This window comes from Arachis hypogaea, chromosome 9 (assembly GCF_003086295.3).
Source record: "Arachis hypogaea cultivar Tifrunner chromosome 9, arahy.Tifrunner.gnm2.J5K5, whole genome shotgun sequence".
NCBI classification, from domain to species: Eukaryota; Viridiplantae; Streptophyta; class Magnoliopsida; order Fabales; family Fabaceae; genus Arachis; species Arachis hypogaea.
This window is the reverse complement of record NC_092044.1, coordinates 11,963,771-12,035,859: the sequence shown is the minus strand read 5'-3', so window position 1 is coordinate 12,035,859 and position 72,089 is coordinate 11,963,771. Positions and strand designations below refer to the sequence as shown.

The following is a 72,089-nucleotide window of genomic DNA, read 5'->3' as shown; positions in this document are numbered from 1 at the left end:
AATGTTTAGTTATTATTAAATTATTATTTTTTTCTCAAATTCAACAATAACTAATTAAGATAATTAATTAAATAAATTGGTTTAGGATTTACCTTAGGATTTAAGTTAGATTAATTTAGACTTTAATTTAGGTAAATTAAGTTAACTTTAGTATTAATTATGATTTTGAGATTTGATTAATTAATTTTAAGAAATGCTATTAATTTTTTATTATTAATTTTTACATTTGACTAACCTTATTTCTATTTTAGATTTTTTTATTTGAACGCCGTGTAGCTTTAATCATGCGTTGTTTATGCTGATATATACGTGGGTTATTTGAGTAGTACTAAGGTTGGTTTTCTGTTTCTAAACATGTTAAATTCTTTAAGTTTTATGCTGGACTTACTTTTTCTAGAATAGGGTTTTAGGACGGAAGTGAAAAAAGATTGTGTAGTGGTGCCTTCTCGAAACCCTTCTTTGCTGGAAATCATGGAGTAATAAGAAGATGCGCACTGGAACTACTAGGATTTCATGTTTTATTGAATGTGTGTTTATTTTGATTTATGCTTGCAATTATTTTCTCTATGAAAATGATAAATTTTTTGGCAGAGGTCTTTAAATTAAGAAAAAATGCTGCCGAATTTTCATTAAAATTATTTAAAACATGTTTGCTTTGTGAAAATTAAAAATTACATTTGGTGAAGGATTATAATTATAGATGAAACTTTGTGAAAATTTTTAAAAATTTTAATAAGTTGTGTTTTTGCTTGAATTCTAGGTTGTTTGTTGTAAAATGATTCCAAGTCATCGAATTGTGTATGTATGATAGGGATAACGGTCAACGAAGGGGGGGAAGGGTTTCATAATTGTTTTTGGACGTATGATCATTTTGTTATATAACTACATTGCACGCTAGGCACATAATTGTTTTCATTCTTGTTTCAGGTAGACATGACGACACGCAAAGGTGTCGCAAGTCGTCTTTGTGTGGTCGAGGTAGAGTGAGGGTGGCTAGTGGCACTCATGGGACTTCTCAGCCATCACCCTTTACCTCAGCTACCCCTGCCTGGGATGTCACAGGCACTGGATGCATAGGATCAAACCTTCATCATGATCCCTAACTCCAATTATGTAGGTCTTTCTGTTGCGCCATCCTTGCCTCCAAGAAGTCGTTCAACTGCTTTACCAGAATGGACTCCTTTACCACCTCCACTCATTTAGCAAGCCACTACGTTGATGATGCCACCTCCAGTGACAGACACCACAGTATCAGAATTCTCTCATGGATCCCAATTAGATGCCTCGGCACTGTCGCCGATCATTTGGATGACGATTTGGCTTTATGGCTTGACCACGTAAGTACTATTTTAATTGGTTATAAATGCAATATATTTTCACAGTGTTAAATAATATTTGTGTTTACTAATCCTAAGTTTTCCATTGATAGGTTTGCACCAAATAATAACACCTGTACGTAGGAGTGTACTAATGTCATTAAACTAATGTATGACCACCCATGGCCAAGCTACAAGAAGATCCCTGCTAAGACCAGAGAGCGATGGTTTCGTAAGTGAGCGGTAAAATCTATACTTATTCAAACCTTGGTTAGTTTCTATCTTCTGTTTTATTTATGCATTTAATTTCTATTAACTAATGCTAATTTTTTTCTTGTGCACGAAAAAATTATATGGGAGAAGACTTATGATATCATGATCAAGAAGATTTTCGACCACCTTGTAACACCCTACTACACATAATTTTACGCTTAAGTTGTAGAACAGAGGTAGTGTGGTGTTACAGACCTCTAATAAATAAATATTTACATATAATAGTTAAAAAAGATAACATACTAGGAGCCTTGAAAAACGGGTAAACTCGCAAAATAAAAAGTGCAATGATCAGGGAGTAAAATTACTTGTGTGCTAAGAAACCTAAAGGTTAAGGATATGAATAAGCAAAAGAGTAAAAGAAAGCCAAGAATACAGCATAACTAGCTCCTGACTTAGCCTGCGAAGCCAAGGCTGGCCGGAGAATATATATATATATATATATATATATATATATATATATATATATATATATATATATATATATATATACAGGTATCCCAATATACTCCAAATACAAAATAAGACCTTAACTCTCCCACAACCTCTATGAGGAACAAAATAAATAGTTTCTTGGAGAGCAAGCTAAGTACATGAGTACATATATATGCAAACAGAAAACCTAAAATAACCCAAGGACTACTCCGCTTCAAGAATGCAGACGCCTAGCAAGGAGCCTCTCGACCTACATCTGAAAATAATAACAGTATGGGATGAGAACCGAAGGTTCTCAGCATGATAAAGGTGCCACGCATATAATATATAAGGTCCTGGGAATGTCAGAGGCAATCCAAGAACTCCAACATACAGTTATAAAACTTAAACTCTAAGAAGACGCCATAAAAAGGGGTAGGTGATCTATATACTCTAAATTTACTTTAAAACCTAACATCTAACACTTAACCAATCCAGCCATTCCTCTGCACCTCCTTTATTCAATGATGCAGCAGAGACAAATAAACAAACAAGTTCACACACAAGTAGAAAATAGATAGTACAGATAGCAAGTAGAACAATTAGCAGGATATATGCTCAATTAGGCAAACAAGATGCATATGATGCATGCTTGTCCTATGCCTGATGAGACTCATCTGTCAGTTATCTAGCCAACCCGACAAATCCGAAAACCTTAGACGGTCCCCCGTTGCGCATTTCCATGAGTTTATGCATAGATTTCACATTCATTCATCATTTAATCACTCAATGGGGGATATCCATACTGGGATTTATATGTGCCCGATCACCCTTACAACGTAGGGTCAACAGGGTATCAAGTTTCAACCTGGAATACGTGGTGGCAAGCAAGGTTTTGTTACCCAAGAAAACTCGTATTTCAAATATCATCATTCATAAGCCATTTAATATTCATAATCATTGTATAGTCATTTATCAAAGCCATGGCATCATAACTTCATTCAATAACCACTTCCCTCTCACATAACTCATCATATTTGCCTCTTTCTTCATTTCCAAGTTATCTCAAATTCCTAGCTTCTGCTATTTACCAAGCTTACTAGTAGAATCTAGGGTTAACATAGCAACAATAGGGGGTTTAGAGGTTCAAAATCATGTTTAGAACAGAAAAATACAGGTGTTGGTAAACAGAGTGTGTGCGTGCGTACAACTCAGAAAGAAAGCAGAACGTGTGTGCGCACACCATCTAGGGATTACTTGGTGTGCGTGCGCCTCACCCCTGCAAGTGCCACCAACAGAAAGCCTATCCTGGTGTGTGCGTGCGCACAAGTACGTGCGTACACACATTTTCTGAAAAATACCAGGTGTGCATGCTCACAAAGGTGTGCATACGCACAGGTAAAATTTTTGCTTTTGCTGGGTGTGTGCGCACAACAGTGTGCGTGGGTACACACCAGAAAATCTGGTTCTGCTGCAACCTTCAAAATTTTAGTTTTTCGCACTAAATTTCCGGCGTCCATAACTTCCTCTATAGAATTCGATTTTCCGCAAACATTATATCATTTCAAGCTTTTAAAACCTTTTTTAATTTGAAATAAACCTCATCTTCATCCAAAATTCGTGGAGCAAGTTATGGACTACCAAAGTTCATCAAAATTTACTTTTTACCAAAATATTCCAAACCCTACTTTTTACGAAATCCACATTCCTTACCCACAAAACCTGCACATTTATAACATATCAAGCCCCATTTCATCAATACTAACTACTAACACATTAATACTCACTCTAACTCATAAAACTCATACATTATTCTAAAATTCACCCTTCCAACCACAATCTACTATTTTAAAATTCATTAACTTATTTTCTCAATTCATTAATAACCTCCCACAAATCATCATCACCCAATCAACAAGCCATAACCATGAAATTTCATTAACATATATCAATAACATCATTAACTCATCATTAATAATTCCAAGAACACATATTCATTAACATCAATAACTCATGCCCATTAATTCCAACACAAGTCCAATCACCAATTTATCCATCAACATCACAAAACTAATCATTTAATGCATTTAACCATTTCAACTTATCCTATAGTTCCCTAACCTAAGTTTTCACGAAACCTTATATGTTAAACGCGCGAAACCTAAATCATACCTTAGCCGGTCGCTATATTTAGTCCAAGGCAGCCACACTAGTCACAACCACAGCTCCTCAAGCTTGAGAAACCACCCACAATCTTAGCTCCAATCACCACTAAGCTTCCAAATGCCCATAATTCAACTCCAATGCATATATATATCTACTTAATTCACACCTAATATACATGTACACTTCAATTTCAGATTTCACATCATAAATTCAAGATTTGGCTAGGGTTTAGGTTGTCCTTATCGTACCCACACACATAGCAACTCAAGCCCAATAAGTTTCGTAAGCTAAATTGAACCTAAAACACCAAATTGGCAAAATTTCACTATAAGGGTTCAATTTCAAGAGTAGAAAAGGGGGTAGAAAATCTGAGATGAAATTGGAGCTTACCGGTGAAATTTATCCGACAGAAATGTAGAGCTCGACGCGCTAGACGCGTGGCTGTGAACGGTGCGGCGATCGGAGCTCGAATGGGAAAGCTATTGTAGTTGGAAAGATTGATGAGGGTTTGAGAGCTCTCCTCTCCCCCAAATCTATTTAGCTTGTTTCGTTGCTGAATGGGGAGGAAGAAGCCTCTGTCCATTTTAAGTTATGGGTCCGGTTTGACCCACAGGCCCGGTTTTAGGCCCGATTCAACCGGTTCGGTCTATCCGGTCTAATTTTGGGCCAAATTTTTTGAAATTGGTATCAAAATTCTCGTTTTGAAGAGCTCTATTCTATTTTGATATTGGATTTACATTTTTAATTTTTCTAATTAAAATTTAATTTATTGGATAATTATTTACTAATTTTAGCGGGGTTTACACACCTCATTCCTAGGCGGCTTCAGTAGATGCTTGAGGACATATGTGAGAGGCGCGACCACCTTACCTAGTGGTTTTGGCCAAAAATTAAGAAACCCTCTATGCCTATTGGAAGAATGATGACGGATTCAAGCATTGCCAAGCCACAAACAGGACCAACAAGACATTGGTTAGGTCGTCCAAGTATACTGGCAAGTGAGCGACTTTCATGAAGATAAAGGCCAGGCTGGTATGTAACTTGTTTTAATATGTTAAGTTCATTTTATATTTAATTTTTAAACTAATTGCACTTGATTTAACCTATTGTTTCAATATGTGCGGTCTAAGTCGTTAGATCGTGAAGCAACGATGTCTGAGATCTTCAAGTATAGTTACACTTTGAAGGAGAACAAGGAGAGATTTGTAGATTAGTAGTCTGCGAATTATTATGTAAATAAACATTATGATTTATTTCATAACATATATTCGTTTTAAATTAGTTATCGTCCTAATCACTTTTGTATATATTGTGGTAGGAATCCTACATGCAAAATTTGAAGGCTGCGACCCAACAATCTCAGCAAAGTGAGGAGGACGGCAACAACTCCTGATGTGGTGTGGTGCCAAACTGCATCCAAGCCATACAAGAATCAATATCATGTCTACGAGTTGGGATCATTCTTCGCCAACAACATCCGCACCTCCACCTTGAGGGTTTCATCCACCTCATCCACTACCCATTCCAATCCTTAGGACGTCAATTTACGAGAGCAGTTTCACAACCACACCTAGAGCCTTCTGAACCAGTGCCACCAGCTACATCTAGCTGAGAAGAGGTATAACGAGCTCCTCGCACGTATGATAGTAAAGGATGCTCGCGATGTAGAGATAGAGTCCCTAAAGAAGGAGCTTAAGCAGAAGCTGGAGCAGATTCATCGAATGCAATACCAGATGGCAGTGTGCTATGACCAGATACGCGCTGGTGGCAGTGCCGCTTTTGGAAGGGGCTCCTCACCCTCTACAAAGGCACCAACATTACCGCATAGACCGCTGCCTCAATAGCACTAGGGGGATGACGACGACTAAGATTGTTGTAACACCCTACCACACAGAGCTTTACACTTAAGTCGTAAAACAGAGGTGGTGTGGTATTACGACCTCTAAAATAAAATGTATATATTTAATAGCAGGAGAATTATAATATGCTAGGAGCCTTGAAGAATAGAGGAAATAAAAAAAATCGCAAAATAAAAGCGCAACGCTCGAGAAATAAGTTAACTTGCGGGCTAAGAAAGCTACAGCTGTCAAGTGTAAAGTAACCCAAAACAGGAACAGAGAGTCAAAGATACAAAATAACGATCTCCTGACTCAGCCTGCGAAGTCAAGACTGGCCGGAGAATATACACACATATATACATATATATACATATCCAAAACCCAAATGTACATAAACAAAATCCTGCCTCTCCATACACCTCTAGGAGGATAAAAAAGAATAAGTTATGTGGAGAGAAAGCTAAGTACATATATATACATCATAGCATAACAAAATAACCCGGTAACCACTTCGCTTCAAGAGTCCAGACGCCTAACGAGATGCCTCTCGACCTGCATATGAAAAACAACAACATAGTATGGAATGAGAACCGGAGGTTCTCAGCATGGTAAAGGTGCCACACACATAATATATAAGGTCCTGGGAATGCTAGAGGCAATCCTAGAACACCGACACTAAGATTATAGAGCTTAAAGTATTAAACAGAAGCCATAAAAGGTGGTTTTCTAAGAATATGTAAACCTGATTTAACTTAACCTTAAACCTAAATCTCATATTGCCATTCCTCCACACCTCCATCTCCATCAGAATTTCACAGACAAATAAACAGATAAAGGCAAGCACAGGAAGGTTACAAATACTGCAGGTAATAAATATACATTTAGCATGGCAAATACATTTAGGCACACCCAGTTAATGCACAAGCAAGTAGTTCAAATAGTATGTATATGATGCATGCCTATCCTATGGCTAATGAGGCTCATTTGTCGGTTATCCAGCCAACCCGACAAGTCTGAATTATTCTTAGACTGTCCTCCGACGTGCATCCCCAAGAGTCTATGCATAGTTTTTCTCAAATAATCAATATTGCTCAATGGGGGTAACATTCCCAGGAATTTATATAGTGCCCGGTCACACTTACGTCGTAGGGTCAACAGAGTATCGAGTTTTCAACCTGGTACATGTGGTGGCAAGCCACGACACTTAATCCAGGGAATCTCGTATCTCGGATTATTCAAATTCATAAGCCATATAAATAATTCAATTATAATTCATCAACATCCACATCATTCTCAATCGCATCTCATTCATCATCATACATCAATTATATTCAATCCTTATCCTTCATTATCACACCTCTCATTCCGTGTATCAATAGTTCCATTTCAAAACATAATTCATCCTTTTCTAAATGAATCAAACTTAAAACATACTCATTTTCATAATAACTCGAAAATAAACCATATAACCTTTGAATCTAAATATTTTTAAATAATCATATAAACAAAGTCTCTAATTTTTATAAAATTTTGGTAGTATCTCCTCTAAAACTCAGACTTTGTCACCCTTTTCGGGTTCAAACCTGCATTCTTTTCAATTCAACATACCCTTCCTTATCATCATAACGATCACCACAATAAATCTACCTCAGATTAACAATTAAACTCGTACAATATTCAAATCCAACAATCAAAATTCAACTAAGAATCATAGTTCACAAATCCTAGGCTTTTAACACAAAATACCTCATTGTCACAACAACCTCCACAATAGTTATACCTCAAATCAATAATTCACCAAATCACCAGTTAATCCACAAGCACCAACCAAATATATTTGACAACAAATTACTAAACATTAACATACACCTGCATTCCAACTCATCCTATGGTCATCTAGCCTAAGTTTTCACAGAACATTATATATTAAATGCAAGAAACCTAAACCATACCTTGGCCGATTTCTACGTAACGACCAAAGAAATTTATTCAAAACCAAGGTAGCCCCTTCAAAATTCAACTAATCAGCTTCCTCCAAGTTCCAATATTCACAATTTCAAGCGCCAATTATTTATTCACAACCTAATACACATTTATAACACATATATACCCAATTTAATACTCAAAGCTCAAATTTAATGAAATTAAAATAAAATTATCGTATCTTCACCTTACCTAAGCTTCACTTAAGCAAGAGTGAACGTTTTTCTCAAGCTAATTGGATCCTAAAACATTAGAAATCAAAGAAATTCAACATTCCCATTGAAAATTCGAAAATTGGGGGTAGAGAGGGTGGCTGAGAGTGATAAACAAGTTATCAGTAAAATTGTTCCAGTATAAATGTAGAGCTCGACGTGGTGGACGTGTGGCCGCAAACGGTGCGGCGATCGCAGCTCGGACGGAAAAGTTACGGCGGGTTGAAATTTGCTGTAGGGTTCGGGAACGTTTCTCTTCTCCCTGGAGCTTCAGCTGCATTTCTGCTGAAATGAGGGAGAAGGAAGGCTTGGGTTCATTTAATAAGGCTGGTCCGGTTGGACTGACAGCCCGATTCAGGTCCGGTTCAACCGGTTCGGCCCGTTCGGTCTAATTTTAGACTGTTTTCTTCGAAATTGGTGTCAAAATTCTCGTTTCGATGAGCTCTTTTCTAATTTGATATAATATTCGCATTTCTAATCCTCCTTATTAAAAACTAATTTATTGACTAATTATCTACTAATTAATCGGTGTTTACAATTATTAGGTCCCGTAGTAATTAGAATTTTGTTTTGCTTATTTTGACATTATTAATCTATGAATAATATTTTGAGTAAAATATATGTAACATTTAATTAAATTTTAATATACATAAAATTTTAGTTAATCCACATTATTCTTATATTGATAAATCTTCATGGATCTGTACTTTATGAGAATATGTATTATTGATAGATTAATAATATTATTGATGCTTTAAGTTTATTGAGTTTATAAATGATCTTCATAATATATATATATATATATATATATATATATATATATATATATATATATATATATATATATATATATATATATATTATGTTTTATTTTATTTAGTATTAGTAGCCTATTTATGGTGTATTTTAGTACAAAGATATCAAATAGAATTATTAATTTAGTTTAAAGAAAGAAAAATTCAAAAAAATATTATATATCAAATAATGTGTTTATTATTTTTTATTTTATTGTGAAAATTATCTAGATTATAATACTAATATTATATCATAGGATTATTATTATTAATGTATTAACCGTATTTTAATATTTATTATTTATATATTTAAAAATTATATTTGAAAATTATTTATTTAATTTTATAGTAAATAATATTTTTAAATTTAAATAATTTATTAAAAAAAGAATATTAATATAATGAATAATTTTTTTTTAAAAATACCATTTAAAGAATAGGGACAAATAAAATCCTAACCAATTTAAATTTAGAGACAATTAGACCCATGTCCAGTTTTGAACCTGACACGTCAGCATTTTCCGTTCAGAGTTGATGGAAAAACACCTATAAGGACCGCATTGGGTCACGAAAGTAAAGGACAGGGACGGAAGTGGGTCATTTTTATGGTGAGGGATCGCGTTGTCATTCTGAGAAATGGACATGAATCGGGTTGGTAGTTCATTCTTTAACATTATAATTGACTGTTTTTATTAAAAGAAATACTTAATTTTCATTAATTAGGATTTTCACTAATTATAGTTGACAGTTTGATGGTATAACGAGTTCTAACAAGTTCAAAAAAAAATAATAACAAAAAATAAAAAATTATGATTACCGTCGAATTTATCGCTGGTAAATTTTAATTTCTTAAATATAAAATAATAGATTACCGTTGGATTTAACGGGAATAAATTTAATGGTAATAAGGCACAAACCTAGAATTCATGGTGCCAAAGTTACTGTCGAAAGTTATCCGACAGTAATCACTATCATAATTTTGCCAAATATTTAATAGAATCCGTCGTTAATTCAGCCAAAAATTACTGACAAATTTTAACATTCGATAGTAATCAGATACCGACAAAAATTTTACCGTCTGATTGTGTCTGACGTTAAATTTGACGGTAATAATTTTACCAATGAATTTTTTATTACTCTGCCGATAAATCTAACAATACTCGACCAATTTTTTGTAGTGTTCTTTTTTCGCAGATATGTGTTGTGCCACCGAGATTTGCTCCTCTTCTGCCTTGTTCCCCTCTCGTCTTTTTTTTTCTTTTTTTGAAGAATAAATGGTGTTCTTGTTTATTCTTGTAAAATTATTGTTAATTGATTTTAATGAAGTGTGTGATCACGAATTTTTTACATTCACAAGAATATAGTATATATATAATAAATAATAAAGTTTCAAAAGAAAAATAATATAAATATAAGAATTAGGACAAAGAAAACTTTTTTTTTTTTGGTTAAACCAGAGGCACAATTTCTATCAAAAACAATCGTATTGAACATTTGAGATTTTATAAAAGAAAAAAAAATTAGTTTTTCTAGTATAATTTTTTCGTAGCTCTAGAAAAATACTCAAAATAATGAAAAATCCAGCAATCTTGGCAGGTATAAGCCAATGCCCCACCAAAGTATGTTTATTTTTATTTGAAAGGTTAAGCTGACCCATGCTTATCTGCTCGAAAGTCTCATGCAGAATCGTTTTAGTTAGATAAAATTAATTAATTAAGGATAGTCATTTGGCGCTTTCCTATCTAGCTAATCATGGGCGTGGCCAATAAGATCCAGGCGCAATTTCCCTTAAGAAGAGAGAATCCAAAGTTATATATGCATTGGATATTTAATTATTGAAAACTTTGAGTCACTGATTTTTAATATTTTTTAATTATTTAGTTAATATAAATAATTTTTTTAATAAATAATATTTATTAATTTATGTGTAAAAATTATAAAAAATATAAATACAAATTATATTAATTTATGTACATAAAATTTTAATAAATATAAATATATATTTTTTATATATAAAATTTTTATAAATATAAATATAAATTATTATTAAATAAATATTAAAAAAATAATAATATTTATTGAGCATGTAACTTTTAATTATTTATAGTTGGCGGTATTTTATGTTGAAAATACATAACATACATTATTGTAGTCCAAGTAACATACAAGTTCCCTTTCACAAGATAGGAATCTAAGATTTTAATTATGTTCGAATTAAAGTACAAACATGTGAATGGCATCCAGTAATAAATTAATTGAATTTGATACACTAAAAATATAAACTATTTTATATAGTTATTGAAGTCTATCAATTGTTTTGTATAACATTTAAATAATATATATATGTAATTTTTTTTGTAAGTATATAAATGGTTGTTATTTTTATTGACTTAATGATATGTGTAATTAAAAGTATAAGTTTTTCGGTGTCTCATTAAAAGTAGGGTAATCAATTTAATTAAGTTCCTTTTGATAAAATAACTTAAATAATAAATAATTCTATTAAAGTAACTTATAAATAAGTTAATTATTTTGTGTTTGAATTTTTAACTCTAAAAGTGCTTATTTTATAGAAATGTGATAAAAAGTAAAAGTATTATGAGAGAAGTCATTTTTTTAACTTTTCTATAAATTTCTAAATAGCTTTTTAAAAAATTGCAATTTCGTTTTAAAAATTGCACTAGACATTAATACTACTACTTTTCATAAATCAAAAATAAAAAAAAATTACTTCTAAAATTTCCCAAACAAGCCCTAATAATGGTGCGTGCATTGAAATTAAATTTAGAGAGACTATAGGAGGATAATACAAAAATCAAACAACATAAACAATAACATAAAAAATTAATTAATTTTGAATTAATTATTAAAATAAAATCAGATTCTCAATTAGCCAACAGTGTAATTAATTTTTGATTTTGAATAATTAAAATTAGGTAACGTAATCTTTTCACAACACACAGTAACACTACATTCCTATTCCATCTCAACCCTCCTAATTCTGCGCCACACACACCACCGTTAAGCCCAACGGTCTTCTCCTTCCACTGCTCAGCCCGACACACCTTCTCCTCCGCCATGCCTCCCCCACCACCCTTGCAATGTGCCGTCATCGATTTTTGAAGTTGTCTCGCGTTCTCTCCTCATAACGTCGACATTGCAGGAGACAAGCGACGTGATCGCGCTGCATCTTCATTATTCTGCTGTCGCTGTCTCTGTGCAACCTTGCGCCGATGTTGCTTCCTCACGCCGCAACCGTGGTTGTATTGTCACACCACACTTCCCTGGTGGCGTTGCTGCGGAGTCGCGCCACCTGTCGCCGCCGCCGCCATTGCTGTCTCGCGATCCAGGGGCGCCGCTACTGCTGTCTTGCACCCCTCTCCCGTGTTACTGCATCGTGCCGTGTGTCCTCCCTTGTGTCACCGTCTTTCTTCTGCCGCCTTTCTTTTTCTTCTTCTTTCACTGTGATTTGGATTTTCTTAAGGTGTTTTGGATGTTTCTTTTACTCTTAGTTGAATGTTTCTTTTTATTGTACATGGATATTTTTTAGTATAGGATTACGAATGTTTTTTACTCTTAATTGGATGTTTCTTTTTATTGATGAATGCAACGTAATAGGAGAGACGGCGATAAAATGGACGTGGTGAAAATAGGGTTTATAATATGTGAAGGTGAAAATAGATAATAGAAAAAGTTAAATGTTAAAGTCAAGTTGAAAATAAGAATAGATAATTACATTGAGATGTTTTTTTTATGTTTAATGAATCTAGGACAATACAATCTGTTGTTTACGTTGTTCATATCTTTCGTCATTTAATTAACAAAATTTTGTTAAATTTACAATAATGCATGGTTTATATGTGTGTGTTGGTGAATAGCAGTCTTAAATTCTTAATGGTTCTAATTCTTTTTGTTTATAATATCAAAGGCAATGCAACTAATGATTAATTGTCTCAAAGTAAAATATTAGTGTGATTCCGCACTTAGAAATGCATATATAATATAATATAATAAAAGAATAAGCATGCCCACGTAGGTCATATTTTAAGGTTCTAAAACTCAGGTTGTTATAAAACAACTTATAATGTATGCAATTTTAAATTAAAGTAGTTAATAATACAGAATTGATATTAATAAATGAGGAATCACAGCAATAAATTGGACATTCATGCATGTTAGCCAAACAATTTCACTTGAAAGCCTGTCAGCCAAGAATTAGAGTCTGAAGGATCGACCAATATTAGACCAAAGATGTTGAACTCTTATTTAAATAAAGGAAAAAGAAAATTAAAATGACACCTCAACAGTAAACGTGCCACGTCGAATTCCCACTTTACATTGCTAAGGAATATTTGACGTCTGGACAATTTTGACACACAAAATCAGTTTTTGTAGGTAAAAAATTTGTTTCGATCTTACTTGAGTAATTTTGTTAGTGTTTCTAACTATGGGTAAAATTGGTTTTTTGTTTCTTTTGTCAAATAATTCTCTTTGATTTAGAAGTATAAAAACCTGCATAACAGTGTCCATCTAAATTTTCCTTATTGATATGATAATTGTGGCTTGTTATAAATCATTATGGCTTTTGTGTTTATTATCATTTTATACTTTTGTACACCGCTTTAATAATAAGTTGATAACTATGCACTGCAATTTAAGAGATGTTTTACAAAGAAGATACTGACATGTTTTTATAAGGTAATTTGAACAAAACTTATGAATTCAACAAAACTAAAAGGCAATGAATATTAATAAGATCTCAATGCAACTTCAATATAAGTTAAAGCCAAGAGAATTCATTTCTACCATAAAAATTGAAAACGTTGACATATCTACTCATAAAAAATAGAAATTACTATTTGTACCCATGAAAAATAATTTTTACAAACAAAATTATTCAAATTCTAAAAAATTAAATAAAATTTATAAACTACTCTTCTTTCTATCACTACCACTATCATCTCCTCTCCTCCCCTCCCCCTCTTCTCTCTCTCTCAATGTTCTCTTCTTTTCTCCTCTATTGCCACCACCACCACTAACCCATCCTCTATCTCTCTCATTCTATTTTCTGAGCTCGTCGCCACCGTCATAATCCGTCAACTCTGTCAACTCCTTCTTCTTTCTCTTTCTCTCGCTTTCTTTCTGTGTTTTGTTTTTCTCTCTCTTCTTTTTCTTCGAATTCTCAACCCAAAAAAAAGGCTTTACTATCATCAACAACAATAGAACAATCTTCAGATTTCTTGCCCCCACATTCTCTCTTACCTGCAAAATCTCTTCGGGTTGACTCATAATCCGTTTGCCCCTCCTCCTGATGTACCCCAAACCCTAACCCCAATTTCCAACTCCAATATTGGAATCGACGATCTCAGAAGATTAGAGTTTTCAGTCGAAACTGCCACTACTACTACTATTACTAATATAAGCAATAACAGCAATACTATAGTTGATGCTTTTGTTATGCAGCATGAGTTGAAGCTAAAGTTCGGGTCTCTGTCTAAAGAGGTTGAAGATTGAGTTATGGAAAAGAGCGAGAAGAAAATAAAAAACAGGAAACTCAAAGTGAAGGACATGGATGAGTTGGGCCACGGCCCGCCACCTCCATTGTCGCCATCACCGTCGGCAACGAGTACCTCACCACCACCGTTGACACGGGTACGGTGGCGCTGGTGCTGACAGAGCGTTTGAGTGGCTGCGCGAAGTGAGGATTGTCGATGGGGTCCATGGAGGCGCACTTGCAGGGTGAAATTCCAGTGCTTCTTAATGGCATTGTCAGTTCTGCCGGAAAGGAGTCGGGTTATGGTGGCCCACTTGTTGCCGAACCGAACGTAAGCTCTGATTATAGTGTCGTCCTCTTCAGGGGTGAAGGCCCGATGTTCCACGAGTGAGGAGAGTTGGTTGCACCATCGAAACCTGCAAAACTTGCCCTAGCGGAACATTGAGAGAGAGAGATGAGAGGGGGGAGGGGAGGAGATGATAGTGGTAGTGGTGGAGAGAATGATAGTTTAGGAATTTTATTTAATTTTTTAGGGTTTGGATAATTTTGATTGTAAAAATTATTTTTTATGAGTACAAATGGTAATTTCTATTTTTTATGAATAGATATCTGAGCATTTTCAAATTTTATGAGTAGAAATAATAGTTTACTCTTAAAATAATAGTACTTTCATAATAATGTTTTTGACACTTGGCTTTTTATACAAGCCAAGTGGCTAACGATATCTTCGATTAACTATTGTTCGCAGCACATGTCTGTTACCATTATGCATTCCCAGTTTATATATAAATAATATTGCATCAATGAATTAACCATATTCATCGCTAGTTGTCTCCTTTTCCTCTGTTTGCTTTGCCAAGGAGTTGATTTTATCATTTTATGACAAATTCGATGTCAGTTTTTTCATTTTCTCTTCTTTTTTCTTTACTTATATATACTAATGTCTTGCCTCATAAAATACCCAAAGGTATTCCTCTTTTTTTTTTTACATACATAAATACATGTATATATTTTGGTAGAATATACACGCATACACACAATTATACCTACACATATACATTACATAAGTTTACTTTTATTGGCAACCCATATTTACTTAATGAGCAACGCTACGTGATTAATAAGTAGGATTTTTTTAATAAATAATTTAAATATTTTATTTATAAATATAGATAATTTGTAGTATATTTATTAGTTTTTATTTTTTTTAATATTTCGTTTACAATATAAATGAATTAATATTGTTTCTATCTCGTTTACACCACAAACAAAATAAGACAAGCTAGATTTTATTTGATTTTATCTCGTTTGCAAACGAGATATATATGTGATCCGTCACCTTATAACTCAGTCTTTATTGTGCATTATGAGTTATAACTCTGTCTTAACTATCATTCATTCTTTGCTTGCAACTGACACCTTCGTTACCGATTTAATGACCATCATTTTCATTTTAATGACCAAACGGTCATAACATGAATATCATTAATCAATTTTATGCCTATAAAAGCCACTCATTTCTATATCTCAAGACAAACAACATATGCTAAGTTCTACTTCATGTTTTACATTCTATATTTATAGAATTATTATAATACATAACACATGATAAGTTTTATTCCATGTCGTCTAACATTCTATATTCACAGAATTATTCTTATACATCTTAAACATTTACTGACTTGAGCGTCGGAGTGTCTTTTGCAGGTACCCACCCCCCTTATTCTCTCCTTGCCGACATATGACTCATCTTGACGAAGAGTTTACAAGTATTCACCGATAGACAAACTATACACCGGTCAACCTCTATAAGAACAATTGGCGCCCACCGTAGGGCCGACAAACTAATTTCCTACTCCACCGAATAGATTCAAAGAATTTGAATTATATTCAAATACTTGAATTAATTTTCAAATAACATTCACATATTTTAGCAATTTATGTATTCTAATTTTTTTATTTCTCAACCTCTATTCAAAACTCAGTTTCATAAGGCCAAATAATATTCATTGAGAATTTTACAAACAATTCATTTAGAATAATGAAATGACTATTGACACTAATCTTTAATTTGTTATACTTTCTATCAATAATTCGAAACCTAAAAATCTGCACTTCAAACTCCTAAAAATTTAAATAAATCAATGTATGTCACCTACAAATTTTTTTAATTTCATGCTCTTTAATTACTTGCCATGTTCTATCTTTTTTTTTCTTGACCAAAAGTGAGAAGAGTACAAAACCTGCTATATAGTTGCTTATAATTTTGTTTTCAACTTTTGGGATCATCTACTACGCAGTAACGTCATCTCTTACATTTTTCTTATCTATTGCATGAGAATGTTGATAAAACCTCTCTCTATATATCATTGTCATTTTAAATTCAAATGCATCATGATTCATTCTTTGTATTAGTTATTCTTATCCATGTGTCAAAGACTTCTTTATACTCAAAATATTATTATTCAAGTTTCATTAAATTTGTTCTCTATACTCCAAAATCAAGGTCTCAAATCTATAAAAAAAAATTTCAAAAGTCATTCTTAAAGTTTGATCAACTTAAACATCAAAACAAAAGCATGTTTAATTTTAATTTATATATGAATTCATTCATCACACATGAACAAATTCCAACCATATTATTTTTATATGGCATTATAATTTCTATACGATCGTGCTAATTTTTTTTCATGAATTATATTTATTTATTTATTTTTATTATCATCTATACAATTAGATGAGTCCAAGTCTCGAATGTAATTAAATTCTTTCAAAACTCATAATGAAATTTTTCAATAACACTATATTAATTCAATTTCTATTATTTATTTTATTATCAATACTTCATTCTTTCTTCCTACTACATTTATAAATTTAAATGTATTTTTGCATGAACTTAAATTTAAAATTGAATTATTCAAAAATAATCCTAATAACTCTATGTCATTTGATTGATTATATATTCTTTATTCTCTAGTAATATATAAATGTTGCACTATTTATTTTTATTAAATTTTATGTTACTATTGATTTAATACAAAAAGTTAAGCAAAAATATGTGCAAACATTCAAAATTTACTATTATTGCACGAGAAATATCCCTCATCATACTGTAACTGCTAAACACATTATACTAAATGTATCATTCAATGATTGTTATCCTATTGCTTTATTATCAAATTGAAGTATGTTGTAAGACCCAAAACCTTTGAAAAGTCTTATTATGATCAAGTCTCAAATCATAGTTATTTATAACCTTAATTTCAGAAATTATTTTATTAAAGATAATTAAGGCAAGTTTTGATTTATTGAATTTGAGACGAGTTATGATCTTTATCCAATTTTATAATTTTTGGGTTATTTTCTATATTTAAATTATAAATTTAGCAGTTGTGAAATAATAAGGATTTTATATGATTTGGACTAAGTAACTAATATTTTAAATATTAGTACTGCTATTTTAGAAAATAGAGAAATTAATTATATTATTTCTAATTTTTAGATTTGGACATTTTATTGAAAATAATTTGTGAAAATGATGAACAAATGGTATTTTCTATATATAATTAGTGTTGGATTTACATTGAGTTTCAATTACTATATTATTCCCAATTTTATGTGAAATTACCATAATACCCTTAACCCTAATTTTCAAAATGAAACCCTAAAACCCTAACCCGACCCGTTTCTCCCAAAGACCCAGCCAAGCACCCACAATTTACCCTCACCAGCAGCAGTAGCACGAGTTGCTTTCCTTTCCTCTTGAACAAAAGAGAAGAAACGGCAGAGGGAAGAGGAGACTGAGTGCGGCAGGGAGGAGAAGAGAAGGGGGAGGGGCGCTGGCACCGGTGGGCTTTTTCACTGCCGTCGCCTCCGAACCGATACACAGAGAGAGAGAGAGTTTGTGTCGGAGAGAGAGAGGGAGCTTCATCTGCGACGTCGTCCAGCCGTCCTCCGGCCTGTCATCACTGGTTCCTCACCGTTGTTGCCGTGGAGGCCGAACACGTCGAGTTCCCAGCCGCCGCCTTGGAGTTCGCCATCAGACCCGACTCAAAGGAAGAGAGTGTGCCGTCAGCGTCGTGCAGAGAGGGACTCGCAGCTGCGTCGGTCGCCACCACGTCGCGTCGGAGAAGAAGGCTGAGACTGAGCTCCGCTGGGAGAGGACGACGCGAGCTGGAGGTCCGATTGCAGCTGTCCTATGGAGTAGACTGAACCGCACCGCGCTGATGGGGTTCTCACCGTCGCCGGAAATGGATTCAGGCCGCCGCAAGTGTCGCGGTCGGAGGAGGAAGCTGCGCCCCTGTGTTCTGACCGCCGGGAGTGGTTCTGTGACTTCCGGGATCACCGCCGGAGCTCCAGGCTGAGCTTCTGCCACTTGAGACCCTACTGCTGTCGCCGGAAAAGTTGTCGGTAAGGGTTTTCTTTGAGGTTTCTGCCTTTTTGGTTTTCGAGAATGTTTTGATGTTGCGCGATTTTTACAGTTGATCCACCGGAGCTTCTGGCCGCCACGGGAGCTGTTACCGGGGCCGATTCGTAATCGCAACTGCCTCATTCTGTTATTTCGTGTTGCTATGGTTATTGCGAAAGTGGATGGGAGCTGAGGTTTTGGTTGCCGTCAGTTCGGGTTGAGGCGGAAAGGACTCTGTGAGACATTTGGGTTATGGAATTGCGATTTGAGGTAGGGGCGCTTTCCAAAAACTATGTTTATGTATTGGAATTATTACATATGGATACTGATGTGAGATATTGTGTATTTGGTGATTGTATCTGCCTTATGTATTATTTGATTGACTCGAATGATTATGGATGTTGGTTTGGCTGAGTTGTTGTGCGACTTTGTGAAATATAATGTTTTGAAGTTGATTCTTTAAAGATTTGAAATCTGAGTTTAAACCATTGAGGATTGGTTTGAATTGAGTCAATTATTTCAATGATGTGAAAAGTCGAATGCACTTTTGAATTCAGCCTGGTTTACTTTAATTGATTTGGTCTTGATAAATGATTTGTTGCTGAACCGATTTTTTAAAGCTTTGGAAATGAGTTAAATCGGTTGATATTGAGTTGATTTTGAAATAGTTTTCTTGAGATATGCCACTGAGGCAACTGTTGGCTTTAACTAGTTTTTGAATTGATTTCTGATTTTGAGTTGTTGAAAATGAATGAGGAACAGTTTAGTTGGGACCCGAACCGGGCGGCAAAGTCCAAGTTTTAGGGGGAGGTGCTGCCGAAATTTCTATAAAACCTAAGTCTTTATTGAAATGTTGTCTGGCAAAATGATGAGTTAAAGACTTCAACTATTTTATTTGAATTATCAAGAAAAGGATGATTCGTGCTTTTGAAATGAGTTATTAAAGCGGAAATTGTGATTTAGTCTTGCTTCTTAAGAAAGGCCTTGTGTCTCTTTCAGGAGAAGTGTCTCTTTCAGGAGAAGGTTATTTAGATGAAACTTATGTTTTAAAGCTGTTTGAAAGTGAAAAGGGTTTATGCCTTTGAATTTGACTTGGGGGTCTCAATTAAAGAAGTTTCAATGACTTTGAAAGAACCTGAATGCCTGTTGACAAGTCTCTTCTTGAAATGTTTTGAGAAATGTTTTAAGTACTGTTTGAATTTTGAATTCTTGCAAGACTAAAACAATTTTGATCAGTTGAAACGTTCTAGAATTTATCATGGGGGGTTGAAGTTGGTTTTGCCTAAGTAAAGGAAACGGCTTTGATAGAAGTAAATGATTACGTGACTCGGTTTGGCTTAGATCCTATTTTATTACTCAAAACGGAAAGCCAAGGTTTTAATGATTTTAAATGAATTTGGCAAACTGAGTTTTATTATTCTCCCCTAAAGACTTGGGACTCTGCCGAGAAGCTTTTGTTATAAAATCCCATTGTTGGATGGGTGGTTTTGAGTACTTTGAAATAAATCCTTAACTTGCCATGATTTTGGAAGTTTTGGAAAGAGAATGCTGAGAGTGGCTTTGTTTTAAAAAGGGAACTCACTCTGAGTAAATTTGGCTTATGAGCCTGAGATGATTTGAGAAATGAGATCTTTAAAGCCAATGCTGAAAAGAGTTGAAATTTGATTTCAAAGTGAAATGGCTTGAGAAAAGTGATTTATGGCTTAAATTCCGGTTTTATGAATTTGATGATGTTGAATGGTGGAAGTGTTGTTTTGTTATGGGCCAGAATGGCGATGTATGATTATGAATATTGGCTGGTTCTGGATTGAACCGTGAGCCGGAATGGCTATGTATGATATTGATTTATGGCTGATTGCTGAATGAGTTATGGGCCGTATGGCTGAGTATGAAATTTTGAATTTAAGCCGGATGGCTGAGATGGATGTTGATCCATGGTTGGGACTGAATGAATATATGCTTGAGATACCTGGGCCGTAGCAAGGGTTGTGGTTCGTCCCACTTGCTCCAAGTCAGAGACTGTGACGCTTGGGTAGTAGCGGTAGTAGTGGTGAATCCACTCACTCCAGGTTGAGCTTTTAAACACCCGCCTGGGTAGTAGCCGCAGTAGTGGTTATTCCACTGGCTTTGGGTTGAGCGGGTAGTAGCAAGGGGGTTGTAGCTCAAATTTACTTGCTCCGCGATGGGTGTTTCTGTCCATGGTTAGCTACCAGGACTTGTCGGGTTGGCTCTATAACCGACAGATGATATCATCAGCCACTAGGACAGGCATGCATCATATGCATCTATGTGACATTGTTTGGGTGTACATATTGTACTTAGTTTGTCTATGTGATTACTTGTGATTACCTGCTACTTATTCTACTTGCTGTAACTGTTTGTTTGTGCTTGAACTTCCTATCTGTGTTTGCAACTGGGACTCTGTTGGTTTGTGGTGATTGGTTGTTGGATTGGATTGTTTGGGCATAGGGCCATGGATGAAGTGAGATAGACCGATGGTTGATTCCGATTTTATGTTTCTGGTTTGGAAAATTATGAAGGGCTATTTTGGTTCACTATAGATAAACCTTTTTTGAAAGGCTTTTGATGTTTTGAGAATTGAACGGTTCCTCTTTCTGAAAAGATTTCTGACTTTACTTTTATTGTAAACTGTTGTTTTTTAAAAGAGGCATAGGACGGTTATTAATCACTGGTACGGTTTATCTTCATGTATCCTATTACAGTAATTCCCAAAAACCCTCTACTGAGAACCCTTTCGAGGATGATGTTCTCACCCCCCTACATTTTTCCCCTTTCAGGATATGGACGCTGAAGTCACGAAGAGTTTATTTAGTTATTGTTGTGATGCTCTGTATTGTTTTAGTTATGGTTTATTGTACCCTCGCCTTTATCTTGATATATTCTGTAAGAAGGATAGGAATTGTATTGGATAATGCTTGTAATATTATTTATATGTATATGTATATATATGGATGTACTCTTTATGAGTTTCTGGAAGTTGTATGGTATGTATGGATGTACGTTGTATAGCAAAAGTAATTTTGGGAGCGGTATTGCGGTTTAAAATTTTAAACATGCTCATATTTTAGTATTAAATAGTATAAGTGTCGTCGTAATGTCCGATCTATCAGAGTTGCGCAGCCGGAAGCGTGAGCTTTGGTAGTTAGGGTGTTACATTATGGTATCAGAGCAGTCCTTCGTGTAGAACCTGAGGAATGGACCGACTATGCTTTAGTTGCATACTCTGAGCGTTTGTCATGTATTAGGTCTTGTCGAATGACGAGAATTAAAGCTTTATGCACATGACGGTCTATTGATTAACGCGGTTAGTCTTGCATTGCATTATTCTTGGTATTAAGTTTGGCCGGCTTAATACTAGTGAATTATCTATATGAAAGCACTAATGGGTTATCATAGATGATATACGAGTTTTGAGTAAAGCGAATCGCGGGTTTTGGGAACGTTGGAAACTTTTTCTCGAGGCTACTCAGTTGTGCGTCTTGAATGTTGTTCGAGTTGACCTGTTCTTTCGTATCCTAATTTGAAGTTCTTGTTTGCTAATCCTTTAGAAATGTGGTTTGATTTTCAACTCTATCCCTCCATTCATATGCATTCTTGTTTGATCTTAAATGCGTATGCTTGTTTGAGATCCTTGTTGTATCTATCTTTCTCTGTTTGAGTTTTTCTTGATTCACATGTTCTTTGATACATCTTTGAACTTGTCTTAATGTGCTATGCTTTTTGACTCCGGTTTCCGAGTCCATTCTTAGAGAACTTGTTGTTTCAGTTTTCCTCCTATTTGACAATGATTACAACCAATTTTAAGATTTTTGTGAAAATTGCTGTTGAATAGATACATACTTATCTACATATGAAACCTTGAAGATTTCTTATACAGTTTAATAACTATTTATTTCTAATATCTCGCCTGTACTTTTATTGGTTTACGGAACTGCATTTACTTTAAATTACAATTTGACTTTCTAGTAATTTTACTATAGTTCCAATGCACATCTTCATTTGATTATGTATTTGGATATTTTTCAAAATTTTGAAAAGAAAGGATTTACCACTTTTGTCTTGGTTAAGTTTTGTTTGATGAACTACACTTGATTTATTTTCGGTTTGAGTTTGATTTAGCATACCACATTGTTTGTGCCATTGCTGCTTCTTTTGAAAATGTTGGACTCATAACTTTTTTCTTATGAACGGACTAAATTCTCTCTTAAGCCTTCCATCTCTACGGACGCCATACTTGACTGTGTCTTTAACTAATCTTTTGCACCTTGTGAACATTACCATTGGTTTTGGTTCTCCTTCTCTTGTAAATTTCATCCTCATGTGAGTCAGTTTGATTCGTTTCAAATTAGTGCATCATTTATTCACTCATTATCTCTACAAGAGTTTTTAGTCAAAGATTTACCTTTGAGAAATTACTAATGATTGAGTTGTCTTTTTCTATGACTTTTCTATTCTTTTGGATCAATTGAAAGCTTGTTTGATGTCTTATGCCTAGTGGATCTTGTTTGAGCTATCTTGGTTTAAGATCCTTTCTTGCATGGCTTGACTTCTTTTTAGTACATCTTAAACTTCTTGAATGTTCTTCTGAGATGGTGATTTCAAGAACACTTTGGAGTCTTGTTTTGAACTTTAAAAAAAGTTTTGAATTCTCTTTGAAGAAATTCTAAACGGAATTTATTTTCTATTGCTTGATTGAGATTGAAACCATTGCTCGATTTTGACAAAGTTGATTTAAATTTGGTATGCGCTATTTTAAGTGAAGTTTCGAATGGCTTCATTGTTTAATGGAAACCTGTCCATTTGTAACGCACTACTTATTGCCTTTACCAAATTGTAAGCAAATTTTATCTCGGAATTTCTTTTCTAGAAAGAGTTTAATTTTCTCTTTCGTCCTTGTTATAAATGTCATACACGCTTGTTTGAATATGGACTTTGGAAAATTTTGAACAAGCATTTGATTTTTCTTCTGAGTCTTCTGAACTACTTTTGGCTGAGATTTTGCACCTGACTATCTTTCTAAAATATTTGAGAAAATATTTTGGCTCTTAGCCAAACTTGTGTGCATTTTGTTTTAAAACTCTACATAATCTACTTCAACGTGAAATTGATTTAGAGAAAAGCCACATTTATGCTTTTGTTACTCTCTTGAAGAATGTTTATTACTTGATTTTCTTCTAAACTGCGAAGTGATTTTTCCGCAAGTTTTCGATTCTTTTATGAACAATGTATTTGGAAGTATTTTTAATCATGCTCTTAAGTTCTGTGAGCTTTGCCTTGGGTTTGAGATATTCTCTTCTGTAAACCTCATACTTCTTCGACTCAGCTTGAATTTGTTTCAAACCAATACGCTGATTTTCTTCCTATGGATCCTATTGAATTTCTTTAATCCAAGGGTCATCTTTGAGATTGTCAATTGATTTATTTCTAGCAAACTTCATTTGCTTGATCATCCTTGTTGTCTGGAATTGGATACACTGTCTTGAATCTATGAGTATTATCCTTGACAATTGCCTCTTCTTTCTAAATCTTGTATCCTTCTGAGTAGACTCGAGAATTATTTTGATATCACGTGCAACTTGTAGACGTAGTAACGCGATGCGTTAGTTCTTTAAGACGTGATATGTGTATACGGAAGTTGAAGCGGTAGGTGTGCAACGTTATGAGTTGTAGATATTTTGTCCCTTGCAAATGAGTTTGCGGTTGTTAGGCTTATGATTGGCTATGTGGTTGTAAAATGATTGGTGGGATTGGGAAATTGAAGTTCTGAAGTAGGAACAAGATTTGTCGGCGAACGTTATGCCGCTGATTAAATACCAACATGCTTTGCAGCCTTTTACCACACTAATTACCACTTTGCATTGTGAACGCCTATCTTGATTTGCACCCTATTTTGGCACCTCAAGTGTTTGTATAGCCTTGAGATCATATGACCTTGTGTATTAAGCCTATCTTGTAACGTTTGCTTTGCAATCACACTCCTACCTTTATATCTTTATGCATACGACCATCCAAGTATTTGAAAACCGTATATATGTTTATATATTGGGATATTTTTGCTTATTCCTTAAATGTGTTCAAGGGTGAACTATTATGGAATTTCTTTCGTTTTGTATCAATTTTCGAGGATGAAAATTTTTATAAGGTGGGTAGAATGTAAGTCCCAAAACCTTTGAAAAGTCTTATTATGATCAAGTCTCAAATCATAGTTATTTATAGCCTTAATTTCAAAAATTATTTTATTAAAGATAATTAAGGCAAGTTTTGATTTATTGGATTTGAGACGAGTTATGATCTTTATCCAATTTTATAATTGTTGGGTTATTTTCTATATTTAAATTATAAATTTAGCAGTTGTGAAATAATAAGGATTTTATATGTTTTGGGCTAAGTAACTAATATTTTAAATATTAGTACTACTATTTTGGAAAATAGAGAAATTAATTATATTATTTCTAATTTTTAGATTTGGACAATGAAAATGATGAACAAATGGTATTTTCTATATATAATTAGTGTTGGATTTACATTGAGTTTCAATTACTATATTATTCCCAATTTTATGTGAAATTACCATAATGCCCTTAACCCTAATTTTCAAAATGAAACCCTAAAACCCTAACCCGACCCGTTTCCCCCAAAGACCCAGCCTAGCACCCACAATTTACCCTCACCAGCAGCAGTAGCACGCGTTGCTTTCCTTTCTTCTTGAACAAAAGAGAAGAAACGGCAGAGGGAAGGGGAGACTGAGTGCGGCAGGGAGGAGAAGAGAAGGGGGAGGGGCGCTGGCACCGGTGGGCTTTTCCACTGCCGTCGCCGCCGAACCGATACACAAAGAGAGAGAGAGTTCACGTCGGAGAGAGAGAGGGAGCTTCATCTGCGTCGTCATCTAGCCGTCCTCCGGCCTGTCATCACTGGTTCCTCACCGTTGTCGCCGTGGAGGCCGAACACGTCGAGTTCCCTGCCGCCGCCTTGGAGTTCGCCGTCAGACCCAACTCGAAGGAAGAGAGGTGTGCCGTCAGCATCGTGCAGAGAGGGACTCACAGCTGCGTCGGTCGTCGCCACGTCGCGTCGGAGAAGAAGGCTGAGACTGAGCTCCGCTGGGAGAGGACGACGCAAGCTGGAGGTCCGGTTGCTGCTGTCCTATGAAGTAGACTGAACCGCGCCGCGCTGATGGGGTTCTCACTGTCGCCGGAAATGGATTCAGGCCGCCGCAAGTGTCGCGGTCAGAGGAGGAAGCTGCGCCCCTGTGTTCTGACCGCCGGGAGTGGTTCTGTGACTTCCGGCATCACCGCCGGAGCTCCAGGTTGAGCTTCTGCCACTTGAGACCTTGCTGCTGTCGCCAGAAAAGTTGTCGGTTAGGGTTTTATTTGAGGTTTCTGCCTTTTTGGTTTTCGAGAAGGTTTTGATGTTGCGCGGTTTTTACAGTTGATCCACCAGAGCTTCTGGCCGCCGCTGGAGCTGTTACCGGGGCCGGTTCGGAATCGCAGCTGCCTCATTGTGTTATTTCGTGTTGCTATGGTTGTTGTGAAAGTGGCTGGGAGCTGAGGTTTTGGTTGCCGTCAGTTCGGGTTGAGGCGGAAAGTACTCTGTGAGACATTTGGATTATGGAATTGCGTTTTGAGGTAGGGGCACTTTCCAAAAACTATGTTTATGTATTGGAATTATTACATATGGATACTGATGTGAGATGTTGTGTATTTGGTGATTGTATCTGCCTTATGTATTATTTGATTGACTCGAATGATTATGGATGTTGGTTTGGCTGAATTGTTGTGCGACTTTGTGAAATATATTGTTTTGAAGTTGATTCTTTAAAGATTTGAAATTTGAGTTTAAACCGTTGAGGATTGGTTTGAATTGAGTCAATTATTTCAATGATGTGAAAAGTCGAATGCACTTTTGAATTCAGCCTGGTTTACTTTAATTGATTTGGTTTTGATAAATGATTTGTTGCTGAACCGATTCTTTAAAGCTTTGGAAATGAGTTAAATCGGTTGATATTGAGTTGATTTTGAAATAGTTTTCTTGAAATATGCCACTGAGGCGACTGTTGGCTTTAACTAGTTTTTGAATTGATTTCTGATTTTGAGTTGTTGAAAAGGAATGAGGAACGGTTTAGTTGGGACCCGAACCGGGTGGCAAAGTCCAAGTTTTAGGGGAGGTGCTGCCGAAATTTCTATAAAACCTGAGTCTTTATTGAAATGTTGTCTGGCAAAATGATGAGTTAAAGACTTCAACTATTTTATTTGAATTATCAAGAAAAGGATGATTCGTGCTTTTGAAATGAGTTATTAAAGCGGAAATTGTGATTTAGTCTTGCTTCTTAAGAAAGGCCTTGTGTCTCTTTCAGGAGAAGGTTATTTAGATGAAACTTGTGTTTTAAAGCTGTTTGAAAGTGAAAAGGGTTTATGCCTTTGAATTTGACTTGGGGGTCTCAATTAAAGAAGTTTCAATGACTTTGAAAGAACCTGAATGCCTGTTGACAAGTCTCTTCTTGAAATGTTTTGAGAAATGTTTTAAGTACTGTTTGAATTTTGAATTCTTGCAAGACTAAAACAATTTTGATCAGTTGAAACGTTCTAGAATTTATCATGGGGGGTTGAAGTTGGTTTTGCCTAAGTAAAGGAAACGGCTTTGATAGAAGTAAATGATTACGTGACTCGGTTTGGCTTAGATCCTATTTTATTACTCAAAACGGAAAGCCAAGGTTTTAATGATTTTAAATGAATTTGGCAAACTGAGTTTTATTATTCTCCCCTAAAGACTTGGGACTCTGCCGAGAAGCTTTTGTTATAAAATTCCATTGTTGGATGGGTGGTTTTGAGTACTTTGAAATAAATCCTTAACTTGCCATGGTTTTGGAAGTTTTGGAAAGAGAATGCTGAGAGTGGCTTTGTTTTAAAAAGGGAACTCACTCTGAGTAAATTTGGCTTATGAGCCTGAGATGATTTGAGAAATGAGATCTTAAAGCCAAGGCTGAAAAGAGTTGAAATTTGATTTCAAAGTGAAATGGCTTGAGAAAAGTGATTTATGGCTTAAATGCCGGTTTTATGAATTTGATGATGTTGAATGGTGGAAGTGCTGTTTTGTTATGGGCCGGAATGGCGATGTATGATTATGAATATTGGCTGGTTCTGGATTGAACCGTGAGCCGAAATGGCTATGTATGATATTGATTTATGGCTGATTGCCGAATGAGTTATGGGCCGTATGGCTGAGTATGAAATTTTGAATTTAAGCCGGATGGCTGAGATGGATGTTGATCTATGGTTGGGACTGAATGAATATATGCTTGAGATACCTGGGCCGTAGCAAGGGTTGTGGTTCGTCCCACTTGCTCCAAGTCAGAGACTGTGACGCCTGGGTAGTAGCGGTAGTAGTGGTGAATCCACTCGCTCCAGGTTGAGCTTTTAAACACCCGCCTGGGTAGTAGCCGCAGTAGTGGTTATTCCACTGGCTTTGGGTTGAGCGGGTAGTAGTAAGGGGGTTGTAGCTCAAACTTACTTGCTCCGCGATGGGTGTTTCTGTCCATGGTTAGCTACCAGGACTTGTCGGGTTGGCTCTATAACCGACAGATGATATCATCAGCCACTAGGACAGGCATGCATCATATGCATCTATGTGACATTGTTTGGGTGTACATATTGTACTTAGTTTGTCTATGTGATTACTTGTGATTACCTGCTACTTATTCTACTTGTTGTAACTGTTTGTTTGTGCTTGAACTTCCTATCTGTGTTTGCAACTGGGACTCTGTTGGTTTGTGGTGATTGGTTGTTGGATTGGATTGTTTGGGCATAGGGCCGTGGATGAAGTGAGATAGACCGATGGTTGATTCCGATTTTATGTTTCTGGTTTGGAAAATTATGAAGGGCTATTTTGGTTCACTATAGATAAACCTTTTTTGAAAGGCTTTTGATGTTTTGAGAATTGAACGGTTCCTCTTTCTGAAAAGATTTCTGACTTTACTTTTATTGTAAACTGTTGTTTTTTAAAAGAGGCATAGGACGGTTATTAATCACTGGTACGGTTTATCTTCATGTATCCTATTACAGTAATTCCCAAAAACCCTCTACTGAGAACCCTTTCGAGGATGATGTTCTCACCCCCCTACATTTTTCCCCTTTCAGGATATGGACGCTGAAGTCACGAAGAGTTTATTTAGTTATTGTTGTGATGCTCGGTATTGTTTTAGTTATGGTTTATTGTACCCTCGCCTTTATCTTGATATATTCTGTAAGAAGGATAGGAATTGTATTGGATAATGCTTGTAATATTATTTATATGTATATGTATATATATGGATGTACTCTTTATGAGTTTCTGGAAGTTGTATGGTATGTATGGATGTACGTTGTATAGCAAAAGTATTTTTGGGAGCGGTATTGCGGTTTAAAGTTTTAAACAGGCTCATATTTTAGTATTAAATAGTATAAGTGTCGTCGTAATGTCCGATCTATCAGAGTTGCGCAGCCGGAAGCGTGAGTTTTGGTAGTTAGGGTGTTACATATGTCCTACAAAATAAAATTCAGATATTCACATTTGACATGTATGACATTCATATATGTCGTCTTCTTCTTTATACTTATCAACTTTCAAGGTATATTTTTCTACTTTGAACTTTTTTACTTTTACAATATATATTATTCAATATATGTTGTGACTTTGTACATATTCATTTTCTCAATTCATCTTATTCATGTCAGACTTTCACTATAAATTGTAAATATTCAATAACTAATTGCTTTGAGCGAGAAATTCATCAATAAGCTGTTGTGGGTCGGAAAATTTTCCAAGACAATTAATCATTATATCTTAGGATCATACAATTAATTCCGTCAATGGATATCTATTTCTGAACTTTTCAGTTTACATATAATCGAATGCTAAAATTATTTTTAAGCGGAAAAGTATCCCCCACATAAACTATCTTGATTGAATGACTCTTATCACTCAATTATTTTTTCAATAAGTGCCGACATAATAACCCGACTAAGTTTAGGGGCTCACCATATCATTATTCACTTATCTTTTAATCTTTTAATCGAGTTATAACTCATTTTATTTTCTAATCTTAGAGGTTGTGATCCGTCACTTTATAATTCGGTCTTTATTGTGCATTATTATGAGTTATAACTCTGCGTTAACTATCATTCATTCTTTGCTTATAACTGACACCTTCAATACCGACTTAATGACCATCATTTTCATCTTAATGACCAAACGATCATAACATGAATATGATTCATCAATTTTATGCCTATAAAAGATACAAATTTTTATATCTTAAAGACAGACAACATATGCTAAGTTCTACTTCATGTCTTACATTCTATATTCATAGAATTATTATAAACACACACATATGATAAGTTCTATTTCATGTTTAACATTCTATAATCATAAAATTTTTATACCTTTTAAACACTTACTAACTTGAGCGTCGGAATGTCTTTTACAGGTATCCACCCCCTTGTTCTCTCCTTGCCGACGTATAACTCATCCTGACAGAAAGCTTACAAGTATTCACCAACACACGAGCTATACACCAGTCAACTTCAGCAAGAACAATATGTATATACATATATATCTCGTTTAGAGGGTAAACGAGATATAAGCAATATTAATTCATTTACAATGTAAACGAAATATGTAAAAAAAATAGAAATTGATAAATATGATAAAAATTACATATATCCGTAAATAAAATATTTAAATTATTTATTTAAAAAATTTCAATAATATTATTTTTTTTATTAGTACTTGGTTAGCAATAACCTGCACTTGTGTTTATAAGAATTTTGCACATACAACAAGCATATATTTTACACTTATATTTACCAAAATTTGTACATATAAATCAATATAATTTGTATCCATATTTTTCAGAATTTGTTCATATTAAAATATATTTGTTAAAAAATAATTTAGTATTTGGGTTAGTTAAATGATAGTAGAAAAATATTATTAGCTCCCAAGAACATAGCTAGTAGATATTATTATTTTAATCAGTAATAATTTGCACATATTTACAAAAATTTTGTACACAAGAAATATATAATTTATAAATATATTTATGAAAATTTACACACATGAATCAATAATGTTTGTATTTATATATATATATTTCAAAGTTTATATACATAATAATTAAAATTTATTTATTAAAAATAATTTAATATTTATTCTAATTAAATAATAATAAAAAATATTAAAAATTACTAGCTCCAAAAAATTCTTTTACTGATTTTTATGTATATACAATAATTTTATTATAAAAATTATTATTATGTTATATATATTTTGTTCCTATTATTAAAATTTTCTAAATCCATCCTGGTTGTAATTATGATAATTGTTTTCTTTATCCATTAAATGGGAGAATCACAATACATAATGCAGAGAGACTGATAAATCAAAGCATTCAAAAATTGGTTATCATCCTATTGACCTTAAAGAAATTGTTCCTTCTGTGTTTGTTGAAACTAAGTGAATCATTATACTACTACTCGTTATATGCCAAGTGTTTCTAGAGACTATCAACAACATAAGTTTATGTGTTTTTTTTTTTTTAAATATCCATGTTCCAGGTTTTAGGCCAATAAGATTTCCTTTGCCGTTTTTGGATTCTAAGTCCATACCACCAAAAATTGAAAGAAAACCCTTTGTATAACAACATGAGCACATACACGTCCAAAAAAAAAAAAAAAAACAACATGAGCACATTACTCATCCCTGGAAGATATTGGTGAGCCAGAGACTTAATTAATTACCTTACAAACTTAAAGTATATCTTCTCTATTATATATCTTACCCTTTTAACATTAATTTGTTAATAGAGTTAACACTTAAAATCCATCGTCCTGAAAGATATCCCAATTTCCATTTTGGTTCTCGAAAAATAAAATTAATCGAAATCGTCTTCGAAAGATACATAACTTAGTCACGTTAGTCATTCTATGAGTTGAATGATGACGTGTCATACTAAGTGCCATGTGGCACATGATGACGTAGTGTCACGAGATGATTGGTTGACGTGTTAAATCAGTGACACGTGACATGCCACGTGTCATGTCGCCACGTGTCGCTTGACATGTAAAAAAATTATTTTTAATCAAAATAGTTCTTGAAAGTTCAGACGTAAGTTATTTTCATTCCTAAAATTTTAAAAAATAATCAAATTAGTCTTTATATAATTTTTTAAAATTTTTTCTTGATAATATTAAATTTGAAATATTTTTTATACTACTAATTTTAATAGAAATGTAATTGACAAACAAAAAATTAGTGGTATCTTTTCTTCTTAAAAATTTTGTCAATAAAATTATCTCTCTCCTTTAATTCTTATCAAAATCTCTCTTATTCTTTTATATTCTAAAACCTTTTTCTTACATTATAACATTTTGCTGAAATATATATATACTCAAAATTGAAATGTATGTATTTGTTAACCTAAACAAAGTTATGTGCTCAAAATCAAAATTTATGTATTAAAAGAAAAATTATATAATCTATCTCAAACATATAAAACATACAAAAATTTATGTATTAAAAAAATTTATATAATCTATCTCAAACATACACAAAAATTTATGTAATTTATCATATGAAACATATGAAACACACATATAATTTATCATAATAAATTTTTGTGTGTTTCATATGTTTGAGATAGATTATATAATTTTTCTTTTAATACATAAATTTTTGTGTATTTCACATGTTTGAGATAGATTATATAATTTTTCTTTTAATGCATAAACTTTGATTTTGAACACATAACTTTGTTTAGGTTAACAAATACATACATTTCAATTTTGAGTATATATGTATATTCCAGCAAAATGTGATAATGTAAGAAAATGGTTTTAGAATAGAAAAGAATAAGAGAGATTTTGAGAAGAATTAAAGGAGAGGGATAATTTTATTGACAAAATTTTTAAGAAGAAAAGATACCATTACTAATTTTTTGTTTGTCAATTACATTTCTATTAAATTAGTAGTATCAAAAAATATTTCAAATTTAATATTATCAAAAAAAATAAAAAAAAAATTATATAAGGACTAATTTGATTAATTTTTAAAATTTTAGAGATGAAAATGACTTACGTCTGAACTTTTAAGAAATATTTTGATTAAAAAGTTATTTTTTATATGTCAATTGACACGTGGCATGCCACGTGTTATTATTGACATGACACGTGCACGTGTCACGTGTCACTGATCGGACACATCAACCAATCATCTCGTGACACGTGGCATCAACCCACCACGTCATCGTGTGCCACGTAGCACTTAACGTGACACGTCATCATCCAACTGACGGAAGGACTAACGTGACCAAATCGTGTATCTTTTGGGAACGATTTCGATTAATTTTATCTTTTGAAAACCAAAATGGAGATCGGAGTATCTTTCAGGAACGATTTTGAGTATTAACTCTTTGTTAATACTTCTAAAATGGGCAAGCAAGAAGTAAAAAAGTTTTATGGAAATATCACTATAAAGAAAATGAGATTTAATGACAGTATTTTAAAAGCTTTATGGCGGTTTCAACCATTAAATAGATTCCAATATTTAATAGGCTGATGTATTTTAAGGCGCTAACAAATGAATTCACGGCGATTTTTAGTAACTACTGGAACAACTATTGCACAACGTTTAAATATATTTGTGGTGGTTTACAATTATCACTATTTGCCATTCAAGTTTTAAAAATAAATTTGTAGTAATTAATTTTTTAATCGTCGCTATTTCATTTGCTAAAAGAATTACGGCAATTTAAAAACTGCTGCATTTTATTACTTAAGATTAAAAAAAATTGTAAAAATTAAAACATTTTCAAAATAACTCATTGTTCAGCACAGAAAATACAGTTAACAAAGAAGTTCTGTTTTATTTCTAGCTTTGTATATTTACCGTAGGTCCTTAAGGGGTTGTTCTCCAAAATGTTGGAACATAGCAAAATGCTACTTTAAATTCATATAATGCAAGCAGAAGTTAGTTTTAGGATGCCTAATAAACCAATTACATAGTGAAAAGCCAATTTTACATAAAAGTTAAACAGATCCAAAATAAAATTCATTTCAATTTTTATTGTTAGCGTTCTTATTAAGTACTTTATCAAGTAAAACTGTAAACGAGAATCAAATTTTAATTATCAAAATACACAACTTTACAAAGGTAGCAGTATGCTGGCATATACTCAGAATTTCCATAATCACAATTGACAAGCAAGAAATTTTTAATTTCCTTCAAGTCCTTGCATATTTGAGTTCATGTAAATCTTTATTATGATACTACTTTTTTTAAAAACTTAAGTTGATAAGAAGAATTAACGCAAATTATTATATTTCTAACATGCCTTCTTAAGTAAGAGTTGTTTTTGAGTTTTGTTTGATTTTTTTTGTCATAGGTTTTTTTTCTTCTTTTAATAACCTTATACTATTTTTTTTAGTTCACCAAGAATTGAATTCTGAAATATATTATATTATCATTTATTCCAAAAATTTAAATAGATAAGAGAAATAAGTGCCATGTAAAACGGTAAAAGTACTATTAGTAGTGTAAATCCTAAAGAATATCTTATGAAAATAATATGAGCAACATTTAACACATACTTATCATGACACCATTATGCGTAAGGTACTGTTCTAGTTTTAAAACCATATGCAAAAGATACTGTTCTGGCATTAAAGCATACAAGGCCTAATCATAGCTTTAAAACCATGACCTAACATAAAAAATGTGTAATGAAAAGCATCAAAATTCAATAATACAAACTATAACTTGATTCAAATACAACATTCATTAATATTGTTTGTAATATCTTTTCAAAATCAAAGCAACAATTGCGTAAATTATATATAATTCATGCCATGGCGAGTGAAAATTTTGAAATAGAAGTTTTAAGCACAACATTCGGAGGCTTATATCATTACTCAAAGGAAATACCACATTCTACTCAAATGTGCAGAATCATTTATCGTTTTTTTTAAATTAAATGCATTAAGTTTGGTTTTGCAATACATTTGATGATTTACAGGGATGTCCTGGATTTAGGGATGAACGCGGATCGGATCGGATATCGGATATATCCGCAAAACACAAAAATATTTTAAAAGCTTATTTTTATTAAAAACATATCAATAAAATTCATTTTTTCTGTTCTTTTAAATATATTTACTCTTAAAATAATATTAAATATACTTTTCTTAAATAATAAATTAAAATAATACAACATATATGATAATTATTAGTTGAAATAAAACATAAAAAGAATATTTACTTATTCATTTCTTTATTTTTGCAGATATGCGGATACCAACACAAAATCCGCAATTCGATCCAATTAGTGTGCGGATCTGATCCGATTCGAAAGTCTTGCGAATCGGATCCATATTCGCAATTTTTTGATCGGATTCGGATAAACACCGCAGATATGCGGATCAGATCCGATCCATGAACATCCCTACCAGAATTTGATCGAGGAGTTGGGTTGTTAGAGTTAGTAATGTTTTATGTTGAGTTTGAGGAGTTTTTATTTTATAAGGATTGCTTGAAGGCTTATCGCCAATTCAGTTGGTGGAAAATTTTTTCCCAGCAATTAATTTCATTGTAGTACCAATTTCTTGTGGTACATCCATTTTATTGCATTTTAATGGTGCAACTAATTGTAAGAGGAGGGAGAAAAAAGAATTAGCAACATGAGAAAATGTGGTCAGCCAACAAGTTCCAAAGGAGAAAATGGCAAGAAGATAAAGGGGCAAACTCCATGCTTGACCCATCTTTTATTGGCCCAATACAAGAAAATTACACCACTCAGCCCAAAAGAAAATCCAAAAAACAAAAAAATTACCCAAAAAAAACACCTTTAATTGCACATCTAATACTATTTGAAAAAGATAAAAACACGAAAGTATTTTATATATATATATATATATATATATATATATATATATATATATATATATATATATTATATTAGCAATGGAGAGAAGCTAATCAACTGCTTTTAGTTGCATGCTGAATATTTATATACAAAATTTATGTTAGGCTGAACTTTGAGCTTTGAGTTTTGAGTTTGAAATGGTATAAAAAATGGATGTTATGATTGTTTTCTCTCTATTCTTTTTGCTTTTGGTGATATAAGAATTTCACAATCATCATCACCAAGGTTTTGTTTTGTTTTTGTTCTGTTTTTCATCTTTTTGTTGTTTCTATGTCCAACTTTTTTTTTCCATGAAAGCTTATTCTGAAGTATCTAGTAATTTTCCATGCACAAAGAACATTACCTCAAGTCACTGAGGAAATTGAAGAAGCTGAAGAAAAAAGAGTTGGAGAACCTAAAAGACTTCAGAATTACAAAGCATCTCAAATTTGAAAACTATTTCAAAACATCTTATTTTGGAGAGATCCAATCAAGAATCAAAATTAGATTTTGCTTAAAAAAATAGTGCTCCAATCTTAGAAATAAAGTCAGATCAAAATTAACCAATTTTGGTTGGTCGAATGATCAACTCGCTCGTTTGTTTAAGCAAGTGTCAGGGATTCGAATTTCATCTTGTGTATGTAATAATCTATTGGCTAGTAGAAAATCCTTAAATAAAGCTCTCATCAAGAATGGATTAATTCTTGATCTGTTGAATTGGAGGATACCGTAGACAATACAAAAAAATGTCAGATCAAATTTCTAAAGTTCTCGAAGTCAAATTAGATCAAAGAAATGTAAAAACAGTTTGAATAGCTTGAGAAGAAACAAGTTTGGCACCTAGTCCCAACATTGAAAGGAAAGATAATTATTGAAACTGAGTGCTCAAAAACAAATTTGATGAAGTTGGTGAGATAGTGAAAAACAAGACAAAATTGATGGTACAAGGGTATGATTGTAACATTCCAAAATTTTAGGAAACACAATTCTAATTAAAAATTAAAATTTTTTAATTAAGAGTAAAGTATCGATTTTGTTTTTAATATTGGAGTTAAATTTTAAAGTTATCCTTAACATTTAAATTGTCCTATTTAAGTTCTAAACATTTTAAAATCGTCTTAATGTTATTCTATCTCAACGATCTATTAGCAGAATATTCGGTAAGATAAAATTGAGATAATTTTGAAACATTATTATGGACTTAAATAGGAGAAAAAAATATTAGGGGATAAAAATGATATATTACTCTTAGAAGAATTAACAAATCAGGTAAAATGAAAGTAAATTTTAACAGAATGAATTGCGTTACGAATTCAAGATTTTTACTCATCATAAAATATTTGTAGAATGTTTAGTAGATAAATTTTTTAAAAAAAAAAGAAAAAATGAGCTAATATGATACATATATAATAAAATATAAATTACATCTTTTATCTCTAATGTATTGAATTTCTTTAATATTTAATTTAAATAAATTTTATTTTTAACTTCTTTCAATAATATTCATTTTTTACGGTATATTATTATTCAATTATTTTTTAATCACGTATAAGTAAATTACTCTTAATCACATTACTTTGATTCTAAGTAATTTTTTTATTTTACTCTTAAAGATTTTGCTCATCATAAAATATTTGTAGAATGACTAGTACATAAATTTACATAAAGAAAAAAAGAACATGATACATATACAATAAAATATAAATTATACCTTTTATCTCTAATATACTAAAATTCTTTAATATTAATTTAGTTAAACTTTATTTTTAATTTTAAAATAAATTTTAATTTTATCCTTTATTGATATTATTTTTTACGATAAATAATTATTCAATTATTTTTTTAATTGTATTTAAGTAAATTATTCTTAATAGCATTACATTTTTTATAAATAAATTTATTTTTTTAATTTTACTCTTAATCACGTTACTTTTTTTTAAATAAATTTATTTTAAATTTTACTCTTAATCACATTACTTTCATTATAAATAAATTTTATTTTTTTATTACGAATAAAATTAAAAATAAATTGAATAATTATCTGTTGTTAAAAATTAAAATTATTGAAGGAAAAAATTAAAATTTATTTAAAAATTAAAATAAAATTTAATTAAATTAAACATTAAAGAAGTTCGATATATTTGAGAGTAAAATGTATAATTTTTACTTTATTGCATTTGTTTATATGTACCATTTTTTTCCTTTTCCAAAAGTTTATATACTACTCATTCTATAAGTATGAGTAAAAATTTTAAATTTATAATGCAATTCATTCCATTAAAATTCATTATTATTTTACTTGATTTGATAATTTTTTTAAGAGTAATGTATCATTTTTGTCCCCAATATTTTTATCCTATTTAAGTTTCTAACATTTTGAAATCATCTCAATTTTGTCTCACTATCAATTTTGTTAACAGAACACTAACGGTATGACAACATTGAGACAATTTTAAAATATTAAAAACTTAAATAGGACGATTAAAATGTCAAGAACAAGGTTAGAATTTATCTCAAATATTAGGAATAAAAATAATACGTTATGATACTTTACTCTTTAATTAAAGATGAATATATTCATTCTCATAGATGAAATGATTAAGCTCAATTTGATATACGTTGCGCCTAATGATTATCCTTGTGGTGATATTTATTTTAAAGGTTAAGTACGATTTTAATTCCTACGGTAAAAGTTGAAAATTGTTTTTATCCTTAACTTTTTTTGCAGTCAAAATTGTCTCTAAGATTCAACTTAATTTTAAAATTGTCTTTTTGACTAAAATTTTAAAATTTATTTCTAAATTATCCCTAACAAAAAAAAAGAGAATCACGTTGGAAAGAAGCACAGGGAAAAAGATAGAGTCGCCATCGAGAGAGAAGGTGTCATTGCCGAGGGAGAAGTGTAAATCCCGCTAAATTAGTAAATAATTAGTCAATAAATTGAATTTTACTAAAGAAAGTTAAAAAAGTGAATATTATATTAAAATAGGATAGAGCTCTTTAAAATGAGAATTTGGACACTAATTTCAAAGAATTTGGTCTAAGATTGAGTCGAACGAACCGAACTGGTTAAACCAGACCCAAAATAAGCCCAAGGTGCAGCCCAAGTAACAAAAAAAGAGGCACTCTTCTTTCCCTTCATTCAGCATACATGCTGAAACAACATCCATGGTGAAAGGGAAGAAGACATAACCCTAACATACCACCATATCTCTTCCATCCGAGCTCCGATCGTCGTACCGTTTGTGGCCATGCGACCACGCGTCGAGCTCTATGATTCTACCAGAACAATTTCATAGGTAAGTTACTCTATCACCCCAGTTGCTCTACCCTTTTGATTTTCAAAAATCTTGAGTACCTATATTGAGATTTCGTTGATTTTGGTACTCTAGGTACGATTTAGCTTGCAGAATTTGTTGAACTTTGCTCCCTTGGTCTGTGGGCATGGTTAAGTCTCTAACCCTAGTCAATTTTTTGTTTTAGTATGTTAAATTCTGAATTTTGAAGTATATATGTATGATATATGTGAACTAGGTATATATATCTATATATTGGAACTTGAATTTTGGACATTGGAGGCTTGGTAGAGGTTGGGTGCTTGTGCTTTGGAGATTTTGGGCTTGTGGGGTTGTGTGTGGCTTTGGTGTCTTGCCTTGGACAATACGTGGAAATCGGCCAATGTATGGTTTAGGTTTCATGTATTTAATATATAGTGTGTGTTTGGATTTCAGTTTGCAAACGGGAGTTTGCATAAAAGTGATTTTGCAAACTTGCTTTTGATGAAAAGTAAGTTTGTGTTAACGTGATTTATGTTTGGCAATCTTTATGTCAAAATGGATTATAGTAAAGTAAATGTTGTTTGGATTATACTACTCAAAATTACTTTTAGATGAAAAATTACTAAAAGAGACATCAATTAAACTAATTTTTTATATTATTCTATTATTTTACTTTAGATATTTGAATAAATCTTATTAATTCATTTTATAATAAAATTAATATTTATTTACTAAATTAAAGTAACATATAAAAATTGACAAAATATATTTTAATACATAAAAATACTAATAAATATTAAATTAAAATATAAAACACTAATAAAATACATAAAAAACAATATCTTATACAAAATTATTACATAAGAACACTATTATTTCTACTGCATGTGATTAATAATTTGATCCCTAATCGAATCTCGAACACGGTCCATTTCTGCAGAAGAGCTAATGGTTAGAGTTTGATCTGAGTTTTCACCAACATAACTATTATCTTCTCCATCAAGAATGTTTGCATGTTCATATTGATTAAACTCAGTATCTGTTTCAGAATGTCTTCTAATAAAATTATGAATAGCCATTGTTGCACACACTATCTGCACTTGAGTTTCAATTTTGAACTTGGGCATGTGTCGCAAGATAGCAAATCTATTTTTCCACACTCCAAAAGTCCTTTCTATTGTGCATCTTAAGCTTGAGTGATAATAATTAAATACTTCATTATGATTTGTGAATCCAGAAGAACGCCTAAAATCTGCAAGATGATAGCGCTCACATTTATATGGACCAATATATCCTTTCGGTGTTGGATAACCGGCATCTACCAAATAATATTTACCTAATGAAGAAAAAAATAGTTACATGATAACCAAGTAAATATAGTTTATTTGTAAGAAAATGATAAAAATTAACCTGGAGGAGGATGCGGAAAATTCATGGTAGGAGTTGTAATAGCATTATCAAATACACGAGCATCATGCGCAGTGCCTTCCCATCCAGGTAAAGCAAAAATGAAGCACATGTCCCAATCACATACAGCCATTATATTTTGTGTTGGATATCCTTTTCTTCCAATAAATTTGGGTTGATCACTTGGGCTAACCACACATGGGATATGAGTACCATCAATTGCTCCTATAGCATTTTTAAAAAATGGCCAATATCGTTGGTCATTTTTTATTTTGCTATGAACATTCTGAAACTTAGGATCCGATGGCTTAATATATTTAATAGATAATCTCAAGCAAGCAACCAATACCTCATGAAAATGTCTACTTACTGTCTCTCCAGAATGTTGAAACCTTTCTTGTATCATCCTATTACCCACTCCATGACCAACCGTATTTAAGAACATTGCAACCATTTCCTGAACTCCCATTTGTCTTGTAGATTTTAATCCTTGTTCAACTAGTTCATCACAAAATTTTAAAAAAACATGTTTTTCCATCCGAAACATTTCATAACAACAAATGTCATGGCCACATAAAATTTCTTGCACCCATAAATAACCTGTTTGTTCACTAGTTCTGCATGGTTTTTTGCACAGATAATTGACTACATATTGACCAATTAATGCAGAAATATTTTCAATTTCATCTGTTTCTTCTTCTATAATGGAAAGTAATTTTGATTCTTCATGTTGTTACTTTTCATACTCTTCAAATAAATACTCCATGTTCATTCCAAATTAATTAACAAAAAGTAAGTCCTACATAAGAATATAAATAAATTCTTATCAATACCAAGCTAGGAAATAAATTATATATAATAAGAACAATAATTAAGTACCACAAACATTATATAAAATGATAAATAACTAAATAAGCAACACTAGTTTTGCATAACATAACATTCATGGACAAATTAAAATGGAGTACAATAATAACTTAACTAGTTTTGCATGAAAATCACAAAAAAAAATATTAATTTTGCATGAATGGTAGTGGATTATATGCTGCATGTTTGAGCCAATCCAACAATCTTTGCTCATATCCTTTTAAGGATACAAACATTTCTCTAGCAGGCTTAAACATCATTAGTTGACAACAACGACTATGAAAATCGGGATCACTAGTAATCATTTCCATCTTTTGAATCCCAGCCATTACTTCCCCAATAGATGCACCGGATACTAAAAATGTGGACACAATAGTTGAGCGTGATTCAGATGCAGAGGCAATTCTACTTATTGCATCCGCAATTTGCTTTGAGGCAGGGGCTTTAAAATTTTTCTTCTGTTTTGTTGTTTCACAAACCACATCTCTCTTTCTTTTTCCCGTACTCTTTTGACTATTATTTTCTTGAGATGAGCTAAGATTTATGTGTTAAAATTCAGAATTAACTCCCACACTAGCACCTATGCCTTCTTCACTATCTCCGGAACCTTCTTCTATATCAACATGACCTTCCTCAAAGTATGATCGATATCCATCACCATATTCTTCTATGCCACTAGGTAACATCCCAGATGAGGGAGCCCAAGCAAATTTGCCATCGGCCATAACATCTTTAAATAATATAGTTAACTCATCTTTAAAAGGAAGTCCTTTATTTTTGAATTTTTCATATAAGGGATTTTCCTGCATGTGTACAACTAATCAACACAAGACTTGTTACCAAAATTAAAGTTAAAATTTTTGCTTTAATAATAAGTTACTATGTACCAATTGTTTTCTCTCCCACCATTCATTTGGTGCATCAACGGTATGTTTAGTATAATCCCATCTTAAACCTGTTTCTTTGCCAAAAAGCTTGTACCATGCTAACCATTTCTTCTTAAGATTGTCCCACTTATTTTTTAATTGAATCTTATCATATTGTTTTCCAGTTTTTTCATTAAATTGAGACAAAACATCCTTCCAACCTTTTTTTTAAGAGTAGTTCCATTACGTTGTTGTTTAGCAACTTGATCTAAACATGCTTGAATAAATTGTTTAGTAGTCTCCATATCCCATGCTGCTTTTGTCTTTAGAGATTCATTGTTACTCATTGTTCTATTAGAAAAAATATAAATTTTAGATATATATATATATATATATATATATATATATATATATATATATATATATAAATAAGAATATTTAGTCGAATCCAATAACTTTTTTTTTAATTTCAGTAATAACGTGAGAATATTAATTTAATATTATTTTTATACCGTACTCTCAATAATTTTATTTTTATAAGACTTTTTTGGGCATCCAACATTCATAATTTTATTAATACTTATGAATAATTTTTTTTAATTTATCTTTTTTAATGGGATCAATTAATCTATATTATAAAAAAAGTTACAATAAAATATAATATATGAGAATTATAATTATAAATTTTACATAGTCAAAAAAAATAAAAAATTTCAACCGAAACAAAAATAAAGTATAATAAAATATAAAATGAGAACTCACGTAAATAAAAAATAATAAAAATTTTATAACACCAACAATATATATCATATGAATAAAAAAATATAATAAAAGATAAAAAAATTTATATGAACTATATCAAATAAAAAATAAAATAAATTTCGCATAAGATATAAACACAGTGCATAAAAGATTAAAAAAATAGAATTCATATAAACAAGAAATAATAAGAATACCATAAAAAAAGTAATAACATACCTGAGGACTGAGGGATTAGAACACTGAAAAAATAATATAAAAAAAATCAATGATAAAAAATAAGTAAAAAATAAAAAGAACAAAATCAAATAAAAATAAAAAAGAGACTTTACATATTAAACATAAAAAACAGTAAATAATAAAAAAAATTCATATGAACTAAAAAATAATAAGAAATAAAGATATAAAAGGGAGTACTATACATTTTATAATATTAAACAAAAAAATATTTTATAATCTATTTTAGTGTCATTAGTACTCTTTAATTTAGTATCATTTATATAAATAAAAAATAATAATAATATCATAAAAATTAATAAAAATAAAAATTTATATCAACAATAGTTGTCATATAAATAAAAATAATAATAAAAATATAACAATAGAAAATTAAAAAAATAACATCAGAATACTAAAAAATAATATGAAAAATATTTATCATATAAATAAAAAATATAAAAATCAAAATATGAAAGAAAGAATTAAAAATAATAAAAAAAATTAAAATCTTTAACTTAGCAGTGATGAAAATAAATCTGAAAAAAAAAACTATAAGGAAGAACATACAGAGAACTAATGGTGAAATGAAGAAGAACGTACAGAGAACTAATGGTGAAATGATGTGGTTATGTGCATCCTTTTTATAGATGAAATGAAGGGTACAGTTGGTAGATATGGAATAAATTCCTTACCTAATTCCTCCAACGGTAATTAATTTTCTTAACGTGAACGCAGAAGCTTGAATTTGTAGCTTCACGTGAACGTACGTTCAGAGGTGAAAGCACTTCTGGGTTAGGAATTCCAAAAAGTTGCCAAACATGATATTGGAACGTTCAAGACGCTCAAACGTGCTTTTCTATTCCTCAACGTGATCCCCAAACACACCCATAATGTTCTGTGAAAACTTAAGCTAGATGACCATAGGTTAGGTTGGAACGTATGAGTATACTTAAACGCTTAGTAACCTTGGTAAGAATTGTAATATGAATTTAGTGCTTGTTGGATGAACTATGAATGATGAATTGATGATGCTATGTGTATGCATATATATGTTCAATAGGTAAAATGATATCCTATTGATGTATTGAGAGGTTGAAATATGATGTTGTTGAGTTGAGAAATGGTAGGATTGTGAAGATTGTTGTGATATTGATTTGTATTGATGATTATAAGTATGATGAGTTGAGTTGGAGTGAGTTTTTAAAAGAAAGTGGAGGTTTTGAGGTTTGTGTAAAAATTAATTTTTGGCCGAATTTTGGCAAGTCATAACTTGGCTTCCGAACCCCCAAATGGTTTTAAACTCATTTTATATAAAAATTGGGTCCGTGAAGTTTACGCCGTTCAAAGAACGGAGAAAAATTATTTAAAACGAAAAAGTTATGCACGTAAAAAATTTGGGGTTAAAAACTGGAATTCTGCAGCTTTTTCAAGTTTAGTAAAATTTTTGGAAAAACGTACGCCCATGCGTAGGCGTACGCGTGATATGGAAATTTTGCACACGCATACACCCCGTTCGCAGACTGTCGCCACTGCCTCCTCCCTATGCGCATGCGTAATGGTCCAGGATGCATGTCTACGCGTACACGTGACATGGGGTGCTTGCGTACGCATATATAGGGGATGCATACACGTAATGGTCCGTTTGCACGCCCAGGCGTACGCATGACTCCCCTGTTTTCAGTAAAGGTATTTTGTGTTTCAAAGCTTAATTTTGAACCTCCAAACCTCTATTTTCACCCTTTTTAGCTCTAGAACATAATGATAGGTCTAGTAATAACTTGGAGCTAGGTAATAGAGGTAACTTGGGAATGAAGTAAAGGTTAAAAGTGATGAGTATATGAGGAGAATGTGCATGCACGAAGGATATATGATGCCATGGCTATGATGAACAACTATGTAATGAATATGAACGATTATAAATACGTATGTATGCATTAAATGTTATCTGAGATACAAATTTTCCTGGGTAGAATACCGCCCACGTGTACCAGGTTGAGACTCGATACTCTGTTGACTCTACGTAGTAAAAGTGACCGGGCACGTATAAATTCCCAGGAATGGTTATCCCCATTGAGTAAAATTATATATGGATTTATGATTTATGAATGAAATGAGAAAAAAAGCTATGCGTAGACTCATGGGGATGCACGACGGGAGACAGTCCAAGGGTTTCAGACTTGTCAGGTTAGCTTGATAACCAACAAATGAGCCTCATCAGCCATAGGACAGGCATACATCATGTGTATTTTGTTTGATTGTTTGCTATGCATTATTTGGGAATGCCTAACTGAATATATTATGTTAATTGTAATAATTGCTACTTGCACTACTTGTCCCCTACTTGTGCTTGCAATTGTCTGTTTGTCTGTCTTTGCAAATTCACTGGAGATGGAGGAACGGAGAAAAGGTAGACAGGTTGAGTGTTAAGATTAAGTTTAAGTTGAGTTGAGAATTCGCTAGATACATACCCTCTTTTCATGATTTCTGTTTAATACTTTTAAGTTTTTCAATCTGAGTGTCGGAATTCTAGGATTGCCTCTAGTATTTCCAGGGCCTTATATATTATGTGCGTGGCACCTTTACCATGCTGAGAACATCCTGGTCTCACCCCATACTGTGTTGTTATTTTCAGATGCAGGTCGAGAGGCTCCTTGGTAGGCGTCTGGATTTCTGAAGCAGAGCGGGTTCTGGGTTCCTTTTTGCTGTATAGTTTATGTGTATATATACTTAGCTTCTTTTCCGAATAACTTGGTTATTTTGTTCCTCTTAGAGGTTTAAGGAGAGTTAAGGTTTCATCTATGTTATTTTGTTCCTCTTAGTTTCTTCTCCGAATATTCTCCAGCCAGCTTTGACTTCTCAGGCTGAGTTAAGAGCTAGTTATTCTGTATCCTTGACTCTCTATTCCCACTTTTTGATTATTTATGCCCATGATCATTAGTTTTCTTTGCACGCAAGTAATCTTGTTTCCTGAGTGTTGCACTTTTATTTTCACAATTTTGTTTCACCTGTTTTTCAAGGCCCCTAGTTTATTATATTCTTTCTGCTACTATATGTATACAGTTATTTTAGAGGTCGTAATACCACACCACCTCTATTTTACAGCTTAAGCGTAAAGCTCTGTGTGGTAGGGTGTTACAAGAAGCATGTCGCCATTATTCTTCGCCGCGGCTAGTTTTTGGAAACACTTCTTCTAATGGAGGGAAAAGACCCCATTCCAGTTTTTGTATGATCTCTTCCAATTCCAACCCCAAATTCTCAATTCCAAACCTTAATTCAATTCTCTTATCTTCTTCTCTTTGCTGTTGCTGTTAATCTGTTATGGCGGAAAATCTAAACCTGAACCCAACCATGGTCGGCCAGAAGCAGAGGTTTCCCATGGCCGCTCGCATCTAGTTCCTACCAACCCCTTCTTCTTGGGTTCCAATGATGATAAACTGGAACGCGCTAAACGTGCGACCGACATCCGCCGCAAGAACGTCGCCGCCAACTTGAACTCCCAATCCTCTGACGTCAACTCCAACCCATGCCTCAACAAGCAGCAGATTTTCGATTTGTTCCAGAACTGCATCAAGCTTGCCAGCGAAAATGTAAGATAGACAGAAAAAGAATAAGAAAAAAGTTTTGGTTGAAATAAATTGTGTTTTGATTATTTGATATTTGAAATACAGATTTATTTTTTTATTGTTGTTTCTACTTTATTTGTTTATTATATTGTTTCTGCTTCTGATTTTATTGTTGTTGCTGCTGATGTTGTAATGAAGAAGAAGAAAAAGAAGAAGAGATGATGCTGTGATGAAGAAAAAGAAGGGAAATTGAATATTTTGATGATGAAGAAGAAGGATATTTTAGTCCAAAGGACGATTTTAAAATTAAGTCGAATTTTAGGGACGATTTTAAGTACAAAAAAGGGTTGGAGATGAAAAAAAATTTTCAACTTCTACCTTAAAAACTAAAATCGTACTTAACCTTTATTTTAATTATGTTTGTAACCCATGATTTTGGTAAATTGAAAAATACGTCCATTTGTGATTTGAACTCTATAATTTCAAATAATTTTTATGTGTTATTTGTTAATAAAAGTAATTAGATATCAATATAAGAAAAATTAAACTTAATCTTAAAAATCGGTAACACATTATGAAAATCATCAAATGAGAAAATTTTCTACACACGTATGCATAAATTTTTTTTATTATTTTATTTTGATAAGAAAAAAATGGGTGAGAATAAAAGAAGGAAGAGCTCGAAGAAAGAGAAGAAAAACAAAAAAGAGTCTTCATCAAGAAGAATAAAAAATTTTAGAGTTTTCGATCTTGTTTGTTATTTTACTATTGAATTGAGAGTAAATAGATAAATTAGTTTCTGAAAGATTATTTATTTTTTAAATTAATTTTTCAAAATTTTTTTTAATCTAGTTCGTTTTTTAAAGATTTTAAATTAGTTATGTTAGTTTTTTCGTCGTTTTTTTTATTGATGGTGTCAAAAATTGTTAATGTGGTATATTAAGTGACACCCCAATACATACCCATGAATCTTAATTGACTATTAACATAATAAGTTTATGAAATTAGATTATAACAAAACTTAATTGAGGAGAAAACTTCATCCATTAGAATCTCTCAATTTTGGAGTTAATTTGAATTAATTTCATAAATTAATTATATTAATAGTCAATCAGAATTATTAGGTGTGTATTTTAATGTTACTTAAGGTACAACATCAATGGAAGTAGACAAAGGACTAACATGACTAATTAAAATCTTTAAAAGATGAATTTGATTAAAAAAATCTTTGAAGAACTAATTTAAAAAACGAGTGATGCTAGGTAGCCAAAAAATAATTACAATATAGAAATATCACGTAAAAATTATCATTCTCTTGATAAGCAAGTGATATACACCTCCTTATTACTTATTCTCCTTATCACCTACCATTTTGCTGCATGTTTAGAGTCATTAATGTTCTTTCCAAAATCAATTTCAGTTTCTCTCAAATTAAATCCCTAATATATCTCAATCACATTATTATCCATTAAAATACAATAATTCTCTGCAAAAATTATAAAAGTTAAATTAAAAATTTTTAACAACTTTTACTATATAATTTATATTTTACATATAGACTATAAAAAATAAAAAATAAAAAATAAAATATAAACAAAAATTAAAAAATAAATTTTTAAAAAAAATTATTAACTCGTCATATTAAAATCAATAAATAAGCATAAAAAATATTAAAATAATTAAAATAATGACCTATTAGTACACATATGAGATAATTTGAAAATACAATAAGATGTATAGTTTAAAATTTGATAATATTAATTATAAAAATTTATTAATGATAGACATCATATGTATGAAATTATGAATATTATAAGTACAAAATTATGGATGTTATTAATATGAAATTATGGATGTTATGTGTATGAATTTATGGATGTTATGAGTAAATTTATCAATCAAATAAATTAATTTAAGAATTTGACATTTTTCAAATTCAATTATGATAAAATTTAAAAACATTTGTGTTAATAATTTTATAGTTACTTATGCAATAACTAGAAAATGATATGTGTATGGATGTAATATATAATAAACATGAATTTAATTTTTAGATGTTAGTTGTATGTAATTATAGATGTTATGTATATAAACGTATGAATGTTATGTGTATAAATTTAGTTAGTACAATATAATTATAAATGCATATAAAAACATAAAAAAAATTAAATCAGTTTATTACCATACCTCATCAAAGCTAGTATAGTTTTTCATATTCTCGAAAATTGATTGACTGACAATAACGTCGTCAGGTGAGTTCATCTGTAGTTCAAATTTTTAGCACTTTCTACCATAGGTACCGTATTAAGGTCAAATTCAAATGACATACTATTTGTAATGATAAAGATGATTTCTTGTAAAATTCCTTGACCTATTCTAATTGTGCTTGCAATGGTATTAGAGTTGTGAATTTTGAACGAAAATAATTGAATTAATGGAAACAAATCATACTATAGTAGTTTTGAAGTTTTGTATCTCCCCATTGAATGATGATAAATGACTTAACAAAAATAGAAAATTAATTACAATAACGAACGATAATGATAATAATAATAATAAAACAGAAAAGTGTTTATGATATCTCCATTAGACGAAGGAGCAGAGCAAGAATCAATTACAATAATAAATCATAATCATTATTAATTATTATTATTAATCTTCATTATATTTTTAAATATAAAAATCAAATTATAAAAGAAAATATTAAGTATTAATTACAAGAATGCCTAATAATAAAGGATATGATATTATAATTAATATCATTAATAAGTGGAGTTAATAAGAATATGATAAGTGGAATGATAAGAGAGATTAAATGATGTAAATGAAGTATATTATGAAAAGTTTTGGCTAATTATAGCTGAAATTTTTTTGTTACCAATTTTTTTTCTTAAAAAACGAGTGATCTTTTAAAGATTAATTTGACCATTTACTCATTGAAGCGATAAAGATAAGAAAAGAAGAGAGAAATTCGGCCATATACTAGTGTCACCATCATACCAACATCATCTTGGAGTACATGGACGCGGGCAACCCAATCTATTCCGACCCGATCCGATTACTATGGGTATTGTACGGTAGGTAATCGAGTCTAGTTGGATAAAATTTAATCATACTCGATTTTTATTGGTTCGAATATATATCGTTTTTGAAACTGTAAAACTCGATTTGACCTAATTATTCAAAATATTATATATAACTTTTACCAACCTAACCCTAATTATACTCATCCCTATCCACCAAAAATATTATTAAGAGTAAAGTATCGTTTTTATTCCTAACGTTTAGGATAAATTCTATTTGTGTCCATAACGTTTAAATCATTCTATTTGTATTCCTAATGTTTATAAAAGTGATTCAATATTATCCTGCCATTAATTGTACTAATAGATCAGATTGTATTTTTTAATTATTCTCACTTGAATATATTCATTCTCAATTATGTCTCATGTGAATATGTTCGATTTTAATAGTGTACCCAAAATTTGTGTTCAGATTTAATTATGTCCCTAAAAAAGTGAATTATGTAAATATTGTAGTGATTAGTTTCAACTTTTTAATGAGTTATTATGCAGAGTGGATCATTGGTTCTGACCCAAATATTTGTATTCTAACTTCAAAAAGAGATTTTCAGAACTCCAACTAAAGCTCATGATGTGTAGTCGACAACAGGATAACATTGAATCATTTTTACAAATATTAGGGATACAAATAGAACGATTTAAACGTTAGGGACAGAAATAAAACTTATCCAAAACGTTAGAAACAAAAATAATACTTTATTCTATTATTAATATGTAATTCATCTGATTTTTTTTATTTTTTTTAATTTCTTAGTGTTATAGTTTTTTTTTCCTTTCTATTTTTTCAATTTTTTACAAACGTAATTTTGATCAAGTATCTGATTATTCGAGCCTATCTAATCCAAACTTAATTATAAATGTATTTGGTGTTTTGAAATAGCACAATTATTTCTTTTTTATAAATATTAAGAGAATTAATTAAGTGGCAAAGCAAATCAAAATAGATATAAAAAAATAAAACATCTAAGTTAGTTTAATTTTTGAACGAATTTCGATTCAGAACAAATATTTTAGTTTTTAATAAATTTTATTATTCTAAAAATCTTTAGAATTTATTGGTATCAGACAAATAAATCATTCTATCGTTTCTAATAAAATTTTTAACATGTAAATTAAATAAATAAATTTTTTAATAAATTAGTATAAGATAATTAAATCTTAAAAATATTATTATAAAATAAATAATATTTTTCATAAAAGGAGAAACTTAAAAACTTTTAGAATAATAAAAACATATGGAGAATCAAAATATCTAATAATTTTTTTATACTAATTTGAGTATTTTTCTCGAATATTGATTAGAATCAGAACTCATAAGGGAGAGCATCTGGGTCCTTGTTAAGTGAGGTCACTGCTGCGGACCCCACCTTTTCCTCTTTAAAGTATAAACAAGAGAGCCACCCACTCCTACTCTAATCAAATTTCTTTCCTTTTCTCATTTTACTTTTTAATTTCAATATTTCTTTTTACTTTCCATTCCAAACCTATTTAATAAAAATTAGTTTTATACATATTATTTGTCATATAATATATTAAATATAAATACTACAATTTCTTTTCAAAATAGTTATCCAATAAATAAAAAACATATATTTCAAAGACATAGTTACCAATTTATAAATTTTTACTCTAAGTTATTCTCATACATCCTACACTTAATTTTGAAAAATAAAAGAGAATTAATTTTTACATGTGTTTATTTATTTAAAAATAATTATATATATTTAGGTATTACAAGATTCTTTTATTATTTTTCTCAATTTTTATATTTTTCTTTCGGATAGTTATTTTAAAATAAAAAGAATGAGAGTACCTTTATAACGTTTATATTTATTAAAAAGATTTAACACAACATCATAAACACACAATCAGACTTTTCTTTTTCTGTTCTTTTTAATGTTTTTCTCTTTCCCTAATTGCCAATTTCATCTGTGACACCCTGGCATCCTCGTCCGTACTATGTCTCCCTTTCTCTCTCCCACTTGCACCGGCTACCGGACCACCCAGTCACCTCTCCCACACGTGCCATCTGCGGCAAACCCTCTCACACGTGCGACCCTCACCCATACAGCATCCTCCTTTCTGTGGTGCAACAAATAAAAAGCTAAGATACAAAGAAGACCAAAATAAAGAGATAGAGAGCGTGTGTCTCTGCTACAAACATGAGAGACTTTGATACAGAAAAAGCCGTAGATTTCAGATTTTTCCCTTCTTATGTCTTCTTCTTACGATGAGCTAGATTAGTGTATCTTTACTGTTTTACCCTTTTGTTTCTCTCTCTAAGCATACTCGCACCTTGTTTTTCCATCATTATTTTTCCCCATATCTCTCTAGAACCGAAAGATCGCTTCTGGTGTGAAAGTTCTGAAGGCTTAAACCGAATCTCTTGAGCTAGATAGGGAATTTAGTTCATCCATTTCATTCCAATAATCTTGCACCTATGAGGATCCGGAAGAGACAAGTGCCTTTTCCTCTCTCTCAGGTGTCTCCAGATCCCAACCGGATCAGCCGGTCACCGGTCATGGTGCAACTCAACCAAGCTGCCCCTGCCGACGTAGCCACGTCCTCGAAACGTTCTTGCACTGACGTTTCGGCTGCTGCTCCGGCACACAGCTTGGATCCATCTCAGCCGTCTGATCAGACGCTACACCCACCGATCGGTGAGGATGGAGAGCTTGCGAGGCTGCCGCGGAAGAAGAAGCAGGAATATTTGGTTAGTAGCGAAATTATTTTACATGAATCGTCTTCAATTTTTGGTCTTCTTAGCTTATTTTCTTTTTGCGATTGAGTTTGTAAAATTAGTGCACTTTTGTCCGATATTATCGCAAGTGTAATAGATTAAAATTGTTGTTAGTATTTTTAATTTTTATTTGCCGTTCACAGAGGGATGTGTTATTAGTGGGTCCTATTTATGTTGGTATGGTTGATTTTTGCAGGTAGAAGATGAAGATGGGAAGACACAAGAGGAGGGAGAAGGGGGACAAAAGGGTAATGATACCAGGTAAGAATAATGAAAGACACCAGTACACATGAAATAATATAAAATGATTAGTAAAATAAAATTAAGTAATATAATCTTCTTATAATGTTATTTCATCTCCGTTAATGTCTCGTGAAATCTCTTAGTGAAAACATGGAGACCCGTAACTACTTCATTTTATTAGCTTTTAATTTGTAGAATAGTGTTAGTGGAATGAAATACTATTGAAGTGTTTTAATTAAGGACATGTTTGGTTAGCAAAACTAGCAACTATACCCCCTATCTAAACCGATCGTTCTTTTTTTCAAAATTGGCTAACTACCATTTGCCCTTGAGGTGCACAATTAAGAAGCACCAAATGCTGGTCCCCAGCTACACATCACATCTATCCTTCATCTACATACACAAAATATTGCACATTCGATTCTATATATACTACTTTTCTTTTACTCCCTTTTTAATCTGGCCTTAAATTTTATGTGAATAATGTATATATTATATGTAGTTGTGGGCCATTCTCGGTCTTCTTTTGTTCGTAGGAAAGCATGCAATATGGGTTCCGAAACACCACCTGATGCCCTCTCACCCTCAAGCACCACTTGTAAACAAGGTAATAATAATAATAATCTATTTTCATCAAAGTAACTTTTGAATGCATGAAATTTGCGGTCACTACGCTGAACACTTCATCTATGTATATGTATATATGTTCATTTGTTTTAAAAATTACTGCAGTACATAGCTGGAGTAATAATATTATTGTTGCAATGCATGCTGAATTTGCATTATTGCAGCATAGTAATTATCTTTTCTTTCTTTTTTTTTTTCTGTTAATTTATCTAGATCTTGTAGAATTCCAACGCCAAAAAAGTGAGGTAGAGTTGGTGTAGTTTATATCAGAGATATAACTATTCATGTCATTATTCTTTTTATCGGATTGAAAGGTTTAGAGTTTAATACTTTGTTATTTCAAATTAAATCATGAAGCATAATCACGCACTGTATGTCTATATTAGATTTGAGATGGCGCGAGGTAGAGAAGGCAATTCCGCTAAAGAAAAGAAGAGGAGAGTTTGATAATAACATGGAAGGAAATATTAGCGACAGCAACAGAAAGAAGACGAACAAAATCCAGAGTCGTAGCAGCAGAACGAAGATGAACATGGCGTGGGAGCAAGATGATGACGAAATTATCAAAGAGGAAGAAAAAGAAGCCGAGGAAGAAGTAGTAGCAGTAGATGAAGAAGAAGAAGAAGAAGAAGTAGAAAAAGTAAGAGAAAGAATCCAAACGAAAAAGGTTAGTAAGAAGAAGAGGGTAAGGGGTGGTGCACTGATGGAAGGTTCTAGATGCAGCCGCGTTAATGGGAGAGGATGGAGGTGTTGTCAGCCAACATTAGTTGGTTACTCACTTTGTGAGCATCATTTAGGAAAAGGAAGGTTGAGAAGCATGACAAGTGTTAGAAGCCGCTCTATTGCTACTCCAACCACTGCTGGTGCACCCAAGAAGCTTCACCGCCAGTTAGTTCCACCATCTGATAATGAAGCTGCTAATTCGTCTTCTTCGTATTCGAACAACAATGCAAAAGAAACCAATTGTGTAGTCGCTCGCCATGATGATGACGGTTATGCTAACCACCACGCTGGAGGCGGTGGTGAAGACGACCATGACGATGAGAAGAAGCCGATGACGGTTACCACCAAGAAGAGGGTGAAGCTTGGAACGGTTAAGGCAAGATCGATAAGCAGCTTGCTGGGACAAACAAACAACGAAATTGCTATGCCTGACAACAATAATAATAATGTGAATTGAGTACTTACTCTTAAGTGCACAAAAACTGTTATAATTTTATATGTAGTTTAATTTGGTTTGGAAGATAATTTTGATACTGAAACTTGTGTTACATACGATTTTATTTGGAGTGTGGTGCAAGTGTGCAACTTCTTCATATTCAATTCTAGCTTACGTGCTTTATTTCTATGTCATAGTTTTCATATTCATGTTTTGATAAGCCTTATTATTGGTGTAGTTTGCACTCTCTTCTTTGCTCTCGTCTGGTGAGAATATTATTGAATTATATATATAAAGAGTTAGTATTAATTTAAATATAGGATAAATATAAAAAAATATATATTAATAATCTAACATTTTATATATATAACAGTGTAAAATGAGAAATGATATTTAATTATTTATATTATATTGCTTTTTAAAAATATTATGTATAAAAAAATTAGTTATCATTAAATTAATTATCATATATTTATATATAAATATAAATATATGAGTTTTTTAATTTATTTTAATTGTATATTTTATATTTTAATATATATTTAATAATGAATTTAAAAAAAATTATTTTTAGTATACATATTGTATGTGTTATTTTTTAGTATATTATTTTAATTGTGTAATTTTTTTATTGATATTAGATGATATTTTTTTATTTTTTCTTTCTAAAATTTCACTTTACTTATTAAAAGAATAATACTTAAAAATAGTATATATATTATCATTTTTTTTATAATTTTGTAGTGTCAAATATTAAGAGTTAAATGTTTATGAACCATTGGTATCAGATTTCTGTAATAAAGATATTCAGTTGGGTAAATAAAAGTAAGGGAAGTAAGAGAAGACAATGGAATATTTGTACAATATGTATAATGGAAGTTTAGAGAGTATTAGGGATATAATTATTAGTGTTATTTTTTTTTATTAGTGTAAGCTTCTGAAATGAGTAGTATCATGACATAATATCAGATCGAAAAGGTCAATAATTTGATTTTTGATGAATTCTAAAATCAATTTTAATTTTATAATATGAGATGTTAATTATTCCTAATAACCGAATGATTATTCTAAATATATATTATGAATGATATTCATTTTATAATTCATATAGTCTGTTGATATATTGTACAAATAAGTCAAGACTCGGTAAGGGATTAATATTCGTATTTACTAACTAAAATAAATAACTTTGATTTATGTGACAGCATCTTATATTTGTTCTATATAATGCTAATAGCTTTTTATCAACTTAGATATATATTCACTTCACATCTGATCTGTGTCTCCTCTGACCAAGGAAACAGCTTGAACTCTATCACGTGATGAAATGTCACGTATAACTGCATATAGAAGGAAAGTCAAATAACGGAACATATACAATTTGGTGTAACATATGTTCTTAGTAAACCATACGGCATGGTCTCAACTCTCAACAATTCCGTTGATTTTTCATTTATTAAACATATAGGTCACATAAAGGCTACGGCGGCTACCGATGATAACTAAATACTAAAAATTAAGAGTAAAACTCCAATCAAGTCTAATTAATTCACAAATTTCTATTTTATTCTTCATCGATTAAAAAAAATATTATAATCTCTAATGATTAATTTTATCAAATTTTTTACTCTTTCTGTTAAAGTATTCGTATTTTATCTATGTATAATATTAATCCATTATGTATCAAGTAACTATTTAAAGGAATAAAATGTCTCTGTCCATTCAGTACAGTACACCGTTATCGTTTTGGAGAATTCGAAAACGCTTTATTTTCCTTCTTTGTTTTTCATATATTTAAAATCTTAAATAGAAAGATGAACTACATTGAGCAATTTTCAGTTTCTCACTATTCATGAAAGACTATCGAGAGATTGATGAGATGTTATCAAGATAAGATTGAGAATAACAAAACAGGGAAGCAAAAAAATTTGAACATTCAAGTTTCAATTGCGGACGTTATGCAATTCTATTCGAATTTAGAATAAAACTGAACCCTAAAAGATTATTCTTTGGTTGCTGTTACTTTAAGATATGTTACCTTTCATGTTATCATAATTGTGTTAGTTATTTCGTGTTGGAAGAGTAATTGTCGTTGTGAATTATAGACTCCACAGCAATATTGTAAGTACTTTCAAGTAGCTTGATAAGAGGATTGGATAAAGTGTTCATTCCAAATTGAAGGATGTTGATATGAGAGGAAAAAACCTGAGGTGAAAGGCAAAATGTAAGAATTGGAAGAGAAAGTGAAGAATCTAGAGATGTTGCGACATAATGAATTGCACAACAGGACAAGATTTGGATTGTTAGAATTTGGTGTATGTTCGAATTTATAATTACATTTGCTGGTACTTTGTTATTTGTGTTGTGTTAGTGATATAATCTATTTGAAACTATTTCTATAAATAGCCTTTTCCTGTTAAATGTTTACGGCTTAACTTAAGTTTTTGTTGTTTTGATAATGATACGCTTAAGTTCAAGAAATAATGTTATATAATTTTAATTGAGTTATGTAATAATTTAGGTGATTGTGTCATTAAATTATGCATATGCAATAGACTAAAGTTCTAAACTACTAAACAAAATAGATTCTAACAAAGTGCAAAAGCACAATTCTTCATAAACGATTATTTATACTGTAATTAGTATTTTACTTGTAATAACATTACGAAAATATAAATTTTTTAAAATTATGGTCCACTTTGTTTTGACAGTATAGATTATGCATGATGACACAAAAGATTTATAAAATCAAATAACTTTTACAAAAAAAAATTCGTAGGTTGACAAAAATCTCTGACTAAAAAAACTAAGATCTCTGTAGATAAAAGATCAAATAACAAAATTTTTAGTTATTATTTTTATATGAAAAGTATAATTTTTTATTTGAATTATATTATTTTATTAATTTTATTTTTTGTAGAACAAAAAAGTAGAAAAAATAGAAAATGAGAGAAAAAAGAGAGAAAGATAAAGATTAAAAATGAGAGTGAGAGTGAGAGTTTATTAATTTTAGAAAAAATATTTTAATTGTAATAAAAAAATATCGGATGACATATTTTGATTTGTTAAATTACTAATATAAAATATAAATCATATATAGAGTGAAAATGGTAGAGAGAAATAGAAAAATGGAGAGAGGCAGATAAGAGAATTTAGAAAGCGAGTTTATTAATTTTGGAGAAAAATATTTTCTCTCAATTTTAATTTTAATATTTCAATTTTAATTTTAATGCAATTAAAAGATGTCATGTTACATATTTTGATTGTCAAATTAGTAATTAGTCATTGATATTGATAATGATATATATAGATAGAGTGGTTGAAGGAATGAGAGAGATAAAGAAAGAAAGAGGAGGGAAGAACTCTTTAATTTTGGAGAGAAAGATTTGATTTCAATTGCAATGAGAGAGTGACTTATGGCATATTTTGGTTATAAAATTAGTATGGAGGAGGGAAGAATTTTCCTTAATTTTGAAGGGAAAGATTTAATTTCAATTACAATGAGGGAGTAACATGTGGCACATTTTGGTTGTAAAATTAGTAAGGAGTATAGGAGAATTCCTTAATTTTGGAAGGAAAGATTTGATTCTAATTGCAATGAGAAAGTGACATGTGGTATATTTTGGTTGTAAAATTAGAAATATATAATAGATACAATTAAAGAATGCCATGTTACACATTTTGATTGTCAATTTAGTAATTAGTCATTGATATTGATAATGATATATAAAATAGATAGAGTAGTTGAAGGAATGAGAGAGATAAAAAAAGAAGGAGGAGGGAATAACTCTTTAATTTTGGAGGGAAAGATTTGATTTCAATTTTAATGAGAGAGTGACATGTAGAATATTTTGGTTATAAAATTAGTATGGAGGAGGGAAGAATTCTCCTTAATTTTGAAGAGAAAGATTTAATTTCAATTACAACAAAGGAGTGACATGTGACACATTTTGGTTGTAAAATTAATAAGGAATAGAGGAGAATTCCTTAATTTTGGAGGAAAAGATCGATTCCAATTGCAATGAGAAAGTGACATATGACATATTTTGGTTGTAAAATTAGAAATATATAATAGATATCAGAAAACATTAGCGGACCAAAATAACCACTACAACAAAAGTGAAGGATAGTGGCCGAAAAATGCCGACCGTTAATCCAACCGCCGCAGCTAACGGAAATATCAACCATTGTTACTCTGCCACCGCAACTTGTGCTTGAATAGCGGCCACTACATGAAGAACCACCGAAAATCAAGATCTTTATCCTAATTAACTCAGTTATTCAATTTTATTTTATTTAATAACCAACAATTTCCCCCACAGCTGCAGCTCTAGAAACTCGCAAAAACAGATTGGAAGCATCCGAAACCCTGAAGTCGTTGCTCCAAGGTGCGCCACTGCTGCCCATCCATCATCCTCTCTCCGGCGTTGACCTTTTGTGCCTCCTCTACGGTGCGTAAAACTCCTAAGATCTGCTCTATCTTTTGCGTCTGTGTGGTTGTGGAGTAGCGCGCCTGCCATCCGTCCTTATCTCCCCAGCATTGACCTTTCACCTCTCCTCCACAGTCCGTGAAACTCCTGCTTCTTCCTCCACGATGCGCAAAATCCCCAATCTCTTCTCCACTTACTTTCATCACATTCTTTGATGAACAGGTACCATGTTGTGGAACCCATATTTGAAATTTTTTCAATTATTACTTGTGAACACAATAAACATTGCTGATAATAAAACTAATTAAAATCTGTAGTTAGCAGTATATTACAAGTGGCATTCTATTCCGTTCTTATAATGCATTTTAATTTAAAGGTTTAACCTCTTTTTGATCCTCTATCTCCGACCTTTCTACTTTCTTCCTAAACCTTTAGTTCGTTCTTCCTCATTACTCTTTCTTTCTTGTTTTCACTCTTGATCACTTACGAAATTTGAATCCTATTTTTCTCAAAATTTGGCTATATCTTTGTGGTTCAGATTATGATTTCAGATTATTTTGATTCAGTTTTTGTCTATATCTTCTATTAGTTGGGGTTAATTATGGCTTTTTAGAGATATGAATTTGAATGTACATTTACTAGGATTTATTATGTGCTTTGTAATTTTTTTTGTCTCTCGTATTCTCATTAATGGATTGCTAAAGTAAAGATCTGTCTTCAAATCGATACTACACTTGTAATTTAGATATTATGTATGCTTTTAGTTTGTGAATAATTTTATATAATTTTAATGATCACTTTACACTAGATTCCTAACCTTCTGCTAGTGTTTGCCTTTATTTATTGTTGGTAATTCTTACACTATGGCTTAGTGACCTAGGTGTCAAGTAAGAAAAAGTAAGACTGTGTTCTTTTTTTCTTGTTAACTTGATATTCAATTTTTATGTTTTGATTTTAAATCTTAAGTATGTTGATTGTTTCTTTATAACTTATTTTAGATACTGTGAGTTTTTCTTGATTAAGTTGTTCTTGATCTTCTCAATCTACTGAACTGATTAAATTTAAAAGCAAATAAAGAATAAAGATACCTAAGAAGCGTTTGGGCAATAAAAGTCCCAAGATACAACTTCTGCCACTTTTTGTTAGTGTTTCTCTTCTATAGAGCTTGTGATATCCATTTACTCCACCTTTAAGGCTATTGAGAGTAAAGAAGAAAATGACCCGCACAAGTGGTTATTGTATTAGACAGATTTCTAATTTTCCTTCCTTCTCAATGAATACGAAATTGTTTACATTGATCCCTATCATATACTTGTCCTGAAATCTTGTAATTATTAGTACTTATAAGTTATAATAATTAGTTGTGTTTGTATCATTTAGATTTGATTGACGATGTTGAAAGAATTCTCAACTTAGTGGAAATAACTTTTGATAATCATATGTGCAAGTTTAAGTTTTTAGTCCTTTTGTGTTGCCTAGTTGAACTTGCTATTCTGCACATTTTATTTTTTATTTATTTTTTTGTAAGAGTTCATTGAGTTGATGATTTTATCTGTAAAATGGATATGTGTATTAACACTAATCTCTCTTATGATTTTTCAGCTTATGGATCTTTTAGTGTAGCAAAAATGTTTGCAAAAAAGTTATTTTTCTGGTACAGTCGAGTCGTCAATATCTCCACATGCTTATTCATTTGTCTATGTTAACTGTATTGGTTCATCTTCTTTCCCTTCTTGGAAAACTTGCCTATGTATTTATTTCAGATCTTCATAGTTAAAGTAGTTACTTCTATGCTTTTTTTATTTGCTTCCAATGTTTTCTTCTTGTGATCTTCCACAATTAACGCTCTCCTGATTCCTCAAACCATTTACATTGAGAATTTCTATCATGCTTTGATTTTTTCTTTTATATTTTAATATTTTACTTGGATATTCTAGGATCTAAGTGTTTGCTTATCATATTTAATCAGATTTCCACTTTATTACCACATGAAGTTTGCATTTCTTGTTTGCTTACAGCATCCTACTATTAATGTAAGCTTAATCAAACGTCTGCACATTACTGCTTTTCTTGCCGTGTTTTTAGAAAATTTGCTTCGTTAGTTAGTTAGTTAATTATTAGTTAATACTATCTTTTTTAGCTCTTGAGCAGGATATATTGTATTATGCTATTTTACTTCTCTTTTAGTTGTCCTTGTCTACGGGATAATATTTTCAGTATATTGGGTAGTAGTAAATTAACAAAACCACATGTGCTTGTTGAACAGGGTGCAAAGTAACTCTATACTGATCATTTTGCATCCACTCCTGTTGAGGCACTTGATCAAGTTGTCGACGTTGTGTATGGTGAAATGGCAAAAATCTATTTGTTAATTTGGCATTATTTGAATTTGGAAATGTGTTATTTTTTAATGTTCTTTTGAAAACAAAAATATGTTTTCTCCTTCCTTTCCACAAAATAAATTTTTCATTGCAGGTGAAATTCCAACTTATAAGATCTCTACTGATGAACATTTAGTGACAGGTATGTATGTCAACTTTGTAGCTCTATTTACACCATTTAATCTCCTATTTCAATGCAATATAGCCAGTTTGTTTTTTCCGAAAGGAACAAAATGGTGAAATGAATGTTAGCATATAGGAGCTATTTTAATTGATTTAATTTTTCTATTTGTTATTCTGTGTTTGTTTAAATTCAGTAGATTTGTTGTGAACTTGTGATTGGAAGATTTAAACACATAGTTTAACTAGAAATTTTGAAATTGATTGCATAGTAGGATTTATGTACCCCTACTTAAAAAGTGGTCTTGTGGTTTTGATCATCATAATGAATTAAATTTTCTTTTTATATAAAAGATATTTTAATTTATTGTTAGTTTTTCACATAAGAGATCTCTTTTCTCATGTTATCTGTATACCCTATCAACAAATCAAATGGTTAGGAGTATCATTCTACTGGTTAGAAGGGAACCAAATCGTATTGAAAGATCAAAGAAGCCGCCAGTTCAGGATTTTGAATAAGACGAAGAGTGATCTGTTTGTTTCTCGTCATTAGACAAACATCGATTGGATAGTTTTAAAACGCACAAATATTGTGATATGTGTGTAGTTTTGGCTTAGTTCCGAGCTTTTAATTTTTTGTTTTCTTTCCTTTTTTCTTTGTTTCCATCATTGTACATAGAAAATTTACATATTGTATCCAATAAGAATAATGTTCTTGGCTATTAGTTGACCCTGGGAGTGAGATAGAAATATAATTAACAAAAGTAATATATGTGCATCATTAGTACCTCACTTAGTTTATGTTTAGATTCAAAATGTGTTATAAAAGTATGGAAGAGTATATATAAAGCCTGTGTGATGCATCTGATTGAGGGTAACTAAGCATGCTTCACATGGCTTATGCTTGCGGTTTCACTTCATTAGTTCTTAGCAAGAAAGTTACTATGTTGGTATTTTTATAATATATTATTTTGTTTTCCAGTTAATTTTATTGTTTTTGCCACAAGTTTAGATTCAATAGATGAAAAATATTAAGATTTATAGTATTAAAAAATTCAAAAAAGGCAAAAAAATATATCTTTGGATTTAAACAAAAAAAATCAGCCTTTTTAAAAGGAAAATCCAATTTTTTTTTAATTTGTATTGAAACTAGCAGCGGTTTTATAACTACCGCAAACAGTCCTAAATTAAAAAACGTAAGAATATTGCAGCGGTTCGTAACTGCCAGAAAAAAATGGTCTAAATCCTAATACTTGTATATTGCGACGGTTTAAAATCGCCGCTAAATTAGTTGTCGCAAAATACTGATTCAGCGGCGGTTATACCAGCGGTTGCTGGCAACCGCCGCAAAACCTTATCCCTGCGCCCATAACTAAGGCCGTCCACTGAGCCGCCGACCTTTTATTTTGCGGCAGTTTAAAACCGCCACTAATCATAAAAAAACCGCTGCAATGTAGCGCCTCTCTTGTAGTGAACCATTGTGCAATATCATAAAGCCTTAACCTACCAAAATAACTACAGTTCAGTGCAATGTCTTGAAGTCTAATAAGCACTAGAATTGGATATGATTACAGAATTTATAAATTACAATTTTAAAATAATCATTCAACACTACATCCAAAATAACCACATCTATTAAGCAACTACTAATGTCTTCAATTCTTTTTCGGAAGCTTGAAATAATTTGGTTCATTAGAATTTGCTAGTGTCTTGGAGCCTGAGAGTGGATTGAGGCCAAAAGTTGGGATAAATTAAAAAAAGTCTGGCTACTATGCCAAAGTTTGTGCTTACCAATATTTCTAGAGAAATTCCAGTGTTCTTCTTTGACTTAGGAACTACTATAACTTGCTTTTAGTATGATGCCCGATGGAATGCCAATGTATTGTGTGGCTGCTGCAGAAGGATTAACATTGTTCTCTTGTATCTGCAAAAAAAAGATTACAAAATAATTCCAAATTCAGATTGAAAAATCAATGATAAAGTCCATCAACAAATCAAAAGAATCTTTTGTTTAGTAAAAGTAGTCCCAAAGCTGTAGCTGGTGATGCAAATTGAAAAAGTCGAATCTCAATATCTTCTTGTTGTAGTGACATGGGAGTGGATCATTTAGGTTGCTTTTTTTTTTTCAGCTTTTTGGCCTTAGCCTATATATACATCAAACCTATAAGTAATTGTTACAAAATATATTCTTTTAGATTTTCTAATTAACAGAAGCATGTTTTACTTACCATAGTATCAATCGATGTATTTAGAGCCTCATTTGGTATGTTTGTTGCCTTATAGGGAGTGGTGTTTGGTTTAGAAGCATTGTTAGTTGGTGCCGTTTCCTAAAATAGGTACAACTAGTCACGCATTTTGTTTATATGTCATGATACAACAAAATTTCAATCGAGTTAGGTTAAGACAATTAAAAAATTTTGAGCAAAAAAATAATAGGACACTTAAATTCTTAATCAATTATAACACAGACACTTAAACTCATAGTAGTTCATAAAGTATGACCATTCGAACTCTAAATTACCTACCGGCCTTATTTAGTGGTGGCAACCTTAATTAGTTCTTGGCTTCTTCTTCTTTAGTTCCAACTAGGATTCCTTGGAATACTTTTACAAGACTTACAATAGTAACTCTTTTCACCATATTTTCTCCATGTAACTTGGAAGGCTTTCTTAACTTTGTTTTTATTTCCAATTATTTGGTTCTCAACAACCTTACTAACCTTTCCCTTGAGCTTTGGATGTCCAGATGATCTCTTAATGGAGGGGAGCCTGTGGCCTTAAGTATGACATTAGTTCCTAAGTCGTCACCACGATGTCATCGTATCGGCACTACACTGTCACGTTGCTATCAATGCCTCCGTCAATGGCTCTTTGATTCTTGAATTTCTTGCACGAAGTGTGGAAAGTTTATGGTTCTGTTGTAATTGTGAAGAGAGAAGAGTGATAGTAATGTGAGGCGTTTTGAGAATTTTGAATTGTTTTTTTCATGGACAAAACGATAGTGTTGTACTAATTGGACAGGAAATATTGTCTCTTTAAATGGTTGCTTGACACATAATGAGTTAACGTTATATATATGTAGGCAATATTTGTTAGCTCTGGACGGATGCTTTAATAGAAAGGGCAAAATGTCTAACGAGTTAGTCATTAGAGGTCGCAATATCATTTTTCAATCGATGAGGGGCGGAAGGGAGTTAGTGAAATAGTCAGGGATCGGGTCGGAGTTTTACTCAAAATAATTAAGTAAAAGAAAATTATATATATTATTGTCTTTAATAATAGAGTTTAATTTTAAAAGTGTAAAATATTTTTCACAATCGTCTAATTATATCTATTCTTTTAGATGATTATTCATGTAACAAATGTAAAATGTAATTATTTTTACTAATGTAACATTCTATAATTGAATGCACGTGTAAAACTGTTTTATACAATATTAATAATATATCAAAATTAAATTATTAACAATAATAGTGACTTGCAGTGAAATTTAGATGTCTTTAAAGTTTCTAAATAGTTTATACACATTAAATATCCTTATTTAATAAACTAATTTTTAGAATTAAATGATTTATTTAATCTCAATGATAATATAGTATCAGAATCTATCCTATCTACCACTAGACAATTCACTTTGAATAAAATACCGAACTGCTCCTCAAAATTTTTTGTTTTGAGTAACCACCTTAATCTTTCATTTTTGTTTCTGTTAGTTTTAAAATTTATAAACCGTAAGACGTATATTTTTTTTATAAGTTTTTGTGATTTCGAGTTAAAATTAAATATTCTCTTCTATAAATTTAGAAAAAAGTTAAATTATAAATTTAGGAACTATTCTATTTTCCAATTTATAAATTTAGAGATTAAAATAAATAGCCATTCAAAAACAGTTTACAGACCAAGTTGAAATTATATTCTACTTGTCAATGTTCTGTACAAATATAACAAGTAATAAGGTCAGTATTATATACTATATATATATATGGACGGCATGCGTGTTATATAGCTTCTGTCTGCACTTGTTATATATAGATATTATCGAGAATGGAATTACCACTAACAATAGGGTCAACTTTATGGATGCTTTTTGGGATTTACTTTTTCTTTCTTTTTAAAAGAAAAATAGAATTAATCAATTGAAAATACAAATTTTGAATTGATCGAGGAAATAATATTTTTTTTGAAAGAAAAAACTTAACACAAAAAATGAAATATAAGAAAACATCAAGATAAGCATAAAACAATAAAGAATAAAACAATTAACTAATGGTCCTGCTAGAAAATTAATGGACTATTAAAATTATTTGTATGATGGGCTATTAAAATTATTTGTGTACAATAGATTATTGAGTTATAAAATAAACATCTTTTATATTATGTAAAATAACTATTCGAGTACTAGAAATAATAAACATCTTCTCAAAAATTTAAATTGATTTTGGGATTCACCAAGGATCGAACTCTTGACTTTTCAGATTTAAAGCTCTAATACCATGTCATGACTGATGGAAAAAAGTAACACTAATAGTTATATCTCTAATACTCCATAAACTTCTATTATACATATTATACAAATATTTTATTGGCTCCTCATACTTTTTCTTAACTAATACAAAAATAAATAAATAGAGTCTCACTAAGAAGTTAATAGAATATTTATATAATATGTACAATAAACTGTTTAATTGGCCTAATATCAGATAAAAATAAAATTTATTCATATTTATTCTAATTTTAAAAGTAACCACCACTACATAATTTTTTTTATTGTACACATTATATACTACATATATTAGTTTCCTATACTTTTTTAAATAACTAATATTTATTTTTTTGTTATTTTAGTTGTATGTTGTCGTCAACAACAAAAAAAATTTACATTTAACTACTCTTTATAATTCATAATAAACATATGAATAATGTCATCGACTTTTTTTTTATTATGAAAATTTGTTTTATTCCTTTGATTAAATTAGTCTAATATAAAAAAAATTAATTATAAATAATATTATTTTAAATTTTATTATTTAATTTAATTAAATTTTATTTATAGAAAAATTTAAATATATAATATTATTCTACATTTTATGCGTTGTTTAATATAATGTATGTGTGTCTTCAGTTACCGCCGTTTACCACAATAAGAATGATATTATATTTCGAGAGACATCTTGAGAGTTAAGCTCTTGTTTCGTGTGAACGGAATTATATATATATATATATATATATATAGTAACGAATCCAAAAAATTTTAATAGTGGACGCAAAATTTATATAACATAGTAATAATTTTTATAATAAAAATAATATGTGTATAAAAAAATTAAATATTAAATTATCTATTAATTACTATATATCTGTGTATAAATACATATATTGTTTAACTTATTTTTATTGTATATTTTATATTTTAATATATATTTTAATAAATAATTATTTTTTTATTTATATATAGCATAATTATTGTTATAATTATATTTTATTATTGTAAAATATGATTAGTCTTTAAAATATCTAATATACAAATTAAAACACTAAAATAGTAATTTAAATAATAATATATAATTTAAAATTTTATTGTTTTAGGTTTTATATTTTTAAAAAATTAAGTAATTTTTCTCTTAACACTATTATCAAAATTTCTCTCTTTCCATATATATTACTAAACAATTATTTAGAAATTCACTTCCCAACACAATTAGAAGCCGACTCTTATTAATATTCATAGTTAAAAAAATTCTTTCAATTAATATAGTTGCTACGCAAAAATTAAAACTAATTTGAAAAGAAGATAAATAATATTTCTTTGAGTTAATTTAAAAATAAACACTAATTTCATTTAAATCTAAAAATTGATTATTCTAACAAACATCTAACATAAAATTTTTAAATTGACAATTAAATACCAAAAGTTAAATAAAAAATTATTGTAAAATCAATTTTAATAATTTAATAAAAACAAATAAATATTATTATCATGTACTATTAAAAAAAATTTTAAATTATAGTGGGGGCAAGTGCCCCATACATCTATACTTAAATCCGTCCCTATATATATATATCGTTTTTTTTCCATCGTAACATGATTACCAACATTTCCGGTAAAGTCAAGTACTCAAGCACCTTTAATTTGTCTCTATTCTTAACAAATATTAGTTTATTTGTGAGTAAACACTCATTTCAGTCTATGTTTATTTACACTAAAAACGATATCAGTCTTAACAAAAAAAAAAAAGGGATAACGAATAAACGATCCCACATCTTGTTATTTTGAGACAACATAACTTTTTCATAATATTAAAAAGTATATCAAATACTAACAAAAATTAATTCAACGACGATTTTGTGGGAGTTTTGTTTTAACCCCGCAAACTATTCAGTTTGAAAAATCAAATATGTATTACGCTTTCGTTATAAAATAGATCTAAATATCTCTATATATAATTAATAACAACCACTATCCGTTTAATACTTATTTAAGAGTTTAATTCGATAGTTGTGCTAGATTTGACCAAAAGAACTGTTTTAGTCAATGAAAAATAAAATAAAAGAAAGCCATTGGATTGGCAAAGCAGTCCAATTTTATTAGATACATAGTATCATGGGGCTGCATGCATGTTATCATTCTCTCTCTCATTTTGTTGCATTCTCGGCTTTGCATAAAAAGATAGTAAAAACAAAAGTGTGGATAGTAAAAACAAATAATGAGTTAAACAGGCTAGTTTTGGATTAAACAGGTGATCTATTTAATTTTTTTATATATTTTTTTATAAAAAATAATATTTTTTGTTAATATCTTTTTTATTTGGTCTAAAAATTTGATCTATAGACGAAAAATATTATTTATTTAAAAAATTTTATTTAAAAATAATATTTTTATTAAAATACTTTAAAAAAATAAAAAAACAAACAGAGCAGTTCATTTAATTTAATGAATTGTCCACAAACAATTTAAACTAAAAAAATTACAGTCTATAAATAACATTAATTTAAATGAGTCAATTTATACGGGCTTAGAGTTTTGAAATGTATGCATCGATATTTTTTAAAGCTATCAATTGAAAACAATCGGCACAATCCAATTTTGTATCCAGTCAACAAATTAAAGGTTAAGTTTTTCTATTATTCCTTGAGCAAGCTACTAGTGAAAAAGCATATGATAGTATATTTAGGTGGACCCAATGATATGTTCATATAGATGATGTTCGATAATCGAATAAAATATAATCTTCCACATGATGATTAACTCCAAAAATATCACTATTGGAATTGAGGGCGAGAGACAGACATTAAAAAATAAAAATTAAATTAAATTTTTATATTTATATTTTAATAATATATTTAATTTAAAATAAATAATATAAATATTAAAAAATAAATTTAAAATTTTAAAAATTAAATAAAAATATTTTTTTAAAATATTATTTTAAAATTTTAATCTTTGTTTTTAAAAAATTTCAGATCTATATGTGTTTTTATTTTTTTAAAATATTTAAAAAACTAAAATTTTGTATTTTATAATTAAAACTTTAGTTTTATTTTTTGGTCAATAATAAACACAATATTTATTGTCAGTTTTATTTGCAGAAAACAAACGCAGCTTTATAATACTATTGTGGTGATATATTTATACACTATACTCATTAAATTCATTTTGAGAGAAATGAACTTTTATAAAAAAAAATTCATTAATCTTTTTTAGTAAGTCGTATATGTATTTTAGGAAATTTACATATATAGAAAAATAAACATTTATTATAAGAATACATAAATATGTGCTTATAAAAATATTTTAATTCTATTTATTTTTAATAGTCTATTTAAAATATATATTTTTCTAGATAAATAAATATTTATTTTTTGTATATAACACTTAAGTACTATTTATTTTCTATAAGATAGATATATTATTTTTTTATATTATGAATGTTTTTATATAAAATATATTTACTAACAAAATAAATATAAAATATATACAAAAGAAGGTGTATAGCAAAACTTTCTCTTTAACTTAGCATATCGTCACTGAATTGGAGAGGATTCAACCATTTTTTATTTTTTACATTTTTCCCTTTCATTTACCGATTAAAATATCAGGGTTAATGCATGTGTCTCTTAATATAACTCCAATTGAACAAACAACATCTAGAAATGAATTTTTATTTTATTGCTAAATTTGTAATAAGGGGAAGAAAAGTTGAGGTGGAGATATATTGCTAGGCATGGGCCACATGCTGCATAATTAAGGTAGACCCTCTATGGGGCAGCATTTTTCCAATTCCTGCTGGAATACAGTAACAATGTCTCTCTTTGATAATCCCACACAGGGAGCAGATAATTTTGCAAATCTAGCCAAGACCATTCAATGTTTTTGTTTACTCACTGTTTCTTAATTTCACAACAATAATGGCACACTAGTAGTGATAAAGCTAAGATTTAGACCATATCTCACAAATTAAAGACTTAAGTTTGATTTTCATTTATTGTGTGTCGGAGTAATAAAAAAAGAAATACTAAGTGAATAAGTTATCTTTGGGTAATTCACTTTTATAAATCAAAGTCATTCTAATATTATTTGAATTTTCTAAATCCAAAAATGTTACGTAGTTGTCTCATTGCATATTTTTATATAAACTGAATTCATTAAATTTGAATTAGGGTTGTTAGTAGTAAATCGAATTTACTGAATTCAAATTACTTGATCGAATTCAAAAAATTTGAATTAGGTCATTGCTCTGTTAAATCGAATCTATAAGTTTTGATTTATATAGACTATACTAAATCGAATCAATAAGGATCGATTTAGCCCCCTTAGTAAATCGAATTCATTAAAGTCGATTTACAATGAGTATTGAGTAATGGTAAATCGAAACCATTAAATTCGATTTACTAGGAAATATTCCATATGTATAATTCGAAATGGATTAATTCAATTTAGTATAATCCTAACGTATATAAATACGAGCTAAATGTGAATTTTTCACCATAGTGGGACTCACAATGGCTAGTGATGAGAGCTTTTTAGTTTTGGTGCATTATAGATGGTCCATTAAGAAGAAAATACGATCGGGAATTAAATTTACTGATAAGGATCTGGTGAGTGTTTTCGTCAAACTTTCGGTGAGTTTCACTGAGTTTTAGAATACAATACTCTAGAAACTGGGGTTGCATGGCGTGAAATGAGTGGAGAAGTTATTCTACAGAATTTCAATTTTCATGTTGCACGATGATGTGAAGTACGATTCATTTGTCATAACAGTGACAAAGATTTGCAAGTTCTGCTCCATTGTCAATTTTCTGAGGTAAGGACTCCTGACCTGTTGGCGAAACTTGTGGATGTTGTCTGTAGTTTTGGAGGATCGAACCGAAATCCTCAATCCTCAGCAATGCTAGCCTGCTTTAGTTCCATGCCTGTTGCTACCTCGTCAGTTGTGCCAATGATTGTACCTGAGGCACTTTTAGTTGCATCTCTGTCTATTGCAGCTAATCTGAATCGTAGTCATGACAGAGGAATAGGTGACATTGGACCCTTAGGTGAGGTTGCGATTGCGACGCCCGGTACTCCTATTATGGTCCCGATTTTTGGAGAGGGTAGAATACCAGATGACATTGAGGATGCACTGCATGATAATGATGATGATGATGATGTAAAGCCTGCCACGATAGCTGATGATAGTGATGATGACATAGCAAGGACTACTCCAGTTGTGGGTGGAGGAGCATCTAGTTCGGAAACTCATCAATACTTCCCCCCCTTTCCTTTCGTATTTTTCAACTTTGACTTGGATGTCATGGCACAGTTGGGGGATTCGGGAGTACCTATTTGGTTTTAGGGCCAGAGATACATAGAATACAGGAGCTGTACCTGAATTCCAAGTTGGTCAGTAGTTTCAGGATAAAAAGGAGGTCGTGTTAAGCGTAAAGACTTATAGCATCTGCCGTGGGATTGAATACAAAGTGTTGGAATCCGATCATTGCAAGTACTATGACAAGTGCAAAGAGTTTGGCAACAGGTGCACATGGCTCATTTGGATCAGCCTCCACTAACGCAAAGGTATTTGGGAGGTAAAACGGTACAATGGTCATCATACTTGTTTGACCACATCGATATCCAGTGATCATAAGATGCTTGATTATCATGTCATATCGGCCTTCATACTGTCCATGATCAGAGCTGATGCTGCCGTCTCGATCAATTATTGCAGAATGCAATAGAGGCACATTTTGGGTTTAGACCGACTTATAGAAAGGTTTGAATGGTTAAACAGAAGGCTGTGGCACGGATTTACAGAGATTGAAAAGAGTCATATAACAATTTGCTCTCCGATGGGTACTGGATGTGCAGATCATGATGCCAAATAGTGTCGTAGTGTTAAGGACGAGCCATGTGAGAGTTGGTGGGCAAGTGAATGACTCATCAGCTTATTTCTATCAGCTTTTCTGGACATTCCCACCGTATATCGAAGCCTTCCATCATTGCAAGCCGTTGGTCAATATCG

At 31.2% G+C, this 72,089-nt stretch overlaps 2 protein-coding genes across 2 annotated transcripts; one reads left to right on the top strand and one right to left on the bottom strand.

The window, feature by feature from the left end:
* Positions 1-40,005: 40,005 nt before the first annotated feature.
* LOC140175056 (uncharacterized) lies at positions 40,006-42,126 on the bottom strand. The gene is made up of 5 exons (XM_072201959.1): positions 41,982-42,126; positions 41,636-41,756; positions 40,538-41,151; positions 40,342-40,463; positions 40,006-40,221 (listed from the first exon to the last, which is right to left on the bottom strand). The coding sequence occupies exons 1-5, from the start codon at positions 42,124-42,126 to the stop codon at positions 40,006-40,008; spliced, it is 1,218 nt and encodes a 405-aa protein (XP_072058060.1).
* Positions 42,127-51,755: 9,629 nt separating this feature from the next.
* Positions 51,756-54,849, top strand: LOC112710402 (uncharacterized). Its single transcript, XM_025762600.3, has 4 exons — positions 51,756-52,604; positions 52,828-52,892; positions 53,411-53,481; positions 53,888-54,849. The coding sequence occupies exons 1-4, from the start codon at positions 52,332-52,334 to the stop codon at positions 54,679-54,681; spliced, it is 1,203 nt and encodes a 400-aa protein (XP_025618385.1). The 5' UTR covers positions 51,756-52,331; the 3' UTR covers positions 54,682-54,849.
* The last annotated feature ends 17,240 nt before the right edge of the window (positions 54,850-72,089 follow it).

Coding starts and splice junctions, on each gene's coding strand:
- LOC140175056 (XM_072201959.1), bottom strand. CDS start 42,126: ATGGCCGATGGCAAATTTGCTTGGGCTCCCTCATCTGGGATGTTACCT. Junction 41,152..41,635: donor TTTAAGCCTGCTAGAGAAAT/GTTTGTATCCTT, acceptor AAAACCATGCAG/AACTAGTGAACAAACAGGTT. Junction 40,464..40,537: donor TTTTCCGCATCCTCCTCCAG/GTTAATTTTTAT, acceptor TTTCTTCATTAG/GTAAATATTATTTGGTAGAT.
- LOC112710402 (XM_025762600.3), top strand. CDS start 52,332: ATGAGGATCCGGAAGAGACAAGTGCCTTTTCCTCTCTCTCAGGTGTCT. Junction 52,893..53,410: donor CAAAAGGGTAATGATACCAG/GTAAGAATAATG, acceptor TTTTGTTCGTAG/GAAAGCATGCAATATGGGTT. Junction 53,482..53,887: donor AAGCACCACTTGTAAACAAG/GTAATAATAATA, acceptor TGTCTATATTAG/ATTTGAGATGGCGCGAGGTA.